The sequence below is a fragment of the Sarcophilus harrisii genome, chromosome 3 (assembly GCF_902635505.1).
Source record: "Sarcophilus harrisii chromosome 3, mSarHar1.11, whole genome shotgun sequence".
NCBI lineage: Eukaryota > Metazoa > Chordata > Mammalia > Dasyuromorphia > Dasyuridae > Sarcophilus > Sarcophilus harrisii.
The window spans coordinates 282,630,127-282,702,215 of NC_045428.1; positions in this window are offsets into that span (position 1 = coordinate 282,630,127).

The following is a 72,089-nucleotide window of genomic DNA, read 5'->3' on the forward strand; positions in this document are numbered from 1 at the left end:
GGATCTCTTCATGTGAGAGAATGATAATACAAGGAGAATGATGATGATACAAGGAGAATGAGAGGCAGTTGATGCTCTCTGACCTTTCCACTGAGAGGCAGTTGTGTTCACTGAGCTCCCTCCTCTTCCTTCTGCCTCCAATTTATTTCATTCCCAATTCACAAGGAACATCTGCATTAGTAAAGACTGCTTTGCAACTCCTTCAAGTGTTATAATTCACAGCTGTGGAGGCTCTCAGAGACTTGGCCTGCCCCTTCACTTAGGCATGGTCCTTGACAGTAAGTGAATTGCTCAAGGTCACATATCTAGTAACTGTGCATGAGATGAGATTTGAACACTGATTATCCTTACTCCAATTCTGATATTCTATCCATTGTGCCACCTGGCTGCCTTTAAACATAATTACAAAATTATGTTTGGCCCATTTAAAAAACACTACTTTTAAATGCTGAAATCATCAGTTTTGAATATGAAAAAATGTCAAAATAATCATTATTTTTATTGATTCATTAAAAGTGGTCCAAAAGAATTTCTATTCAGAAAAAAAGTGTTATTGATTTTACTAAATATGGCACCTTATATTTTTGAATGTAATAAAATACTAAGAATTTATGCATTTTAATTATTACAGAAAATATTACAAACCTGTGAGGAAAGCAATAAAAAAAATCATTTATTTCACTGATGAGGGAATCTAACTAACAAAGTAAGCACTTTCTGCTTTTTACATGGCTGATTGACTAATTGATTGAGTCACAAAGAGTAACTTGACCTAGGTCATATAGCAAATAACCATCAGGGTCTAGCAAATAACCATCAGGGTCAAGACTTGATCTTGAGTCTTATCATTCCAAAACCAATATTCTGTGTACTAATCCTAGGACTCTCACCCTGGGGTACCCTAAACCCTAAAGGTTCCATGATTTAGACAGGGAAAATTATGTATTTATTTTTACTAACCTCTAACTAAATGATCATTTCCTTAAATTATGAAAGGATATTTTTAATGGATAAATATTATTCTGAGCAGAAATCCATATTGTTTACCAGACTACCCTAGGTTCATTCACAGGAGGCAAAAAAAAAAAAAAAAAAAAAAAAGAGGATGGTGGTGGTTGCTCAAAACTCCTGAACTAAAGCATAAAGCCTCCTATGTATTTTAGTATATTTTCAAAGAAATAATTCATGTTTTTCAGAAATTCATACAAACCTTCTATTATTTCAAATTAGTCAATTTTTATTAAAAATTTGTTTTTGAAAAATTGGGTGGAAAAAAAGATGATCATTCTATCCTATTTTGTATCACTTTAGCATAATTGAAAAAAAAATTTCTACATAAAAACTATATCTCCCAATGGAATAAGCTAAAAACTTATTTCCGTGACATTCTGAGAACTGTAGTATTTTAAATAGAGTAAAAGAAAGAAGTGCTTGAAATATAAACTAACTTTCCACACCTATGAGGATACCTTAGCTATGATTCAGACTTACATAAGCTTAGTCAAATCAAATCTATGTGTCTGTTGATTTTCAGAAATCTCTCATAGAATAGAGATAATATACAAATGTACATATATAAGTTTTTTATATTTGAATGCTTGTAGATATATTTATCTATAATTTTGTGTATATATATATTTATATATATATATATATATATTTGTGTATGTATAAATACCCACATATGTTTGTGTTTACATATACACACAAACAGGTATGTGCATGTGTGTATATTATGAACTATAGATAAACACATATATATTAGCACATAACTATAACAATGTTTATGTATGATTACACAGATATTTTGTGTTTGTGTGTATATATGTGTATATGAATATATTCATATATACATATTTATAAGTTCATTGTGGTTTGAGCAGCATATTATGATGGGAAGAACACAAAGAATTAGATCTCAAATCAAAAGACTTTGAAATCTCTTCCTGGTACTTGCTATTGCTGAGGACTTGAGCATGTAATTTTCAAGTTCTGGGTTTCAATTTTCAGGTCTGTAAAACTTTTAAAAAAGGAGGCCATTGAATTAAATGACTGCTAACACTCCTTCCAGTTCTAAAGTCTATGAGAATATGGTTGCTAAGTATAGTGGGCTACATAATCTATAATGCATTGACTTGTTATGTTCATGCCCTATACATATTTCTGCAGACATCAATTCTATAGATATCAGCATATGGCTTTATACACACACACACACACACACACACATACATACATACATACATACATATATATTCAAAAAAGACAACTTCAAAATATTATATAATCCTTTGCATTGTTTCTTTTTGGGGTATGTAAAACATGGGACCACAGTTTTAAAAGTTGGCTTTTATTTTTTTTTCAATTTCTTGCCTTTCATCAGCCAGAAAGGCTTTCTTTTTGAGTTACTGAATCCTTTGGAATATAGGAAATAGAAAATATGCTAAATGGGACACATATACAAGCTCAAACAACTTGATAGATGTCTTTACCTCAGAGAGTCAAAGAGGCATTGTTTGCAAGCCACTAGAAACAGGACATGGTAACTCTACTGTGAATATGAGTATTGTCTACTGTTAGGTGAACCATGTCCAGAGGTACTGAGGGGGAGGAAACTGACCTCCTTGACTAAACACTCTGTTGATATGTACTTTGTCCTACTGAGAAATGCATTCTGCAAGAATGATAGATTATATCTTTCTCTTGGATCACAGGGTAATTTTAGGGTTTAGGAAATAAAATTTGTGTTTCAAGATGACTTTTACCCCATCCTAAATGATTTAGAAGATTAAAAAGTAGTAAGCATAATTTCTTTTTCTCATTTTCCATACCCACTTTATTAGTTTTCCATCTACATAAATGTTGGGAAAAGGTCTCTGTCCTTCATAGTGATGAGGTCTCTACTTCAATTCTTCAGATGTTGAAGTTTCAAGATTTGGAACCAAACAAGGTGGTTAAAAAAGATGAATCTTTCATTTTGGGAAAAACACTGTTAAATGAATTTAGCAATTTTCAAAAACATAGTTAACTCTCTTCTTCCTATTGAAATATGTATTATTGTGTTATCTATTTCCAATATTTATCTATTTAATTACATGAATATAATGCATTCACATGCATATATGTGCATTTTTGTCTATGTATAGCTATGTGTCCATCAAACTGCACAGCATAGTGGTTTTAGTAGGCATTCATCCTCAAGTTAAAATTGATGATTCTTCAGAGGATAATGACAGATTCATTGGTGGATATGTACAGGTTGCAATATATTAAGAACAAGGGATTACATAAAAGAAATTATGCAAAACATCTTATTAATGAAATAAATGTATGATTAAAAAATAAGATGATCTGGGTTTGTATGGAGAACAAATGAATGAATAATGAAAAAATGACATAAGTAATAAAAATATTTACAGTATGACAATATACTTTGGACTGAGGATACAAATTTAAAAAAGGATGGACCATACCCACAAGGGGGCTAAATATTAATAGGGAGACTATATATATATTTATAGACAGAATATGAGAGAGTGAGAGAGAGAGAGAGAGAGAGAGAGAGAGAGAGAGAGAGAGAGAGAGAAGAGTAGTTAGTGAAAGATGTCTTGATCTGGGAAGTTAGAAAGATGGTTGATGGGGGTGGAGTCCTAGCATAATTGCAATGATAACTTCGACTTGATAATAACTCTTAGAGCAAATAGGGAAAAACTAAGATTGTTAGGTATCATTGGAAGAAGGCTTGGGTGAATCATGGGTGGATGTTTGGGACTGGTTGAATGTAGTAGACTCTCCAGTCAGGACAGCTCAGATCAAGGGGTAAGAGTTGTAGCAGAATCAGCCCCAAGATATTCAAATTGCAGGAAAGAAATATGATTAAACCATATATGGCAGCCTTCAAAAAGGAAAGTTGGGTAATTTTGAGCCTTCTCTAGCATTTTATGATTTTTAAGCTTGTCTAAAATAAAGGGGTGGGGGAGAGACTAAAACCTCTCTCTACACACACACACACTACCAGTGGGCATACACTCCTAATTCTACTCACGTAAAATTATTTGAAAATAGTGATGACACACCATATTTATATTGGTTTTAGGGTATCAAAAATTTTGTGACCCACTTTTTGGGATAAGATGATCATATTCAATAGTGCCACAGATGGAGGAAAGACTGATATGCTCAAGAAGATTATTAGGAATATTCAATTAAAAAAACAGCTTTCTTTGTTCATAAAATTAAGATTTAAAAACATTTTGCATGATTTTGTAAGTACCAGACTTCAAGTTGGAATATACCAACAGAAAATCTCTAAACAAGTCCCAGTCTCTTCCTCACATAAAGTAATCATCATCAAGGGAAAATATGGACTTTATTTTAGTTTAATGAAAAAAAAAGAATAAAAAGACACACCTTTCCCTTCAAATATGTAAAATATTACAGCTGTCTTCAAAGATGAGTATAGAATTCAGATATGCAAGATATTAAATCATATTACCTAGCATTCCAAACAAGGAAGAATATATTTAGACAAACATTGTTAAAAATGAAATGTAGCCTATGATGTAATGAAATAGAGCAAATACTATTCTACTGCATTCTATGTTGTCATATTATCAGCACATTAAAAATTAGCTAAGAGGGCCAGCTAGATGGTGCAGTGGATAGAGCACTAGCCCTGAAGTCAGGACCTGAGTTCAAATCTGGGCTCAGACACTAACACCTCTTAGCTGTGTGACCCTGGGCACAAGGGTGTTAAATTGCTTAGCATGGAGCCTCACACATAGTAAGCATTTTATGAATAAAGTCTTGTTGACTATGAAATTCCTAATTTGGTGTTTTTACCCACTTCAGTTGTTTCTCATCAGAAGCAAATCAAATGCTTTGCTTTTGTTGGGAAACTCCTGTTGGGATCTAACAAAGGTTAAATGAGTGTCTGCTGTTTTAATGTGTAACAAGCCACACTTGTATTTTCTTTTGGCCCCAGACTTCAGTCATTACTGTCCATTATGTTATCTCCCTTCTCCACTCTAGATCCTGAGCTGCTAAATGACACTGGAGAACATTATAAAATCCTGATGGTTTTATTGATTCTCTATCTTATTCCACAAATAATATTCTAAAACATTTGGTTTTCTCCTTAATCACCTCAAACACCCCACCCCACTTTACAATTCATGATTTACCTTCCAAGTCCACCAAGATGAATATGAGCTCCTTTTATTCCTACTCCAATTCAGCATCATTATTCATCTTTCTTTTCTATCTTTTGAATGGGGGTAAGGAAAGACATCTATATTCCTAAGGAATATTCAATCTTTCTCCTTTCTACCCCTTCAAACAATTACCCCCTTTCTCTATCTCTCTCAATAAAATAATACCTGCTGACATTTAAATTTATGTTGTCTTTTCTTGCGAAGAGGGGTGATGGGAAATGCAGTTTTTCAGATGAAAAGGGGGACTGATAAAGAATCACAGGAGACAAACCTGATGGGGAAGCTAGAGAAGTTTTATTCTCACAAAAAAAAAAAAGAGTCAGAGTGAACTGATTTTAAGGAAGGATACCGCTACTCCAAATTGGATATAATCATGAGCAGTTATACGTTTGTCTGGTTCATGGACCCTGCTTAAGAATAAAAATTTCTTGTAAACCTACTTGTCATACTGTGAGAAATGATTACATTAATGCCTATTCATTCTCTTCCCTGTCTCAGGCTTGAACAGCCATCTGGAATCCCTACCCCAGGAGTTTCCTCATTCTATTTCATTTATCATCATTTATTCACCTATTTAAAAACAAACAAACAAATAAAAGTTTATCTTCATATAGATGTAAACTGATTTTGTTATATTCTAAGGAAATGGTTGTTATGAAAAAGTGAATTATACTAGGGAGAAAAAGTCAAAAGAATATCTGAGAATAATCACATTAGAGTTAATTATGAGTCTTTATTTAGCTCCCCAGGTGACTACATAAAAGACGGACTTATGTCTTTTTAAAGTTTGTTTTTTAAAAATGGTTAATATTATCTCACTTAATCATCACAAATAATTCTGTTGCGTTGATATTATTTGTATTTTAGAAATGATAGAACTAAGCTTCAGAGAAGCTTAGTAACTAGCTGGTTCACTTAAATGCCAATGGCAAGATTCAACAGTTCTCTGCTCACTGCCAACCAAGAACATTTTCTGCCACGCTATTTTAGTTATCATTAGCTACAAACATTCTTAACTGTTCCCAGAAAGTCCAAGATCTTCTCAATTCTGAAAGATATTTTTTCTCTAATTCTTATATCATACACCAGTCATCACATGTTCTGCTTACTCTTGCAGCCAAATTAAAAAAATAAAAATTGTCACCTAGCCCTATTATCTTAACCTCCCATTCATTCTATCCTAAAACTCTTAGAATTGTTTTCTATACCTATCAATGCATACAAACTGTTCTTTCAAAGCATGATTTCCTAATTATGAAATTTAGACTTTCTTCTTTTCTTATGTCCCTTAGGTAGTTTACAATATTGACACTGCTGAATTTCCCCATTTGACTTCAGAGACATCATACAGTTTCTCTTCCTGCCTCTTACTTTTCACAGTCCCTGTTCTCTTACTGATCTCATAAAGTTAATCAAAGTTCTTTGTCAATTTCTTCTCCCTTAGGCTGTATCCCTGTTAAATCTTATTCATTCCCATGGCTGCAATCATGTAGATGAATCCAAATAATCACTTCCAATTTTTACTTCTGTTCCAACTCCTAAATATGAATCTTCAAATATCATCCTCCACCTGCATGTTCCTACAACTCCAAACTCAACATGCCCCAAATCAAGCTTATTTTTTTCGATTTGACAACAGAATTATGACTGAGCACAAATTTCCCTTCCCAACCCCCAATTACATTTACAGAAGATACTACATTGTGGTTACCTGGTAGATGAGTCATTGAATTAGCCTCAGGGAAGAGAATAAAATGTGCTTTTCAAGGTGAGGGAAGGAGGAAGAGTAGATAAGAAGTCTATCTCAAAGACTATGTGTCTAACATAGAAACTTCAATCTACACATAGAAAAGCCAGTGATTATAAGCAGAAAAGAGCAAGGGGAGTACTTTGGGGGGGCATCAATTTTTCTAAAACTCATATGTAAAAGGGAACAGTATTGTCTATACTACCTACCTCATAGGGTTGTTAGGGATAAAGAGAAATATTGGGCTTATGAAATCATTGATATTGGAATTGTCAGATGAGGAAATATCTTTTACCAATACAAGTCTAGAACATAGAAATTTAATGATTAATGAAGTATCATGTCATCCCCTCCCCTATTTAATAATCTCAAGTGGTTCCCTATTTGCCTACAAAATCAAATCTAATATTGCCTTTTAAAGACTTACATAGGGGCAGCTAGATGGTGCAGTAGTTAGAGCATGCTCTAACCATCAGCCCTGAAGTCAGGAGGACCTGAGTTCAAATCTGACTCCAGAGACTTAACACTTCCTAGCTGTGTGACCCTGGGTAAGTCACAACCCTTTGCCTTAGCAAAAAATAAATAAATAAATAAATAAATAAAAGACATATAACCTCACTCTTAACCAACTTCCAACTTTCCAGTTTTCTTACACTTTTTAAGTACTTTGTGATACAGTGACACTATTATTGCTGTTCTTGTTATAGGACTATCTGTTTCCCAACTCCAAGGATTTTCATTGAATATTCCCATCTCTAAAATCCTGTCTCTCATCATCTCTACTTCCTGCTTTCTCAGCTTATGCCACTTTCTTCAAGAAGTCTTTCCAAATTTTTCTTTATTCTAGTATCTTCCCTCTTTTAATTATCTCTATTTTTCTTGTATATATCTTGCTTGAGCAAAGTTGTTTTCATGCTATCTCCTCCATTAGACTGTGAATTCTTTGAAAGCAGGGATTCTCTTTTAATTTTCTTTATATACTCAGGTTTTAGCCCAATACCTGATAGGACCTCCCAAAAAATATAATCAATTTACAACTAGAATGTATCAGAAGAAGGATTTAAATATTGATTCAGATCTCAAAACAGAATTATTATGAGGATCAATGGAGAGAATGATTAAGACATATTGTATAAGTTTACATGTGCTATATAAGAGACATTTATTATTATAATAAACATATGAATGAGATGATGAACTAATAATTTCATGATAATTAAGTTGTGGGAGTTTTCAGTTGGCTAAATAACTGTAGCTAACAAGACCTAATTAAGAGTTCTGACAACCTGGAATAAGATTTTTGATAGAGAGCTATTAGGATATCATTGACTCTGATCGAAATCATGGAAAAGGGCAAGCTAGGTGGCACAGTGCATAGAGCACAAGCACTGAAGTCAGGAAGACTTGAATTCAAATTTGGCCTCAAATACTTAATGCTTCCTAGTTGTATGACTCTGAGCAAGTTACTTTACCTTAATTGCCTCAGGCCAAAAAAAAAAAAATCAGGGAAGAGATGTCTATCAAATTGGCAAATTATACAAAATTTAAACTTTCAATGAAATATATTTTGTAGTATAATTTAAATTTGGCTATCGTATTTAATAGGAAGGCAGAGATAAAACTTGGCAACAATTTCTCTGAAATTGGAAATTAATAAGAGCAAATGATAAGATTAAAAAAAAGTGAAAAAATGGCATCTGTTTCTTTGATAATGGCCACAACTTAGGAAGCAAAATTCCCATTGCACTTTATGATGGTAATGTGCTGGATGCCACAATTTAAGGATAATGCCCAATTCAAAGTAGGGAAATATATATATATATATATATATATATATATATATATATATATATGTATAAATAATAAAGCATCTATGAACTATGGTTTATGATAAAAGTTAATCAATTAGGATTTAAAGACTGGATGTATTTAGTTAGGAGCAGGAAAAGGAACCTAAGGTAATACATTATAGCTATCTCAAATCTATGAAGTGATATAATATGGAAGAGAAAGCTGACCTGTTTTGTGGTTTTTTTTTTTTTTTAAAGCAACTAGCAAACAGATTTCATTTCAACACAAAGAATAATTTTTAAACAATTAGATCTATTGAACAAAGGAACATGGTATAATAAATATCTAATCCCTAGGGATATAGTCATAGCTAACAGTTATTTTCAACACTTTTTACATATATTATTTCATTTGATCCTCACAAAAACCCAGTGAGATAGGTGCTAGTATTATCCCATTTTACAAATGAGAAAGCTGCAACATAAAGATTAAGTGACTTGATTACATGATACAGTATGCAAGTCTTTGAGGTGAGATTTAAAAGAGAAAGAGAAACAGAGATTTCACTTTCTTTCTGACTGTGGCCATCTTTCAAGAGGCTCCACCACGCAAATTTTTTGCAAAGAGATTCAATAAGAACCTGATAACCATCTCTTAGTGCTACTGTTGTGGGAATTTCTGCATTCAAGTAGATAAGTCCTAAGAACTCTGCTAAATCTTAATTCCCTTATGCCATGAAACCTGTATATCTCAATAAATAACTTTCTAAAGTATTTGCGAATTTTTATAGTATTCAGATGTCTTTGTTAGTCACTTGGATATATCAGATCTTTTTTTTTTTAAAAAGACTAAGGTCTTTTCTATAAAGGATATTATAATCTCATGGAAAAGATGAAATCTTTACTAGTAACATTTTTTTAAAAATCATATCAAATTGGGTATATCCTTTGATCTAACAGTATCTTTACTGAACCTATATCCCAAAGAGATCATAAAAAAAGGAAAAGGACCCACATGTGCAAAAATGTAGTGGCAAGGAGCTGGAAAATGAATAGATGTCCATCATTTGGGGATGGCTGATTAAATTGTAGTATATGAATGCTATGAAATATCATTGTTCCAGAAGAAATGATCAGCAAGATGATTTCAGAAAGACCTGCAGAGACTTAAATGAAATGATGCTAAATGAAGTGAGGAGAACCAAGAGAACACTGTACACAGTAATGGTGATCAATTCTGATGGATGTGGCTCTTCTCAAAAATAAAGTGATTCAGGCCAGTTCCAATGGACTTGTGATGGAGAGATCCATCTGTGTCCAGAGAGAGGGCTGTGGGGACTGCATGTAGATCACAGCATAGTATTTTCACCTTTTTGTTGCTGTTTCCTTGCTTTTTATTTTCTTTCTCATTTTTTCCCTTTTTGATCTGATTTTTTTTGTTTAGCATGATAGTTGTAGAAACATGTATAGAAAAATTGCACATATTTAACATATAGTGGAAAACATGGTGACTAAAGGAGGGAATGGGGAGAAGGGAGGAAGAAAAAATTGGAAGACAGGGTTTTACAAGGGTGAATGTTAAAAACTATTTATTCATATATTTTGAAAATAAAAAGCTTTACTAAATTTCAAAAAAAGAAAAAGAGAATCACCACATGAAAACTCTTGAGGGAAAAAAAGTAGTGATTACCCTCTACATTGAAAAAAATAGGCTATTTGGATGTGGTGCATTCTTAAGTGATCAAAGAAATCAAACCAATTACTCTAAATTTCTGTGCTTTTCGTCAAAGTCATAAAAAGTCAAGCATGACTGGAAATGCCTGAACAACAACAAAATGGGCAGGCTATCTTTAAAATGTAAGTAAAATCGGGTCCTAAGAGAAAGTAGGAAAAATAATTTTCCACATTGTTTTCATTAATATGTTCCTATGTAATGGGTTTTTTATCTTAGTATTTTAAGTACTCTCTCTTCTTTCTCTCTCCACTCAGTTCCACATGACATGCATATCTTCTGACTCTGTGCAATTCTTTTCCATAGCATTTTAAAAAATTCCTTCATAAAGAACTTTTCTACTGTACTGGAGACCTCCCTTTTTTTTTTTTTTTTCTTTGCCATGTTTTAACAGTTCATGAATATGAATGCAACATCTTGACTAATTCATCCATTATACTTTGCTTTCACTGAACATCCCAACTCTTCTCCCGTCATAACATATATTCTAAGGCTCTCCCTTAGGTGACTCCTTATGAAAGTCATATACTGCAGCACACTAATATTCAAGAGAAAAAAAACTATATCTTTCATTGACCTTTGGGTGAACTTAAGTTTAGAATTTTTATACATTGCAGGTTTTCTTCCCTCACATTTATAGTAATAACAACAACAATAACAATAACAATAGCTCACATTTATGTTACACTAAAAGTTTGCAAAGCTATATAGCATCACCTTGAACATACTGTTTTAAAAAATGGGCTTCCATAGCTAAGTTAGAAATTGTTTAAAGTATTATTAAGTTTTCCAGATTCAAACATTGCCTCTACCTCTGTTAAATTCTAGGCCTAAGTCATTGTCCAAGTGCCTATTTAAGACACAGGCATCAATAACCTATATAAAAGTATAGGCCATCTATTTGACATGTTGTAATCTGAAAAAATAATAATAATAAAAATCATCATCATTATCACCATTGTTTACTTCACTTTTCCATTACACATTGCTAGAATTTTTTTTATTTTTTTTCCTCAATAATATTTTGTTTTTTCCAAATACATGTAAGAATAGTTTGAAAGACTTTTATGTTTCAAATTTTTCTTGCTCCCTCCTGTACCTCTCCTTCCCTAAGACAACAAACAATCTAATGTAGATTGAATATGTGCAATCTAGGATAATTTTTATTGAGTGTTTACAAATCTCATTAAATAGCCTAAAAATATGCAGTTTATTACAGTGTTCTGAAATTTGCTATAATCTGTGAACTGATGTAATTAAAAACAGATATATCTAGAGAGTCTCATTACCTATCAGGAATTCCTCTTGCATTTCATCTTAAAGCAGGACGTCCTCTATGAAAATATCAATTCTTTTGATAAATATATGTTCTTAATATACCTTAATGCTGACTTCACAGTGTCTTTCATAGCTTAGATTCAGCAATGTGTTAATTATTAAGTTATAAACATTTCATCTATAGCAATCCATAAAGCTCATCTACTAATTTATATATGGTTGGCTACATGCATCCTAGAGAAAGATGATTAAAGAGAGAACATGACTGTATTAAAAACACACACATACATATCCAACATTAGATTGTGAGTCAGATAAATACAACATTAGACTGTGAGTCAGAGGATCTTGATTCTAATTTGAATCTGAGACTTATAATCTGTATTACTTTGGGTAAATCATTCTACCATTCTGTGCCTAGTTTCTTCATTTGTAATTTGAAGGATGGGTTGAATCAGGCATTCTCTAAAGAAGAAGTTCTTAACTTGGATACATAGACAGATTTCTGGGAATTCATGACCTTAAGTAGAAATAAAATTCTATCTTTATTTTCATTAAAGTCTTAAGAAATTTGTCTTTTTAAATTACTTAAATCATTCTGAGGAGGATTCACAGGGAATCATGGTTCAAAAAAATTTAAGAACTGTTCTGAGAACTTTTTTCATCTTTCCAGCTGTGAAACTAAATATGAAAGTATTACTATTGTCAGAGGAACATTCCATAACATTATCTCTACCATGGCATTTATTAGCTTATTTTAAATTCCTTTTACACATCCATGGGACACACCTTGTTGAAGGAAACAGATTAAAGCTACATTTTGCTCTATTGAGTCGTTTATTTTGGTTTTTTGTTTTGCTTTTAATCTACAGAGACAGAATACGATTTTTTTTCACTATCTCTCTGTCATCTGTGTGACAGTGAAGAGCAATGGTGTCATAGATTTAGAGCTAGTATGGAAGATTGAAAAAGAATATGCCTGACATATATAACCTATATCAAATTGCTTGCTATCTGAGGGAGGGAAGAAGGAACAGAGAAGGAAGGGGAAAAATTGGAAGTCAAAATCCTATCAAAATTAATGCTGAAAGTTTCCTTTATATATAATTGCGGAAAAATAAAATACTCTAAATGTTTAAAAATGAGTGGGGGAAATATGCTTAAGGGACTCTTCTTTATTTTTGTTTTTGTATTTCCAGTGGCTAGTAGTGCCTTGCCATCTCTTCCACCATCCCACCACTTTCAGGAAAGATTAGAATGCTAAATTTGATGAAAAGCTTTCCAATGTATTTCTCTGATATCTACTTGTAAAATCGAATTGGCAATGGATTTTTGAAGCCTCTATCAATTATACAGCCTCAGGTGGATTTTACCAAAGTGAAAGGGCTTGAAGTATGTTTCTGTGTTTTAGGTGCTGAAATATGGATAATCTCAAAATGTATGACTATATTGGATAGTTATAATCAAAAAACATTTTAGTAGCTATTACATGTGAGACATTGTAAGAAACAGAAAAAGAATAACTTAAAATATAGCAATAGTTTCATTCAAAGAGCAAATAATCAACTAAGAGGAATATAATATCTTCATAAATTAAAAGTAGTATTAATATGGACTAGCAAAGGCAAAGTCTAAAGTTCTGTTTTTGTTGTTGTTGTTGTTGTTGTTGTTGTTGGTTTGTTTATTTGTTTGTTTGCTGAGGCAACTGGGGATAAGTGACTTGCCCAGAATCACACAGCTTGGAAGTGATAAGTGTCTAAGACCAGATTTAAACTCAGATTTTCCTGACTTTAGGGCTGATGCTCTATCTACTGCAACACCTAGCTGCTGCCAAAGTCTAAAGTTGTCTAGACAAAATTAAAGAGAAAAAGACTGCTTTCACTGAGGGTATCAGGGAATTGTACATGGTAGCCAGATATCAAGGTAGATAAAATACCTAAATGATATATCATCTATTATCCAAAGAGTAGTCTAGGTAATTATGGACTCCTTACTTAACTTGTTGGTCAATTGATGATTAAAAATTCTTGTCATTTTATCAACCAACAATACAGTCAATAGCTGAATGCTACCCAGTGCAACAGAGATCATCTTGACAAAATCTCTCATATCTCTCCCTTCCTGTCCACCTACTTGGTTATTATCCAAATTCAAACCTCCATCAACTCTTACATTATCTAGTATAATGAGTATTATAATAACTAGTTGTCTCCTTGCTTCCATTATCCTCCTTTCCAGTCCATCTCTCACACAACTGCCAAAACAATTGCCTAGAGCATAGATTTTTTCATGACATTTTTCTCCTCAAAAACTTTCAGTTGTTATCTATTGCTCACATAATGAAATACAAACTCTAGCTCAGGATTTAAAGTTCTCTACTTTTTTTTTCTTTCCAATCAATCTTTTACAAATTATTAATCTTTTTTTCCCTCTGTGTTCTAATCATATAATACTGCAATTCTTATATCCATATATTCATACATGCCAACCCAGCATTCCATCCCTGAAATACACATTCAGCCTTTCATCCTTAAATCTTCCTAGAGAACTTTAGATCTTGCCTTTATCCCTGATTTGTACTACTTTGCATTTTGCTTATTTAGGAAAATGCTATATTCCTCTTAGTTAATTGTAAGTTCTTCAAGTGAAAGTATTACCAGGTTTTTAATTATTGTTTTTCTAGAAACTTTCATAGCACCTCACATGTAGTAAGAGCTATTTTTTTTAATTGAAACCATCCTCTATCTTTTGAAATTATCCATATTTTCCTAAACATTTTATAAATTCATACATTGTGTTTAAGTAGCAAAAAATTACCTGTATTTTATAAATCTGTTCGATTACCTAAATGAGGACTACTATAATTTCATATAGAAGTCTATGAAATGCCAATCACTTGTCAAAATGTCATCATAAGTGTCCCAGTTAACAAATACTTTACTTATATGCAGAAAGATATGATAGCTTAGGCTACCACCAGTTTAGAATGTAACCTGTTTTTAAAACCTCTTGGAGAACAATAGGATATCACAAGCAGTATTTCTTCACAAAACAGGGAATTAGCAGAGGGCAAAGTCAACTTAAAAAAAAAAAAAGTTTTGTACTTGTTAAAGGTGTTTGCCAATGGAAATTGAAGGAGAATATTAGAATAAAATTGGAAAATATCAACAAACATTTTTATAAAAAAAAAAGTTTTTCATCATTTAGGATATTAAAATCACCATGCTCAGTCTCTAACATTACAGTTCCAGATATAATTTATAGAGGAAATAGGAATAACTCTAAAAGGAACAAAGCTAAGAAAAGTAGTTGAATTATACCAAGAATGCATGCCAGAAATGGTAATATTGCAGGGATATTGAGGAGTTGGGTCATGTGATTTCTGTGGGAAAGAAGAATTTTTCAAAACTGTTATATAAAGGAAAGAACAGAACATTAGCTCTGGTATCAAAAGACCTGTGTGCAAATTTTACCTTCAGCATTTATATATATACATATATATATACTTATACAAGTAATCTAATTTTTCTGACACTTAGAGCAACTGAAACAATGAAGGAATGGACTAGATAATTTTCCAGATCACTTCTAAATCTAGATTAACGATCTTTTGACCTTACTGATATTAAGAAAAAGTGACAGAGAACATTGACATATAAAATCTATATGCCTACTCTACCAGCTATATAAATCTTTTAAAATGAAAGTAACTTAGATACGCATCCCTAATAAGGCTACCAGTAAGAGAATATACAAGTTGCATCATTTTGGACCATTGGAATTGAAATTGAAAGATGGAGAAAAAACAAGATTTTGCTGTGTCTATTTAGATGTCATCCTTTGCTCCTTGCTCTATTTATCTTTCCACTGCCATATCCAATCTATTTCCAAGATCTGTTATTTCTAATTTTCTAGAATTTCTTACATATGCTTCCTTTTCACGCTACTACCTTCCTGATACAGGCACCAATCATCTGATACAAGACCGCTGCAATATCCAACTGGTCTTTATGCCTCATGTTGCTTTCCACTCCATTCCATGTTACACTCAACTGCCAAATTAATCTTCCTAAAGGGTAGATCACTCCATACATACCTTTGTTTTCCCAAAAATTAAACCAAGTCTAACACTATCTCTTATTTCCAGATCAAACATGATATCTTTTTTAAATTCTTCATATCCTTAACCTTTCTACTTTTGCAGAGTTCTTATTCCTTAGTGCTCCATATTTTCTGTCATCCAGTGATGCTAGTCTCCTTGCTATTCCTTGAACATTCCTTGAAAATGCTCTTATTCTGTGCATTTTCATTAGCTACCTATCATGTCTGAAACATTCATCCTCTACATCTCTTTTTTAGTTTCCCTGACTTTCCCTATATACCAGCTGGAATTCTACTTATTATAAGAAGCCTTTCATAATCCTTCTTATTGATAGTGTCTTCCTTCTGAGATTATCTACAATTTACCCTTTGCATATCTTCTTTGTTGTACTTTCCTATTAAACTGTGAGCTCCTTGAGATCAGGACTATTTTTGGGTGTTTTTCTTTTGCTTTTTATTCCCACAACTTCATACAATGTCTGCCAAATATTGATATTCATTGACTTGACTTGTTGACTTGACTGTATTGTTTATTAATTTTTGTTCAAGAACATTTGGTTAGGCATATAAAACACTATTTTAAATTCTGTCTTTCAACATATTGTCTCTCACACACACAATCAAACATTATCCAAGATTCTTTTTAAAAACAGATATGAGAAATGGCAATATTTGGCAGCTCTCTGATCATTAATAACAAGTAAGCTATAAAAAAGGAATACATATTCATTTAAAAATTGCTTCCCACTATCACAGAATCCAAGTAGAAAATAGATTCCTTAAATCTAGATAGTTGGGTCCTATAGATGATCAGATCCTCTATTTTTCTTCATGAATCAAATTGTGTACTAATGTAAAACCTCCCAGATGATAAACATAACCACTAAAAAGAATTTATCCTAAGCAACCACAAATAAAAAACTAAGCAGATAGGGAATTTTTATTGTCCATAATATATACAAGTTGATGGACAGACTACAGTGCTTATCCAACAGTATATATACCTTGGTCAGATACAAATGGCCAACAAATTAGTACAAGAATTGAACAGTCAGTGTTGAAAAAATGAAAGAGGTGGGCTAGATAATCTTCCAGGTCACTTCTAACTCTAGATTAATAATCTTTTGACCTTACTGCTACTAAGAAAATGTGACAAAGAATATTGACACATAAAATCTATATGCCTATTCTATCACCTATTCTACAGCCTTTTAAAATGAAAATAACAGCTTAAGGGAACCTTAAGTAGCTTAAAGGAATCTGTAGAACTCCTTAAATGATCCAAAATCTCTCCTGGTTATGATAGTAAATCTTTTTAAGGTTATGATTTTACCAAAATTGTTGTTTGGGTACAAACACATAAAATATTTCCATGTGTGAAGACTAGAAGTTTATGGACACAGGTGTGAAACATACAATAAATAAGGAACTATCAACAAGAGTAAAAGATCTTGTAAATGAAATATAATATCAATTATTCAGTCAATCAACAAGCATTTATTAAGTGTTTATTACATGCCAGGTGCTTTGCTAAATAATATAAAGTAAGAACGAACAGTTACTTGTCCACAAGGAACTTCTATTCTAATAAAAAAAACTACATATATAAATCTAAATATATAGAAAATGAATATAGAATAGAGGGGAAATAACCTTAGAGTGCATGAAATAGTCATGTAATGAAAACAATAGTAGCTAATTCTTAGAGGACTTTTTGACTCCACTCATATACTCCCAAGGGTCAAGAGAACATAAAGAAAGTCCACAGCATTTTTATTTAACTGCCTGTGGTGAAAATCTGGGAGTATTCTGGCAAGATTTGCATAGACAGATAGGATCCATAGATATTGATGGGTGGCTATCTCCATTATTGTAGAAAACATCGCATATCTATGAACTCCTCCATCTTCTCTCCCATATCTACTACTTCACAAAAAACATCTAAAGAAGTTGTATTAAACCCTAAACCTGGAAGTAGCTTAAGTGTGCATTCTTTATTTGTATTTTGCCCAAGTTTGTAATTTCATTGATACAAGCTGATCACAATGAGGAACTTCCCTTTACCAATACTGCATTAGTATGAATTTTATAATTTAGTCTTAGAGGGTTTCCTGGGTTATTGAGAAATTAAATAATTTCCTCAGGTTTGCAAAGTCAGTCCATGTCATGGATGAGACTTACTTCAAAATTTTACTAACTCTTAGGAGAGTATTTTATCCATTATACCAAGATACCTATTACATTGAAAGAGCATTGAGGGGGAAAAACAACTACTTGAAATCACCCATTTTGTTATGGGTGAAATTCAGATGAATTTCCTCTGAAAAATATGTTATTGTAGAGCTTCCTTGATAAGAAAAAAAAATTCTACATACTCAATACTTAAACTCCAGTGATAGTTTTGTTGTAATCTTTGTACTGAGAACTTTGTACTAGAAATCACGTTAATTAGCTTTGTTATATATAACATTTATTCCAGCTGCATATTCTCTTTGTACAATAGGGGCACATTGAACCTGAAAAACTGTCAAGTTGAACACAGGATATAATCTCTAAGCAATTGATGCACTATTGTTAAATGTTACAAAGGTCATTTTTTTTATTGGTACCCTGTGGAAATAGTTATTTTGGGTAATCGTGATGCATCACAGGTTCCCTATCCATCAATTATACTGTAACCCCATGTTCTCTTTCTTAAAATCTTTCATTTTCACCCCAAAATACTCAAATCTAAAGAAACTTTTCCTACATTTTCAAATATCAGGCTCCAATAAAAAAAATTAACAACTCATAATTTTAGAGAGAATATCTGCCCTCAAAAAATACTTTATATAAGACTCCTGCTGGAATTCTAATATCATTTTTTGGACTAAGAACAGAGGCAGAAAGCTACTTTTGACTTGCTCTTAGATATATAACATCTCTCAAGAAAAAACATATTAAGTGTGTGTTTTGGTTTACTTAACCATCAGTTAGTACAATTCAAAGAATCTTATATTTAAATCAGATTCTTTGTTTAAAGAATTTCAGAATTGGAAGGGATATCATAGTGCATTAAATCAATAGTGCAATCTCTTCATTACAAGTTCTCAATCAGCTTTTTTTTTTTTTAAAGATTTCTAAACAATGAAAACTTTCTCCCTTCTAAGGCACCCTTCTAATTTGGGATAGCTTTTATTAATAAGAAGTATTTCCTTATGTGAAGCCTAATGTTTTCTCTTTGACACTTCCACATACCATAGTTGTGCCTCAAGAAACCAGATAGAATAAACTCATCCCTTTTCCCCCAACATGACATTCTTTCAAATATTTGGAGACAACTTTCAGTGTCCTTCTACATTTTCTTTTCTCCATACAAAACATCTCCAATTACTTCAGCAATTAATGAGTATTTTCTAATCATTTGCATTTTTCCCATTACTTCCCTTGATATTCTTACCCTTTTGTTCTTCCAGATGAAATTTGCTATTACTTTTTCTAGCTCTATAAAAGAAAAATTTTTGGCAGTTTTATTTGTATGGCCCTGAACAAGTAAACCAATTTGGGTAGATTTGTCATTTACATTATATTAGTTTGGCCTACCCAGGAGAAATTGAGATTTTTCTAATTGTTTCCCTTTGACTTTATGATTGAGAACTGTGGTAGGCCCTGAAGAGAGTCAAAGAATATATAAGGTAAGTAAGGATGTTCATCCTCAAAAATTTATAGTATATGAGAATGTAAACCATTTGCATGATATAATACAAAATATATAATGATTAACCAAGCTTTGAGCAAAAACCTGTGTGGTGATCAAGGGAGTAAAATTTTATTACCCATTAGGGAAGTAGACATTTTTTAGTCATTTTCATTTGTTTGTTTGTTTATTTTTGGAGGGAAGGGCAAGGTGGGGAAGGAATTGAGCAGAGTTTAAAAGTTTGGCACACTCTCCTTTAAGAATCTGAATGAGATTCCTAAACTTTTGCTTTTCTTAGAATCATAGTTAGAAAATAGTTATTAAGAATGTACTATGGGTTTCAGGGGTGTAGCCAAGATGGAGGGGTAAAGTCAAAAAGCTGCTCAAGTTCCCCCTGTTTCCCTGGAAAACCACATGAAATCAAGCCTCTAAACATAATCTGATGGAATTAAACCACTCTAAAGTTCAAGATAGGCTGAAAATTTTTCAAGAAAGGTCAGTCTCACTAGAATGAAAAGGGTGTTCAGCCCAGGTCAGATAGACTGAGAAAATGTGTGAGAGGATCTTAATCACAGCAAATCTGCAACTAAGACCCTAAATCCTGGCTCAGTAGAGGAGTCAATCGGGGGGCAACTTCCAGACCCAGTTCAGAAGGCAAACTCTGGGATATCAGGCTGGTACAGAGGAGGCAAAGCTACCTCCAACAAATAAAAGAGGCACCTGTGCTCAAAGCCAAGGCTCAGAGTTGCATACAAACTTTGGGACAGCACTACCAGGAGCAAAGCTCCACCTTAAAATTTAAAAAAGAGGAAATATCAAAACAAAAGAAAAGAAGAAAATTTAAAAATTATTGGAATACCTGAAGGCCATGACCCAAAAAAGAGCCTGGATAGCATTCTACAAAAGGTCATTAAGGAAAACTGTCCCAATATTCTAGAAACAGAGAGAAGATACTCATTGAAAGGATCTAGCAATCACCTCTGGAAAGAGATCCCACAAGGAAAACCCCAAAGAGTATTATTTAAATTGTGTCTTCTGGATCTATTTTCCAGATCAACTGTTTTTCTAATGGGGTATTTCACATTTCTTCCCATTTTTTTTTCATTCTTTTGTATTTGTTTGATTGATTCTTGCTGTCTCACAAAGTCATTAGCTTCTGTTTGACTGTTGTAGTTTTTAATGTGTGATTTTCTTTGGTTATCTTTTGTATTTTTTTTTTCATTTGGTTTAAGTAATTGTTTTCTTCAGACATTTTTATCCTTCCTGTTTCAAACTATTAAATCTCTTATGCATACCTCTCATTTCTTTTTCTCATTTTTTCTTCTACTTCTCTTATTTGCCTTTTGAAGTTGTTTTATGAGCTTGAATCAATTTATCTCACTCTTGGAGAATTCTTCTGTGGACATTCTGTCCTCATATGAATTTGTGTTTTCGCCTACTCTGTCGTCATAGTAGCTTTCAATTTTTTTTTTTTTTATTATAGTAACTTTTTATTGACATAATCCATGCCAGGGTAATTTTTTTTTACAACATTATCCCTTGCATTCACTTCCTTTCCGATTTTTCCTCCCACCCTCCACCCCCTCCCCTAAATGGCAAGAAGTCCTATATATGTTGAATATGTTCTAGTATATCCTAGATACAATGTATGTGTGCAGATCCAAACAGTTTTCTTGTTGCACAGGGAGAATTGGATTCAGAAGGTAGAAATAACCCGGGAAGAAAAACAAAAATGCAAACAGTTTACATTCATTTCCCAGTGTTTTTTCTTTGGGTGTAGCTGCTTCTGTCCAGCATTGATCAATTGAAACTGAATTAGGTCTCTTTGTCAAAGAAATCCACTTCCATCAGATTACATCTTCATACAGTATCGTTGTTGACATATATAATGATCTCTTGTTTCTGCTCATTTCACTGAGCATCAGTTCATGTAATTCTCTCCAAGCTTCTCTGCATTCATCCTGCTGGTCATTTCTTACAGAACAATAATATTCCATAACATTCATATACCACAATTTACCCAACCATTCTCCAATTGATGGGCAGCCACTCAGTTTCCAGCTTCTAGCCACTACAAACAGGGCTGCCACAAACATTTTGGCACATACTGGTCCCTTTCCCTTCTTAAGTATCTCCTTGGGGTATAAGCCCAGTAGAAACAATGCTGGATCAAAGGGTATGCACAGCTTGATAACTTTTGGGGCATAATTCCAGATTGCTCTCCAGAATGGTTGGATTCGTTCACAGCTCCACCAATAATGTATCAGTGTCCCAGTTTTCCTGCTTCCCCTCCAACACTCATCATTATTTTTTCCTGATCTTAGCCAATCTGACGGTGTGTGTGGTATTCAGGTTGTCTAATTTGCATTTTCGATTAATAATGATTTGGAAACTTTTCATATAGTGGTAATGATTTCAATTTATCATCTGAAAATTGTCTGTTCAATCCTTTGACCATTTATCAATTGGGGAATGGCTTGGTTTCTTATAAATTAAGTCAGTTTTTTATTTTTTGGAAACAGGCCTTTATCAGAACCTTTAACTGTGAAATTTTTGTTTTTGCTTCCCCTTTAATCTTGTTTACATTAGTTTTTTTGTCAGGCTTTTTAATTTGATTAATCAAAATTTTCTATTTGTGATAATAATGGTCTCTGTTTCTTTATACAAATTTCTTCCTCTTCCACAATTAGAGATAAACATCCTATGTTCCTCAATTTGTTTATAATCTCATTCTTTATGTCCAAAATCTGCCCATTTTGTTTATCTTGGTATACGATGTTAAGTGTGGGTCCATGCCCAATTTCTATACTCATTTCCAGTTATCAGCGTTTTTTGTCAAATAATGAATTCTTATCCCAAAAGTGAGGATCTTTGGATTTGTCAAACACTAAATTATAGTTGACTATTCTGTCTTGTGAATAACCTGTTCCACTGATCAATAATCTATTTCTTAAATACCAAATGGTTTGGTGACTGCTGCTTCTAATATGTTTTTAGATCAGTTTTATAGGCCACCTTCATTTGTTTTTTTTTTTTGTTTGTTTTTTCATTAATTCTTTTTGAGATTCTTGACATTTTATTATTCCATATGAATTTTTTGTTATTTTTTCTAGATCATTAAAATATTTTTCTTGAAGTCTGATTGGTATAGCACTAAATAAATGATTAGTTTAGGGGGTATTTTAATCTTTATTATTTCCTCAACCTATCCAGGACACTTGATATTTTTCAATTGTTTTTAAGTTGACTTTATTTTTGTGGAAAGTTTTTTTGTAATTTAGCTCATAAATTTCTGACTTTCCTTTGGTAAAGTTCCCAAATATTTTTATGCTTTCGACAGTTATTTTGAATGGAATTTCTCTTTGTATCTCTTTGTTGGGTTTTTTGGTGATTATAAAAATGCTGAGGATTTATGGGTTTATTTTATAATAACTTTCTAAAGGTATGGATTATTTCTAATAAGCTTTTTGTAGAGTCTCTAGGGTTCTCTAATATACCATCATATCATCTGCAAAGGTAGTTTGGTTTCCTCACTGCTATTCTGATTCCTTTAATCTCTTTCTCAACTCTTATTGGAGGTAGTGTTTCTAATACAATATTGAATAATAATGGTGACAATGAAACAACCTTGCTTCCTCCAGATCTTACTGGGAAAGATTCCATTTTCCCATTATGATCCTACTGATGGTTTTAAATATATGCTCCTACTATTTTAAAAAAATCATTTATTCCTATACTCTCAGGTGTTTTTTTGGAATGAATGTTGGATTTTATCAAATGCTTTTTTCTGTATCTTTGAAAATGATCATGGGTTTTCTTAGTTTGCTTATTATTAGTCAATTATGCTTAGTTTTTCTAATATTAATCAGCCCTGCATTTCCTGGTATAAATCCACTTGATCTAGTATATTATCCGGGGATGATTTTCTTTTTTGTAATTTTTATTTAAGATTTTAGCATTGATATTCATTAGAGATTGGTCTATTTTTCTTTCTCTGTTTCACCTATCTGGTTTGGTATCATACCATTCTGTTTGTAAAAAGGGTTTGGTAGGACTCCTTCGTCCCTATTTTTCAAATAGTTTATTTAGTTGGGGTTAATTTTCTTTTGTTTGGTAGAATTCACATTAAATCCTTCTGGTCCTGGGATTTTTTCTTAGGGGAGTTGGTTAATAGCTTGTTCTATTTCTTTTCTAAGATGGTTGTTTAGGATATTTTTTCCCTCATTAATCTGGGCAAGCTATATTTTGAAGGTATTCTTCCCATTTCTTTAGTTGTCAATTTTTGCCATAAAAGTTGGGCAAAGTAATTCTAATTATTGCTCAATTTCCTCTTCATTAGTGGCAGGTTCTCCCTTTTTCATTTTAAGATAACAATTTGATTTTACTTTTCCTTTTTTTTAATCGATTTACGAAGGGTTTGTCTATTTTGTTGCTTTTTCATAGAAAACTCTTGCTTTGTTAATTTTCAATAGTTTTCATTGATCTCTCCTTTTATTTTTAAAATTTTCAAGTTTAATGTTTGATGGGGGTTTTAATTTGTTCCTTTTCTAGCATTTTTTATTTCAAGCCCAATTCTTACCTTCTCTTTCTTACTTTAGCAAAGGAAGCCTCTAGAGATATGAAATTTTCCCTTATTACCATTTTGGCTGCATCCCACAATTTTGATATGATTCCATTTTGTATTTTTCTTGGGTGAAGTTATTAATTGTTCTATGATTTGCTGTTTCACCCATTCATTCTTTAATGGGAATTTATTTAATTATTTTTTTTTCCTTTCCCTGGCTTTTGTTGGTGAATTTTTATTATCGTGGTCTGAAAAGGATGCATTCCTATTCTGCCTTTGCATTTAGTTTAGGTTTTATGTCCTAATATGGTCTATTTTTATGGTTCCATGAACTGCTGAAAAGAAAAGTGTACTCCTTTTGTCTCCATTTGTTTTCTCGAGGTCTATCATATCTAACTTTTCTGTATTCCTTTTCCTCTTTGGCTTCTTTCTTATTTTTTTGGGTTTTCTAATTCAAGGTGAAAGGTTGAGATCTCCCTATTATGTTTTCTATCTATTTCTTTTTCGCTCTCTTAATTTCTCTTTTAAATTTAGATGCTACACCACTTGGTGCATATATTTTAATATTGATAATGCTTTATTATTTATGCACCCTTTTGAAATATAGTCCCTTCCTTATCTCTTTTTAATTAGATAATTTTTGTTTTGGATCGGGTCAGGGGTGGCTACCCCTGCTTTTGACTTCACCTAAGCATAGTAGATTTTGCTCCATCCCTTTTACCTTTATTCTGCATGTTCTCCCTGCTTAGGTGTGTTTCCTGTAAACAACATATTGTAGGATTCTGGCTTTTTCCATTTAAAAATTACCAATTCTTTTCCATCTTTTCCCCTGTTTATGCTTTTCTTTTCTTTCCCCCTTCCCCCTCCCCAGTATTAACTTTAGGCACCACTTTTCTCACAGCCCTCCCTTTTTTTCCCTCCCCCCCCTTGGTTCCTCCCCTATCCTTTCCTTTCCCTTTCAGTTTCTGTATTCCCTGCGGCTTATTTCCTTCCCTTTTCACTTTTCCTTCTTTTCAATGAGATAGGAAGTTTACCATATATTGAATATGTCTAACATTTTTTTCTTAAAGTCAATTCTTATGGCATAAAATACCCACTATATTCATCCCCTCCATTCTTTCTCTCAAATAATGGTTTCCTTTGCCTCTTTGTGAGATATAATCCCCCACTTTTACCTTTTTCTGATAAATGTCCTTTCCACCTCTGTTTTGAACAAGGTATACATTATTTTTATCATCTTTATAGCAGAAATATAGTTCCCAAGATTTCTTTTTCCTTTTTGGTTTTCTTGAGTTCTATATTTCAGATCAAACTTTTGAAGTTCTGGTTTTCACCAAAAATATGAAATTCCTTATTTCATTGAATACCTCTTCTTCCCTGGAAAAGATTATTATGGCTGGTAAAATTATTTTTGGTTGCACACCGGTTCCTTACCTTTCGGAATATCATATTCCGGCCTTCGATCTTTTAATGTGGATGCTGCTAGATCTTGGGTGTCCTTTTGGGCTCCTCTATATTTAATTGGTTTTTTTAGCCATTGGATATTTTTTCCTTTTTGGGGTTCGGCATTTGCCACTATATTTCTTGTGTTTTGATTTTAGAATCCCTTTCATGGGTGATTGAATCCTTTTTCTATTTTATCCTTTGTTTCTTGACTTCTGGGCAGTTCTCTTTTGATAATTTCCTGGAAAATAGTGTCAGGCTCTTTTTCATTTTTTTTCTGGGGTCCAAGATTCTCAGATTGTCTCTCCTGACCTGTTTTCCAGGTCTTTTTTTCCCAGAAGGTATTTCCATTTTTCTCCATTGTTTGGTTTTTTGGTCTTGCTTGATGATTCTTCTTGTCTCCTCAATTCAATTCCATTTGTTCTATTCTTATTTTCAATGAAGTTTTTCTTCACTCACTTTTTTATATCTTTTTCTAATTGCCAATTTGTTCTTAAGGAATTTTTCCATTTCCGTTTTATTCTTTAGAAGCTATTTTCTGTTTCCAGTTCATAATCCTATTTTTCAAGTTTGTTTTCTTTATCCCTCTGTCTTTAAATGGTGGAATCTTCCAGTTCTCTTAAGTCTCCCTCTCCTTTTTCCCATTTTCTTCAGCTCTCTTGTGAGGCCTTTTTAATTCTTCTGGATTCATCTGTCAGGAACAGATGATCTCCTCCTTAATTCCCTGAAGATAATCTGTTTTTAGTCTCCTCAGGGTTTTAGAGTCTTTCTCTGTCTGTAAAAGCTGTCAATCGTTAAAGTCCTTTTTAACTTTTTTCTCATTTGTCAGAGAAGAATCAGAGACAAATACAAAAAAAAAAAGGAAAAAAAAAACAAATGGAATCTGCTTTTTTTGGGGGGGCTGGGTGGGTCCAAGCTTCCTCTACAGACTGAGGGGGCACAGCGGGCACCTCAACTGTGTTTGCTTTCTCTGGCTTGAATTGCTGGCCGGGGGAGGGGTCCTTCTAAGGAACTCCCCTGGGGGTTGTTTCCCCACCCCTGGTTTTTAGCCTTGCTGGGCTCTACTTGCTGCCGGGCCTTTCAACCTGTGAAGCTCTCCCTGCCCGGGGCAAAACAACCCCTCTGGTGCTGGTGGCTCCTGAACTTTGTGCGCGCCCTTCAGCCTGTGTGATCTAAAAAATTGCCCCGAGCAAAAACGCCTTTCCTGGTGAATCCAAAGCTTTCTTTTAAGTTTTGGTTTTTTTTTTTCAAAGTCAGGCTTAATTCCTTTTAATTTCTGGGAGAAAAGGGAAAAAGGGTTCCTCCTTCCCATTTGGGGAAAGTTAGCTTTCAATTTCCCAATTCTTTTTGGCTTTTCCCCAAAGTACTAATTTGGTTTATTTTTTCTTTTAATTTTAAAAAAGTGAAAGAAAAAGGGGGAAAAAGAAAAGGGGTAGAGCTGAAGGCCCACTGGGCAAAAAGGAAGAACAAGGGTTGGGAAAAATTAATAAATGTAAAAAGTAAAGGAAAAGAAAAGGAGAAAAAAAAATGGGTAGAAAAAAGGAAAACATAAGAAACAAAGAGAAGGGGCCCAAAGGGGTTTGAAGAGAAGATATGGGTTTAAAGGGTTTTAAAAACAATCAAGGACAGGGTAAATGAGAACAAAATTTATATAAATAAAAGAAAAAAGAGGAGGGAAAACGATATTAATCTTAACGTGTTTTAAAAGGAGAATTTATAAAATTGAAACTACAGAAAAAAAAAAAATCACAAAATATTTGTTTGGGACCCACCCCAAAGAACCTAAAACAAATAAAAATAAAAAATTTTTAGCCAACCTAAAACAAAAAAAGTGGGAACGGAAAAAGAAAGAAAAATATTTTTTTAAAAGATTACTGTACTCTTTGAGTTTTAAAATTAAATAAATGAAAAAAAAAAATATTAAATGTTTCCCTAAGAAAAATAATAACCAAAACAGAAATAGAAAAAACATTTGGGGGAAATAACCCCTCTAAATCAAAAATATAACCACAAAATAAACAATAAAAAAATCTAGGGAGATTAATAGAATCCTTGAAAATCTAGATATGATAGCTCTCTGGAGAAAACTGAATAAAGAGAGAAAGGAGTATATATTTTTTTTTTCCCTCGGCAGTTACATGGCACCTACATCTATTAGGATATTAAAACTTCACAATCAAATGCAAAAAGACAGAAATACTCAATGTTTCCTTTTCAGATTGCAATGCAATAAAAATTATATTCAATAAAGGAACAAGGAAAGATAGAATAAAAACAATTGGAAATTAAATTCTCTAATTCTAAAGAATGAGTGGGTCAAACAACAAATCACAGAAATAATCCACACTTTCATCTAAGAAAATGGCAATAATTACATAACCTAACAAAACCTATGGAATGCAGCCAAAGCAATTTATTGGAGAAATTTTATATCTCTAAATAGCTACATAAATAAAATAGAGGAAGAAGAGATCAATGAATTAGGCAAGCAACTAAAAAGCTAGAAAAAGAACAAATTAAAAATCCCCAATTAAATAACAAATTAGAAATTTTGAAATTCAAAGGAGACATTAATAAAATAGAGACTAAAAAAAATTGTTGAAGTAGTAAACAAAATTAAGAGGTGATTCTATGAAAAGACTAATAAAATAGATAAATCTTTAGTTAATTTGATCAGAAAAAGAAAAAGAACAAATCTCCAGCATCAAAAATGAGAGGATAAAACTTACCAACAATGAAAAAGAAACTAAAGCAATAATTAGGAGCTATTTTGCATAATTCCATTGCAGAACCAAAATGGATGAATATGTACAAAAATATAAATTGCTCAGATTAACAGAAGAGAAAATAAAATATTAAATAGTCCCATTTTAGCATAAGAAATTGAGCAAGTCATTAATTATCTCCCTAAGAAAAATCTCCAAGGCCAGATGGATTCACAAGTGAATTCTATGAAACCCTTAAAGAACAATTATTTCCAATACTATGTAAACTATTTGCAAAAATAGGTAAAGGAGTATTGCCAAATTTCTTCTAGGACACAAATATGGCACTGATACCTAAACCACAAAAGTTCAAAACAGAGGGTGATACAGACAAATCTCCCTTATGAATATTGATGTTAAAATATTAAATAAAATATTAGTAAAGAAATTACAACAATTTATCAGTAAGATAATATACTATGACTAAGTAGGATTTTTACCAGGAATGGAGGACTTGTTTAATATCAAAAAAACTTTTACTATAACCCATCATATCAATAATAAAACAAAGAGAAATCATATGATAATCATAAGAGATGTAGAAAAAGTTTTTGACAAAATACCCATTCCTATTAAAAACTTTAGAGAGCACAGGAATAAAGAGAGCTTTCCTTAAAGCAATAAGCAGTATCTATCTAAAACCTATTGCAAGCATTATTTGTAATGGTGAGAAGCTGGACGCATTCCCAATAAGATCAGGTGTGGAACAAAAAAGTTCATTATAAACACTATTATTCAACATTTTATTAGAAATGTTGGTTTGAGCAATAAGAAAAGAACAATAAATTAATGGAATTAGAATAGGCAATGAGAAAATAAAACTATCAGTCTTTGTAGATGATGTGATGAAATATTTAAGAATCCTAGAAAATCATCCAAAAACCTACTGGAAACAATTCTCAGCTTTAGCAAAGTTACAGTATATAAAATGAACCCATACAAATCTTCAGCATTTCTATATATTACTGACAAAGCCCATTTGCAAGAGATAAAAAGAAAATTCCATTTAACATTACTATAGACAAAATAAAATACTTGGGGTATACCTGCCAAGACAAAACCAAGAACTATATGAGCATAATTACAAAACACTTCTCACACTAATAAAATCAGATATAAACTATTGGAAATATATCAATAGTTCATGGCTAGGGATAACTAATATAATAAAAATGGCAATTCTGCCTAAATTGTTCTACTTGTTCAGTGCCATACCAATCAAACTGCCCAAAACTTATTTTATAAAACTAGAAAAATAATAACAAAGTTGATTTGGAAGAAAAAAAGGTTAAGAATATCAAAAGAATTAATGAAAAAATGCAAAGGATAGTGGCTTAGCAGTACCAAACCTAAAAGTATATTATAAAGCAGTAGTAATCAAAAGTATTTGGTATTGGCTAAGAAATAAGGTGGTGAATCAGTGAAATAGATTAAATTCACATGACACAATAATTAAAGTGTATAGCAATCTGGTATTTGATATAGCCCTAAACTCCTGCTTCTGGAATAATAATTCACTATTTGAAAAAAAAAATTCAGGGAAAACTGAAAAATAATGTCAGAATCTCAGCGTAGACCAACATCTCAAACCTCATACCAAAATAAGGTTAAAATGAAAACTTGATTTGGTCATAAAGAGTGATGTCAAAAAGAAATTAGGATAACAAGGGATAATTTATACCTATCAGATCTTTGGAGAAGAGAACATTATGAAGGCTAAAATGGGCAACTTTTATTACATTAAATTAAATTTTTTTTTGCACAAACAAAACCAACAGAAACAAGATTAAAAGGAACATACAAAGCTAGGAAAAAATCTTTACAGCCAGTAATTCTGGTAAAGGTCTCAGTTCTAAAATATATAAAGAACAGTGTCAAATTTACAAGAATACAAGTCATTACCCAAGTGAGAAATTGTAAAAAGATATGAACAGACAATTTTCTATTGATGAAATTAAAACCATTTATAATTATATGAAAAAATGCTCTAAATCACTATTGATTGGAGAAATATAAATTAAAACAATTCTGAGGTGCCACTTCCTACCTCACAGATTGGCTAAAATGACAAGAAAAGATAATGATAAATATTGGAGGGGTTGTGGGAAAACTAGTGTACTAACATTGATGTTGGAGTTGTAAAATGATCCAACCATTCTGATGAGCAATCTGGAACAACACCCAAAGAGTTATAAAACTGTGCATACCCATTGATCTAGCAGTGCCAGTACTGGGTTTATATCCCAAGGATATCATAAAGGAGGGGAAATGACCCATATATGCAAAGATGTTTGTAGCAGCTCTTTTTATGGTAGCAAAGAATTGGAAAACAAGTGGATTCCCATCAATTAGGGAATGGCTGAACTAGTTGTGGTACATAAACCTAATAAAATATTATTATTCTATTAAAAAATATGAACAAACTGATTATACATAGATCTGAGAGATTTATATGAACTGATGCTAAGGGAAACAAGCAGAGCCAGGAATATATTGTACACAATAACAGCAAAAATGTGTTCATCAACTATGAAAAACTTGACTCTTCTCTGTGGTTCAGTGATCCAAAGCACACAACATATCTAATAACAAAGATTTATTAGATCCAAAGCAATTGCAACAGATTTTGGACAGAAAATGCCATCTGCTTTCAGAAAAAAAAAAATCTAAGGAGACTGAATGTAAATCAAATACATAGTATGTTCATTTCTTTTTTTCTGTTTTTTTTCCCTTTCCCATGCTTTTTTCTCTTTTGCTCTGCTTTTTCTCTCTCAAAATGACTCATAAAGCAATATGTATTAAAAATAAATAAACTTACCATGATAAAAAAAAGTTTTTCACAAATTCAATGGGTTTCAGAAGTTGGGGGATGCCATTCTAAGTATAACAGTATGAATAAAGGAACAAGAGTCCTTATCAGGTTCATAAAATATATGGAAGTATATAATATGAAATATGGCTGGAAAAATAAAGTGAAGTATGATTTAGGGGTATCAGGGAAAAGATATAAACTTTAGTAGGTAAAGGGAACTTTTGAGAGATTTTGAGAAGGGCACACAAATGACTTAACTTATGCATAAAGAAATTAAGTTTGCAACATTATGAAGAATTGAAAGGGAGAGAAAATAGAGGCAAGAAGACCTATTAGAATACTATTAGAATACTATTTTTCTTACAATTTACCTTTTTATGCAAATTTTCTGTTCAGCTCTGCTTTTTTTCATCAGAAATGATCAAAAATTCCCCATTTCATTGAATATCCATCTTTTCTCCTGAAAGATAATGCTTAATAATTTTGCTGGGTAGCTCATTATTGGTTATAGTCCAAGCTCTTTTAGCTTCCAATAAGGTATTTTACATTTTCTTCTGTGTTTTCATTTTTTTTTAATTTTGTTTGAGTGATTCTTGAATTCTCATCGAATCATTCATTTCTGTTTGTCCAATTCTAATTTTCTTCAGTTAGTTTTTTTACCCTCCTTTTGTATTTGGCCAATTTTAGTTTTAAAAGAATTGTTTTGTTCAGTGGATTTTTTTTTTCCATTTTACCAATTCTATTTTTTAAGTTGATTTTTTTTCAGCATATATTTTTTTCCATTTCATCAAATATATTTTAAGAAGTTTTCTTCAGTTAGTTTTTATGCTTCATTTTCTTTTTTGCCAGCAAATTTATTTATTTGTTTACTTTAAAAAATAATACTGGATTTTTATTTAAAAAGATACATGCAAAAATAATTTTTAACATTCATCCTTGCAAAAATTTGCATTTAAAAGTTTTCTCTCTTTCCTCCCTCCCCTTTCCTTAGACTGTAAGTAATACAATAAAGGTTGAACATGTGCAATTCCTCTAAATTTATATCCACATTTATCAATACTGTCCAAGAAAAATCACATCAAAAATGAAAAAAAAAGAGAGAAAAAAGAATAATCAAGTAAACAATAACAACAAAAAAGTGAAAATAACATGTTGCGATCCACATTCAGTCCCCATAATACTTTCTCTGGATGCTCCTTCACAATCTATTGGAATTGGTCTAAGTCACTTTATTGTTGAAAGATGTGCTTTCTTTTCTAAGGTGTTGGCTTCCCTGCACTCCTAAACTTTCACAACTTTCTTGCAATGTTCTCATTTCTTTTTCCTATTTTTCTTTGATATCTTTTAAGATCCTTCTTGAACTCTTCCTAAAGAGCATTTTGAATTGGAAACCAGTTTATATTCCCCTTTGAGGCTTCATCTGAAGACATTTTGCCTTTACTGGACTCTTCTGAATTTGTGTTCTATTTTTTGTTTTGTTTTGTTTTTTTGTCTCCAAAGTAGCTCTCTATGGTCAGAGCTCTTTTTCCTTTTTTTTTTTTTTCTCAGTTTTAAAGGTTGAGGTCTGCTCTTAGGGTATTGGGGAGACTATCCCGAGCTTCCTCTGCAAGAGTTCAGGAGCTTTTCACTGAGGACACTGGGATCTGGGCTTCAGGCTTCCCCACTGTGCTAAGTTGCCTATTCAAGTCTGGGGTTCAATGGCTCACAATTTGCCTTCTGTGCTTGTGTTGGAGATCTCACAGCTGGTCTGCTAATCTGCACTTCTGAAACAGTACAGAGTAACCAACATGGCTACATTTTGGCTAAGAGCCTCCTGCTAGATTCCTTCTATTGGAATTCCCCAAGTCAGATCTTCCTGGACTATTCCTGTACAGTACTGTATTCTTTCCTGCCCAATTGAGATATATCTTTCCTGAAGTCCTTCTAATATATCGTAAGCTAAAAAATTATTACACTCTGAATGTTTGGGGGTTCTGTAACTTCAAAATTAATTCAGAAGCTTGATCTAGTGTTGATTCTGAGGGAAGCTGTGGAAAGCTCAGGCAATGTCCTTTCTCCTCTCTGCCATCTTGACTCTTCCTTCAAATCCAATCTTTTTCAAAAGGAATTTATAAGTTATTCATTCGTTCTCTCTCATCCTCACATATGCCTTCCTCTGGCAATTACTTCCTACTTTCATTGCACCTTTTCTGTTTCTATCTTCATATTCTCTCCCTTTAGAATGTGGACTCTTTGAAGGCAAAATGCCTTCCTTTGCATCCCTAACTCTTAGAACAGTGTCTAGAATATAGTAGCAAATACTTGTTGACTTATTGGCTAGTGCCCAAATAGTTTATGAATCAGTTAGCAAATAGTTCATCTGTTTGTGGGGTGAATGTATTTTGCCTTGAGTTATTTTAACTAATCCAAATGACTGGTTATACTCTGACAATGAGATCCACTGACTGAGATAATGGAATTCTAGAAATAAATTACGATAAAGTTTAATTCATTATATAAGAAGCAGTAGTATGTAATAAAAGCAATATGTTAGCAGCCTGGATCTGACAATTCCTAACTACATCTATGATCTAACAGCATTAGCTCTCAGAATCTTAGTTTTTCACTGGCTAAAAATTGGACATAATTTTTGTTAGGTTGTTTTTCTTTTGATCTTTATCTTGGTTTTTGTTTTCCTTTGGTTTGGGTATTTTGGAAAGAAAATTTACGTTGTTATTCAGTTACATCTGAATCTTTGTGATCCCCTTAAGATTTTCTTGGCAAGAATATGAAACGGTTTACCATTTCTTTCTCATTTTACAGAGGAGGAACTAAAGCAAGCAGGATTAAGTGACTTTTCTAGGTTCATACAGCTCATCTCTAAAACCAGATTTGAACTCAGGAACATAAATTTTATGTTCTTAGCTGCTCCTTAGTAAAAGTTAAGGTAATATTTAAATGTATTTTAAAAATTCATATTCTGTTTTCCATTTAAAGTAAATATTTCAGAACATCCTCATGATGAACTTTTAGAAGAAAAATAAAGTACTTCAAGAACTAGCCTCTTCTCAGTCATTAAACTGTCGTGCATTTTCTTGCCTTAGGTAAGGATAAGAAATAAATATTCTGGTTTTGTTGCACACAAATGACATCCTCTCTCTGAAAATGAGAATAAGCAGAAATCAAAAAACTTACTTCAAATTTCATTTACGATGAAAGTTACTTGCTGAAACTATCATGGGTAGCATAACGTAAATTAACAAGTCTGAAAAAGCTTGAAGGAAGCCAAAGGCAGCTTTATTCAATCCACTATGCCAGAAAGATGGCCCTAGGCTCCTACTAGAGAAATTTAAGGAAGCATTGTGCCAAGCTTCATGTTTTACATTGCATTTCTTAACGCCAGGTGCTTTTAGCTTTCTCTCTTTTCCTTACTTCCTCCCTGGCTTCCTTCTTTCCTCCCTTCTTTCCTTTCTTCCTCCCTTCTTTCCTTTTTTCTTTCTTTTCCTTCTTTTCTTCTCCCTTTCCTTCCTATATCCCTTCCTTTCCTTTCCTTCTCTCTCTCTCTCTCTCTCTCTCTCTCTCTCTCTCTCTCTCTCTCTTTGGAAAATAAATGTAACTTTTCCTTCAAATTCAAATATAAAAAGATAGCAACTATAGTACATTTTAAAGAGCCTTTATCATCTGGAATTTAAACATATTCTTTTTCTGTCTCTTTTTTTGTTTTCTGTAAGAATTTACTATGAAAACATTTGCTTCTCTATAGTAGAGCTCAATAAATGGAAATTTACTAATTTTTATTATTTAAGTGGTCTACTATGAAGTGTATTTTTCTTACCAAATCAGTAACTAGAGAAAATTTTAACCAACACAAACATATTAACCTTAATTTGGTAATAACTTAATGACATTATCATTAGTCCTTTTACTTCTTGGCAAAGTTAAGTTCAAATGTGACTCCCTAATAAAATTTTCTTCAGTTTTATCCTTATTGAAATATTTTAATAACAATCATATTATTTGACATTTAAAACAGACTTAAATTAGATATTAGGAGTGAAGAGAGAAAATGAAAATGCTAATAATCTTGTTTTATTTTACAACTTTTAAAACAAATGAATAATTTTATGAAATCTAAAAATGTTACCTCTTACATACTTAAAAAAATACAAGTTAAAATTTCTCCAATGGAAGTGGTGATACTGAACACAAGATTATTATTTAGATCTCCAGGTACTCTAACTATCACTATCACTGCCCTTCTCATGTAGCTTCCAAAAAAAGAAACCAGGCAGGGAAGATTAAAAGGAAAGAAAAAATAATTGATAACTATAAAGTGTAATTCCGAAGAAATTGAGTAAGACAGAGATTAGCGAACAATTCAATAATTTATTAAATGGAGAGAAATACTGAGACCAATGGATCCATGTTGATCCCAGGGCTAGACAAGACTACCATCTCAAAGAGTCTAGCCCCGAGTATCCAGGCAGCAAGCTTTTTATGGAATAACAAGAACAATGACATTACTGATATTCTAATGACATCTGAAATGGATAAACCTTTATCTTGTCAAACATTAAAGAATGTTTATAAAACCTTTATCTCAAACATTAAGAGGGGACGATTATAACCTAAGGCAGAATTACAAAATAGGACAATTGGAGGAACTGGTCACCCCATTAAAAGGGAACTTTGGCATAACAAAAGCACTTTTAGGGGCTTGCTCTTTTGTTTCATTGGACTCATTTGATAATTATGTAGGTAGGATGATGCTACAGATATTTTTATCTTGAATTTTACAGATGCAAATATCAAGGAAGGCTCAGAGATGCTGAGAGTGGGAGTCACATAGCATTAAGAGTCAGAGGTAGGGACTCTTTGAGTGCTCTGGAGTTGCCTCATACTATGTAACTTCAAAAAATTGAACAGTTGTCATCTTAAGTGGAGATTTACCTATCTCTTAGCTCCATAGGACAAAAATAAGTACAGTGGTAAAAAGGGAGGAAATAATTTTAGAGTTGATTTAGAAACAACACAAAATGTCCTTTAGAAGTTGTGAAGTGTCTCATGAGTATGAAAAATTCTTAGGGAAAAAGTCCCATTAACCTTTCAAAATTTCTAGGCATAAAAAACTGCTAAGGGCAATTAAATGCCTATGCATGGTCAAACTATCAATTGTAGGATTTTTGTATCCCAAGTACTTATAACTGTGCCTAGAACATAGTAGGCACTTAATAAATATTTATTAAATTGAATTGAATTGAAACCTGTATCTCCAAGTCTCTTTATAACTAGTCACATGGATTTTGCAAATGATTAGAGCTATTGGAATATGCAATAGAATATTCAGGAAAGGAAATGGATTTTATCTACATTCAAATTCAATTACTTAGTAGCAATGTTAAAATGGAAACTCTTATTCAGTTATGAATTGGATTAGATGGTCTCTGAAGTCCTTTTGAATTTTAAGATCTTGTGATTCAGACAGTGTATAGCAATAAATCTATCAATAAACATTTATTAAATGCCTACTGTGTGACATATAAAGAAAACTAAAGACTGTCTTGATCTCAAGTATTTCCCAGTCTAATTGGGAAAGATATGAACAACTACATACAAATAAAATACATAAAGGTTAAATTTGAGATAATCAAAGATGGATGAAGAGAAGTGGTAAAATAAATCTGGACTGTAAGTAGACTGGCTTTAGAGGATCAGGAATTATCTTTAATTGCATGACTTTGAACAAAGTATTTTACCCCTTATAGACCTCAATAGTGCCATTTATCAAAAGAGGATGGAGTAGGTAGGTATATGATTTAGTGCATCTGGAGTCAGCAAAAGCTGATTCAACTGTTCAAATCTAGCCAGTTGTGTGACAGAGCACAAATCATTTAAACAATACTGAATCAATTTTCACATTTTAAAAATGGGAAATATAATATCCCTGACCTCCAGTTATTATAATGATTAAATGAGTTAATGTTTATAAAGTATTTTGCAAAGCTTAAAGTACTATATGATTGTTAGCTATATTATTATTTTTGTATTTTCTATAATTCTTTTTTTTTGACATTTTCTGATACCCATGATCTTTTGTATTATTATTTCATTGTCACTTGTTGAAATCAATTTTTCTGTCAAAGAAACTTTAAGAAGAACTAGAGCAATACAATATTATTAGTGTCCTGATAAAAATCTAAGGCAAAAGTAGAGAAATGTCTTACTTTTTAAATTTATTAAATTGAAAAGCTGGTGATAGATGGTAGTAGAAACTCTATGTTGTTCTTCCCATATCAACAATTTGAGGAACTGCCAAATATGGAAGCACTACATACAAACTTGCAGTGGATAGAAAATAAATTCTATATTATTTAATTCAATAAACTTCAGTTTAACAAGAGTTTATTTATCACCTACTTTGTATTGGTCTGGGAATATAAAGATTTTTTTTCAGTTTTTCCCCTATCCCTAAATCCTTGTCCTCAAGAAACTTACATTTTACTTGGGAGTAATGAGCATGAGCAGATATAAGAAAGAATATTTATAAATAAATGTCATTTAATAGAAGAGGAGAATGTGATAGAGGAATTAAGAATGGCTTTATGAAGGAAGTGGCATATGAGATTAGTGTTGTAAAGAGTTAAAGATTTCGAGAAGAGAATGTGAGAATGGTGAGATGAATGTCTTATAACTGTTCTACAGCTTGGTAAATAGTATCCTTCTATTGTCTGAAGAAAACCTGAAGATAATAGGTAAGACATACTGTGTTCCTTCCAGAAGTACTTTATCAATAAAAGGAAGGAAAGCTTTTCATTGGAATGATATTTTACCAAAAAGCTTATGCTTTCATGACATGCTAGCTAAATCTTATAATATATGGATTTTTTTCCAAATTGATTTTAGTCATTTATAGAAATATATGAAGCATGGTCAGCATTATTGATACATTTATCCAAGTACTTTTCTAGCCTATCAGGTGATTCATTTCATTTGAAAATAACTGGAACAGTTTCTAAGCCACTTTCCCTATATACTGTCTTTGAAGAATCAAGTAACAGGAGAATTCTCTGGGTTTTTTGGTTGTTCATTAGTTTGTTTCTTTTATGAGAGGCATAACTTTGAATTCACACTTTTAGTGAGATTATATTTTCTATTTTAAAAACTACTAGGCTCAGATGAATGTGTCTCTCCCACCTCGTCATTAATAGGAAAACCCTTGAAAATGCTGTTTATTGAGAAAAAAATTAAAGTCACAGTTTGAATCTAAGCATGTTGCTTTGAACTAATGAACTCAATAGCCAAGGCTGACGGATGTTGTTTAAAGACATTCATCCTTTATCTTCAGTCACAGAAAAATTCTGTCTTATATATATATTTTAACCTAAATAAATTCTCTGGAATGCAGAATCACAAACTCATTCTATTATATAAAATTGTAGTCACATATCACTATTATAAATGTGTACAAAACATATGTTATCCCTTTTAGCTTGCAGATTAAAATATTCTTTCATTAGCTAGAACACTAAGAGCATCTGTAATTCCCCTTTCTCCCATACCTCATTTGTTAGTTTCAAAATTAAAGCTGAATCTATTTTTAGTTAACAATTCATATTTCTCTTAACAATTACTCATCTGATTTTTGTTTACAACTTAATATTTTTAGTTATAAAATCTAGGTAATTTCTTGCTACAATTATTTATGAATTAGAATATTATGACTACAAGGTCCTTTAAGAAAATTACTATTTTTTAAAAATGAAAAATGCACCCAAACAAACTCATCTACAAATAAGAAGTATAAAGACTGTCCTATTGAAATCAGGATTCTTTTGAAATTGAGTTGAATTATTAACCAAAATGAAAATAATTTCCTAATTATAGTGACTTCTATTCACTAACTTAGGTACATTTTTCAAGACTCTCAATCTTTCTACAAATAGTTTATTTTCACTGATATTTATACACTTATTTTCTAAAGAAGCTCAATATAACTTAGAAACATAAGTTAAACTCATCATCTCTGAGGTTCAGATCACTAGTGTATTTTCCCCCAATTTACAAAAAGAAAACCCTATCTTACAATCATGTAGGGTGGTTTCTTAGAAAGAGGGAGCCTCTGATGTTCAAATTTTGAGAAAGTCTTGTTTTATACATGCCGGATTTTAATATTAACTATGAAGTAAGGAAAAATAGCATAAATTTCTTTTTCAGATATTCAGATTTATTTTGTTTGTTTTTCATTCAGAAGAATGAATTCCTGAAATCATACTAATTGTCTACATCACCACTGGGACATCAGAGAAAGGTTGCAAACACAGCCAAGTTCTGTCCTTTGGTATGTTTATTTCCCTTTGACTAAGGCTGCCTATATTTATATGTCATCATTAGAATTAGAATTATAAGATTATACTGCACTAGGTAGTGTTCCATTAAGTGTATACAATATGCTCTGTTCAGTTAAAAATATTATTTCTACCCTCTAATTGGATACTGCACTGAGAATTTCTTTTGTGGTGAAGGCCAAGGAAATGACAGAAAAACAATGGGCATTTTATCAGAAACCAGATGCAACACAGAGCTTGGAATGCTCACTAAGTCCTGACAAGTAGCCAAATAAGGCTTTTTCTCTTAGCACCTTATTCATCCCTCAACCACAGAACATACAGGCACTCTCTGGAGGATCTCCCATTTTGTTTCAACAAAGCATCACTTCAAAATATACAGTCAAAGCAAGTTGAGTAGAGACTGAAGAGTTAGGGAAAGAGAAAAACAAGAGAACTATGAAATTTGATAGGTGAAATGTTTACAAATTACAGTCAATGGGAAGTCAACTAAGTTCTTTCAGAAGGAGAGTGATATCATCAAAGATAAAAAACAAAAATAAAAGAAAATCTAGTCTAGAGACTCCTGACCTGTGAAGAAGTACCATATTCTATGAGGTATCTAGATGTGCCTAAATGCTTGCTTGGGCTTGGAGTCAGGAGAATCTGAGTTCAAATCCAGCCTCTGTCATTTATTAACATTATTAACAATTACCCCTTTTTGCCTCACTTTCCTCACCACTAAAATGAGTTGAAGAAGAATCTTGCTAAGAAAACCCCAAATCATATCACAAAGAGTCAGACACAACTTAAAATAACTTGAATGACTTAAAAATCCCCCATACCAATAACCAAACCAAACCAAAACAAAGAAAGCTTATATATCTATTCTGAGAAAAAACTATTCTATATCTCACCTTGAGTTCTCATATCCATGCCATTAATCATATGTATGAGTTTTTACTATATTTTCTATCATTCATTGAGGAGGCCAGGTTTATCCCATAGTTTATCCTATAATCCAAATTGCTATAAAATACTACAAAGAAGAATTCCCAAGACCATGCAAGAAGGCACAAAGCAAAGAGTATTGTGTTCTATTCTGTTCTATTATTGATCTTCTTATGGACTGCTAAAGCCATTATTCCCTCAAATTCATCTACTCTCTTTCTGACAATAATGAAGACTTCCAAGGTACAAATGGGACACTGAGGTGGGGTTGTCTAGTGCCAATGAGAGGGAATAGACATCTAATAATGGAAACATTAGAAACTCAGAAAAAGACTTTTGAAATGATGGTAAAGAAACATCAGAAAAATGGAAAGAAGGATCAGTACATTGACAAAAAAAAAAAAAAAATACACAGGAACATTGATCCTGAAGGCATCTCTAAGTTCATCTCTTCTAATGTCCTTAGTTTACAAATGAGGAAATTTTCCCAAGGAGATAAAGGTAGTGAATAATCAAAAGTGAGATGTGAAACCAGATCATCTGAAGACAGAGTCATTTTTCTTTCCACTGTACTGTACTAGTTTTTCAAATAATGGCATGATTTTTCTTGGCTTCATTTTGTTTGTTGTTTAACTTTGAGTTCTTATCATGGAGCCTCCCACTATCAGTACCACTCTATGTCCCATGCTTGCTTAAAAAGCAGAATTAATGCAAATGAGAAAGAAAAAGTCTTGTAGTTTTTAACTTTGAGATGTCAATCCTTCTTCATACCTCTGAAAGGAGAAAGATTCTGAGAAGCTGACATTTAGAATTTCAGTCATGCCCCTCCCTGTTCCTAGCTTGCTACACTAGAGATTTTAGGGAATTATCCCTTTAATGAGATCTGGGACTCTTGATTTAACTTAGCTCTCTTGCTCCCGATGAGCTGCTATCTCACTTTTTTATTTTGTATTGTTTGATACATATTTTTCTAAGTACAGTAGCTAGGGATAATAATGGATAAGAATACTGGGGCATTAGTCAGAAAGACCTACCCTTCTGAGTTCAGATCTGTCCTCATATACTAGCTGTGTGATCCAGGGTAAATCACTTAATCCTGTTTGCCTCAACTTCCCCATCTATAAAAAAGCTAAAGAAGGAAATGGCAAGCTACATTCTTCAGGAAAAAAAAAAAGAAAAGAAAACACAATAAAATATTCATCCTAGTTAAATAGAACTAACAACCAACTTATTCATTTGGTGGCTGTTTTGTATTAATTAATAGATCTTCCTGTTATTCTGTTATTACCCAACTTCACTATGAAAATTTGCACACTAAAACTAACTATTTTTTTTTCCTAATTCCCCAGCTATCTACCTTACAGAAAATCTCATAAGAGTAGGGAAATAATTAGTTTAATCTGCTGGGAATTCATTGTTTATTTTTTTAAATAAAATTTTAAAAGGTCTGATCCACATGTGACGTATCCCTTGTTTTAGCCCAAGATTAAGTGCATGTGGCTATTAAGATGTGTGATTATGATCACAGAGGAGAGTACAATATGAATAATAAGAGTTTTATTACTTGCTTCTGTACCAATCAAAATATTTTATTGCTTCCAAAGCAAAGAACACTTTTCTTGTTGGGAATATCTGATCTTTATTAGATTAGAACTGCCCAAATAATAGAATCTCAGACTTGGAAGGAATCTCAAAGAATGTCTAGTTCAATATGTACCTGAAGGAGAATCTTCAGTAAAAGGCCAGTTTTTAAACACTCAGAGAACCTTCATTTCTTTAACCAACCACTTTAAAAAATATATTGAAAACAATTCAAGGGATTTTGAAAGTTAGTCTTTATTAAGAATCAAATTAAAGTGTATTTGTTCTTTTTGTAATAAAAACAATTGTGACAATCCAATTTTTGCAATCTCTCCAAAACTTGTTCAAGACTCACATTATCTATGAAGCCTTTTCATAAACTCCTTTTATGTGAAGAAAGGTAGATTATAGTTTATGTAGATTATAATCTTGGTTGTGTTCCTATAGATATCTAGATTTACTTCACTGAATTACTAAATTTCTAGATTTATGTCAATGGATTATAAAAATCTTGAAGAAGGAGCTTGTTGACAATTTCTTTTTAATGAGTATTTTCAGGATTTTTTTGGGTAATGTTTCATTGTTCATAATGTAGTGCTTGGCACTTAATGGATGCTCAAAATATGTTGATTAGTGAACATCTTAATGTTATATTAAGAAATTCCTTTTGCTTTTCAACTCCATTTCCTTGCAATGAAAACTATTCCTAATGAAAACTGTTCTTCCATCCATCATGAGATGTACTTGCTAAAAGTGACAGGAAAATACTTTTTACATAACTATTCTTTGATTAATACAAGTGCTCAAGCAAAGTGAATTTCTATTGTTAATTCTATTTTTCTAGTCATTACCCTTACAAAATCATTTGGGGGTAGAAATGATTACTCTGCCAGTAACAAAAATCACAATAAAATATATCAGACTTTCATAAGACCTAAAAATTCTGAAAAGATAATTTTGACTTGGGACTGATAAAATTATTAAATATTAACCATGATAGCATTTTATTTGAAACAATTTTTATTTTTAATATTATTTAATATTTTATTTTTCCTAGTTGTATGCAAAATAATTTAACTTTTTTTTTTAATTTTGAGTTCTAACTTCTTTTTCTCCCAACTCCCCGATTAAGAAAACAAGCAATCTGACATAGATTTTCCATGTGTAGTCATGCAGAAAACATTTCCATGTAAGTCATTCTGTGAAAGAAAAATAAAGTAAAGAAAAAGCATTTTTTAATCTGCATTCAGGCTCTATAAGTTTTTCTCTGAAGATAGAAGCACCTTTCACCAGAAGTCTTATAGTATTGTCTTGGATCAATGTATTATTGAGAATAGTTAAATTATTCATTATACAATATTGTACAATCATTATACAATATTATACAAGCATCATACTATACTATTGTTTCTGTGCACAGTGTTCTCCTGGTTCTGTTGATTTCACTTTGCATCAGTTCATGTAAGTCTTTCCATGTATTTCTGACAGTTTTCTGGTCATAATGAAAAAATGAAAACAAAATCAGTCAGTATATATCAAAATTTCAGACACTCTAGTAATGTTATGTTTTTGTCTCAGTTTCTTTTTTTAGATATTTGTGTTTATTTCTTGTGTTCTCTGGTAAAATGCTTATTTTTTTATCAAAGCTTTTTATTTTTTTTTTTTATTGTACAATTAGCTTGTGAAGGAAATCAAAAATGCATGTGTGCATAAATATAGGGATTGGGAATTCAATGTAATGGTTTTTAGTCATCTCCCAGAGTTCTTTTTCTGGGCATAGCTGGTTCAGTTCATTACTGCTCCATTGGAAATGATTTGGTTGATCTCGTTGCTGAGGATGGCCTGATCCATCAGAACTGGTCATCATCTAGTATTGTTGTTGAAGTATATAATGATCTCCTGGTCCTGCTCATTTCACTCAGCATCAGTTCATGTAAGTCTCTCCAGGCCTTTCTGAAATCATCCTGTTGGTCATTTCTTACAGAATAGTAATATTCCATAATATTCATATACCACAATTTAATGCCATTCTCCAACTGATGGACATCCATTCAGTTTCCAGTTTCTAGCCACTACAAAAAGGGCTGCCACAAACATTCGTGCACATACAGGTCCCTTTCCCTTCTTTATAATCTCTTTGGGATATAATCCCAGTAGTAACACTGCTGGATCAAAGGGTATGCACAGTTTGATAACTTTTTGAGCATAGTTCCAAACTACTCTCCAAAATGGTTGGATTCGTTCACAACTCCACCAACAATGAATCAATGTCCCAGTTTTCCCACATCCCCTCCAACAATCATCATTATTTTTTCCTGTCATCTTAGCCAATCTGACAGGTGTGTAGTGGTATCTTAGAGTTGTCTTAATTTGCATTTCTCTGATTAATAATGACTTGGAGCATCTTTTCATATGACTAGAAATAGTTTCAATTTCTTCATCTGAGAATTGTCTGTTCATATCCTTTGACCATTTTTCAATTGGAGAATGGCTTGATTTTTTATAAATTAGAGTTAATTCTCTATATATTTTGGAAATGAGGCCTTTATCAGAACCTTTGACTGTAAAAATATTTTCCCAATTTATTGCTTCCCTTCTAATCTTGTCTGCATTAGTTTTGTTTGTACAAAAACTTTTCAGTTTGGTATAATCGAAATTTTGTATTTTGTGATCAGTAATGATCTCTAGTTCTGCTTTGCTCATAAACACTTTCTCCTTCCACAGGTCTGAGAGGTAAACTATCCTGTGTTCCTCTAATTTATTAATAATTTTATTCTTTATGCCTAGGTCATGAACCAAAGCTTTTTATTTTCAAAACATATGCATAGATAATTTTTCCACATTGACCCTTGCAAAACTCTGTGTTCCAAATTTCCCCCATAACTCTCACTCCCTCACCTAGATGGTAATTAATCCAATATATATTAAACATGATAAAAATATATGTCAAATCCAACATATGCATACATATTTATATAATTAGAAAAATCAAATCAAAAAGAAAAAAATGAGAAAGAAAATAAAATGTGAGCAAACAACAATAAAAAGCATGAAAAAGTCTATTTTGTGATCCACACTCAGTTACCATAGTCCTTTCTCTCAATATAGAAGGCTTTCTTCATTACAAGGTCGTTGGAACTGGCACTGGCCTGAATAAGCTTATAGTTGAAAAGAGCCAGTCCATCAGAGTTGATCATTGTATAATCTTGTTGCTGTATGATCTCCTGGCTCTACTCATTTCACTTAGCATCAGTTCATCTAAATCTCTCTAGGACTCTCTGAAATCATCCTGCTGATCATTTCTTATAGAACATTAATATTCCATAACATTTATATACCATAACTTATTCAACCATTCTCCAACTGATGGGCATCCACTCAGTTTCCAGTTTCTTGACACTAAAAAAAAAGGCCTGCCAGAAACATTTTTGCACTTATGGATATAAGCTCACTTTAGGAAATAATCCCAGTAGAAACACTACTGGATCAAAGGGAATGCACATTTTGATAGCCCATTGGGTATACTTCCAAATTGCTCTCCAGAATGGTTGGATGAGTCTTAGTTTCTTTTATTTCATAGTTATCACATTATTTTTGTACCAGAAAAAGAACAACAAACAAAGAACCAAATGTTCAATCTTTGCTTAGCAATGGGAATTGGCTTCCCTAGTCCTGGAGATTTAGTCTGCTAACCCCTAGCTACTGCTTAATGATGATAAATAGTAGCAATTCCTGGGTTGAATTTTTTGTCTAAAAAAAAAAAAAAAAAAAAAAAAAAAAAAAAAAAAAAAAAAAAAAAACACATGCTGATTCATCTAAGTAGTAGCTTTTGTCTTGTTTTGGAGTGATTAATATTAGATAATGAGGTAAAGAAAAAGATTTCATCAGATTTAAAGTAGAGAGGATTCTGTTCTAATCTTGCTTGTATTGTTGTTGTTGATGATGATGATGATGGCGATAATGATGATTCCTTATTATTGGAGGACCAATGCAATGACATCAGGATAAATTGGATACAAGTGAGTCAGAGCTGTGCAAAGCCACCAGTCTCACAATCTTCTCAAGAATCATTGTGGTCCAGTGGCAAGAGGAGAAGGAGAAGGAGTAGGAGGAAGAAAAAGATGAGGAGGAGGAAGAGAAAGAGGAGGAGGGGGAGGGAGAGGGGGAGGAGAAAGAGGAAAAGAAGAAACATTTCCCAATTTTTACTTGAATTGGTAGGTTAAGTGTCCTGAGAGAAACTCAGATACATAATAAAGTCAGTTAATACAAAACATTCTCCAGGACCTAGTTTACTCCTTACCACAAATATACACAGCATTCACTAGAGTTTTAAGTTTAAACTTAGACCATAATATTAGTGAAACACACCTATTAAGAAATTTGTGTGGCAAGGTTTAACTTGTAATACCTTGAATGGAAGTCTTTTATGTGGAAACTTCATCACAATCTCTATTGCTGTTAGTCCTTTCTTAAAAAGGACCAATGATATCAAGAGAATACTGTCTTGACTTGACCACAAACTAGATACATGAAGCAGAGTTGCTCAAAGGTATTAGTGTCATGCTCCCCTCCAGAGTCATCCCCTGTCAGTGATAAAAAATTTTGTAATCATGTATAAGCTTCATAGCTTTATAGATGATACAACCTCTGCAAAATGTTCTCGTTCTCTTTCTCTCTCTCTCTCTCTCTTTCTCTCTCTCTCTCTCTCTCTCTCTCCCTCTCTCTCTCTTTTGCTGAGGCAATTGGTGTTAAATGACTTGCCCAGGCAGTGTTAAATTGCCTGAGATAAGATTTGAAATCAGATCTTCCTGACTTCAGGGCAGGTGCTCTATCCACTGCACCACCTAGCTGCCCCATGTTCTCTTCTTCTAATACTACATTATTCAGACTGTGAAGTATCTTCTTTAGTTTATTATTTATCAACAACAGAAAGAAGAAAAACAAAAATTTAAAAAGAGTGTGATGAGTTTTTTAATGTATTTATTCTGTTTATTATATCTTGTGATAAGTTTACATAAGCCAGTAATAGAATCATGGAATTTTCTATATCTATTTTAATCCCTTAGACTTTTTTTTTAATAGTTTTTTTTTTAATATTTAGAAGTTATATGCATGGGTAATTTTATAGCATTGACAATTGCCAAACCTTTTCTTCCAATTTTCCCCTCCTTCCCCCCACCCCCTCCCCCAGATGGCAGGTTGACCAATACATGTTAAATATGTTAAAGTATAAATTAAATACAATATAAGTATACATGTCCAAACAGTTATTTTGCTGTGCAAAAAGAATCAGACTCTGAAATAGTACATAATTAGCCTGTGAAGGAAATAGAAAATGTAGGCGGACACAAATATTAGGATTGGGTATTCTTTATTTTATGGGACTAATACTTTATCAGCCCCATCCTTCTAAGCTTATGCTTATAAGTATAAACAGATGGAATCAAAGAACTTTAAATGCTGATAAAGAAATCATTTTGTAAAATGATCATTTCCCAAGTTTAAAGCATTTAATATTCAATGTTCAAGGTAACAATACAATTATTTTAAAAAAGGAGATCATGCATGAATTTTCCTAAGAGGAAGAGAACAATCAATTAGCATAACAGAAAGAAAGTGAGATATTATAGTAAATACTGTTTCAGAGAATTGGGTAAAAAGGAAATGGCACTGGTCAAATCAATGAATAGAGGAGAAAACTTTTGAAGAAGCATTACTTTTAGAATGAACTAAAAAAGATTGAAACAATTAAAATACTATTTATACACACACACACACACACACACACACACACACACATATATATATATATATATATATATCTAGAATTGAATTGAATCAAATAAAAATAAATGCGTACTAATAGACATTTTGCATATTTTTAAAATACTGATCAGTAGACTACTCCAATAATATTGAGAAGCTTAGAGAGATATAAATAAATTTTATCACAAGATATGAACATCAATATTCTAAGACTCTCCAGTTTTTCCAATGAACAATCTTCCCTTCGCCAAAAGGAAAATGAGAAAATGTGAATATATATTTTCAAATGCCTTGTGAAATATGTAGATATGGCTCGCTGGTGACAAATAATATGCTTTTTCTGTCTCTATTGAAAGAATTGGATAGAGTCAAGGTTTGCTACTCAAGACACCATCTGCGGAAGTAGGGCGGGGTTTTGAATCAGGGAGGTCAGAGTAGAGAGGAAGTCTTAGGAGCCTTTTCTTCAATATCTGAGAGGGGCTATTAGATAAACATTGTAACTATTTGTCTCTTTCAAATATTGACAGCCTAGAGGATGATAGGTCCTGAACAAAAGTTCCTAATTCTTTAATTCCAAATAGGGAAAGAGAGTTCCTGGTACTGAGAACAATTCACTAAATACATCAAATTCCCATTTTGCAGCTAAGAAGATGGAGGTATGGAATATATAGCTCATTAGACTATAATGAGTGCCAAGATTTAAAGTCTTATTTGATTGTTTCTGACATATTGTGCTTCACCTTTCTTTAGAAAAAACAGCTGTTTTACAATTAACACTATTTATCTATTTCAAATATGGTCAGCTTCATAAAAACTGACAAAAGAAAAGTTAATATCAGTTTATCATTATTCAAATGAGAAATTTCTTGTATGAAAAGCAGTTTAGGGAGGTGTCTGAATAAAGGTAGGGATTCATGCAATCATTTTCCCAAATGAATCCACTTAGGTAAAAAGGAAACATCTTGACAAGATAGCATCAAGACCCACCTTAGGAAACCAGTGGGAGGACTTCATCCCAGTTCAGTGAAGCAGGAAAACACCAACACCAAACCCGCCATGTGCCTCAGGATAGGCAGAGTACCTGGTAGATTACACTTCTGTAAAGTTCCACCTGCTTCAGTGTAGCCCCAGGTAAACAGGTGCAGGCCAATTAGCTCTAGCATCCCTCCACCCTCCACATGTTTCAGTCTAATCCCAAGGAAACAGTTAGAACATCCAAATACCTCAGCACATGCCAGATATCAGCACTAGAATTCTGACTGAGCACCAAGTAAACTGTCAGAACCCTACCACATTCAGTCATCCTACATTGTACTCCTTCAGTGCAGCACTAGACAAGAGGTTCCCCCATAGATTTTATGACAGCATCACTGCAGCATCAGATAAACAGCCAGGGTTTGAAGCCCCTGACACAAGAAGCCTGGGCAATGATTATTCCATCAAAGAGCAGAGTTCATTTTTTTTTAAAGTAAAAAATCCAAAAAAGATGAGAAAAAAACAACAACAAAGAATTATGGTGACAGGAAACATCAACATAAAAACTAGAAGAGGACAACAATTTGAAAAACCCATGAGCAAAGATCACCCCCCCCTCCAAAAAAGAGAATTTGTCTCAAGCCCAGAAATACTCATAGAAGAGCTCAAGAAGGAGCTTAAAATCATATGTGAAAATGAAGAAAAATTGGAAAGAGAAATGAAATTGATGTGAGAGAATTATGAAAAAAGAATCAATACCTTGGGAAAAGAAAACAACTGCTTAAAAATTAGAATTGTTGTAGAGGGTCTCAAATTTCTGCTCTTAGAATCAGATGAATACAAAATAAACAAGAAAGAAAGTAGGGAGGTTGACAGAATACTAGAAAACCTAAATATGATAGATATCCAGAGAAAATTGAATAGAGACTGAAATACACCTTTTTCTCATCATGGCACCCACGTAAAAATTGACCATGTATCAGGGTATAAAAATGTCACAGTCAAATGCAGAAAAGGATACATACTAAATGCTTCCTTTTCAAAACATGATGCAATAAAAATTATATTCCATAAAGGAACAGGGGAAAATAGATTAAAATTAATTCAAAATTAAATAATCTAATTTTAAAGAATGAATAGATCAAACAAAAAAATCACAGAAACAATCCATAATTTCATCCAAGAGAATGACAATAATGAAACAAAACACCAAAGCCTATGGGATTCAGGCAAAGCAGTGCTTAGGGGAATTTTTTTTTTATTATTTCTAAATAGTTAACTGAATAAAATATGGAAAGAGAAGACAAATGAATTGGTCATACAACTAAAAAGCTAGAATAAGAATAAAATTTTAAAACCCCAGTTAAATTCCAAATTAGAAATTCTGAAACTTAAAGGAGAGATAAATAAAATTGAAAATAATAACACTATTGAACTAATTGTAACATTAAGAGTTGGTCTTATGAAAAAGTAACAAAATAGTTAAAACTTTAGGTAATTTGAAGAGGAAATAAATTACTTAAATAGTGCCATTCCAGAAAAATATATTGAACAAGCCATGCATGAAATCCCTAAAAAGAAATCTCCAGGACCAGATAGATTCACAAGTGAATTATACCAAACATTTAATACTATATAAACTATTTGGAAAAATAGGCAAAGAAGGAGTCGTGCCAAATTCTTTCTATGACACAAATATCATATTGATACCTAAATCATGAAGAGCAAAAACAGAGAAAGAAAATTACAGGACAAACTCCTTAATAGGTAAAGCAAAATAAATAAACAAATAAATTATTAGCAAAATGATTATAGCAACTTATCAACAGGATAATGCACTATGACCAAATGGGATTATACTAGGAATGCAGGACTGGTTCAATATTACTTTTGCCATTATCCATGCTATCCATAACAAAACCAACAGAAATCATACAATAATTCAATAGGTTCAGTAAAAGTTTTTGACAAAATAGAACATGCATTCCTGTTAAAAAACACTTGCGATCATAGGGATAAGGGGAGTTTTCCTTAAAATAATAAACAGTATCTATCTAAAACCTACAGCAAGCATTATTTGAAATGGAGAGTAGCTGAATTCATTCCCATTAAGATCAGGGGTGAAACAAGGATGCCCATTATCAGCACTATTACTCAATATTGTACTAGACATGTTGGCTTCAGCCATAATAAAATAAATATAAGTTGAAGGAATTAGAATAGGCAATGAGGTAATAAAACTATCATTCTTTGCAGATGATATGCTAACATACTTAGAGAATTCTAGAATACTAATTAACAACTTTACCATCATTTCAGAATATAAAATAAATCCACACAAATCATCAGCATTTCTATATATTACTGACAAAGCCCAGCAGCAAAAGATAGAAAGAGAAATTCCATTTAAAATAACTTTAGACAAAATAAAACAATTGTATGTCTACCTGCCAAGACAAATCCAAAATCTGTATGAACACAATTACAAAACACTGCTCACACAAATAAAGTTTGATATAAATGAGTGGAAAAATAATCAATTGCTCATGGGTAAGCTGAGCTAATATAATCAAAATGACAATTCTACCTAAATTGGTCTACTTCATTAATGCTCTACCAATCAAACTGCTGAAAAAATTATTTTATAGAACTAGTAAAATAGTAACAAAATTCATCTGGAAGAAAATAAAGTCAAGAATATCAAGAGACTTAATTAATGGGGGAAAAAAGGATAGCCTAGATGTGCCATATCCAAAATTACATTGTAAAGCAGCAGTCATCAAAAGCATTTGCTACTAGCTAAGAAATAGAATGGTGGACCCAGTGGAATAGATCAGAGTCACAATAATAAAGGCCTATAGTAATCTAGTATTTGATAAACCCCCAAACTTCAGCTTCTGAAAGAAGAACTCACTATTTGGGAAAAATGAACAATAATGTATCAGAAACTCAGCCCACACCAAACCCAAAATAAGGTCAAATTGGGTACATAATTTGGGCATAAAGGATGATACCACAAGTAAATCAGGAGAGCAAGGGATAATTTACCTATCAGAATTTTGGAGAAGGGAGGAATTTATGACCAAAGAAAAACTAGAGAGCAATGTAAAATACAAAATGGGCAACGTTCATTACATTAAATTTAAAAGGTTTTGTTCCAATAAAATCAACATTAACAGGATTAAAAGAGAAGTACAAACTTGGGTGAAAATCTTTACATCCTGTAAAGGTATCATTTCTAAAATATATTTAACAATTGTGTCAAATTTATAGAAATACAAGGCATTCCCCAATTGATAAATGATCAGAAGATATGAACAGACAATTTTCAGATAATGAAATTAAAGTCAATTATAGTAATATGAAAAAAATGTTGTAAATCACTTTTGATTAAAGAAATGAAAATTAAAGTAACTCTGAAGTGCTACTTCACACCTCTCAGGTTGGCTAAGATGACAAGAAAAGACAGTGATAAATGTTGGAGGGGATGTGGAAAAACTGGGACACTAATGCATTGTTGGTAGAGTTGTGAAATGATCCAATCATTCTGCAGGCAATTCGGAATTATGCTGCAAAACTGTGTACACTTTGATGCAGAATTGTCACTACTGGGTCTATGTCCCAAGGAAATTATAAAAGAGTAAAAGGATCCACATGTACAAAAATGTAATAGCTCTTTTTGTCCTTGCATAGCATTGGAAAATAAGTAGATGCCCATCAGATGGGGAATGGCTGAATAAGTTGAGGTATATGTATTGTTCTATGAAGAATGATGAACAAGCTGATTTTAGAAAGGCCTGGAATGATTTACATGAATTGATACTGAGTGAAACAAGCAGAACTAGAAACACATTGTACACAATACCAAGAAGATTATACAATGATCAACTACAAAAGATTTGTTTCTTCTTAGTGGTTCAGTGATCTAAAGCAATCCCAGTAAATTTTGGATACAAAATGCCATCTGCTTCCAGAAAGATAAGTATGGAGATTGAATGTAAATCAACTCATGCTATATTCACTTCCTTTCCTGCTTTTTTCCCTCTCTGATTTGTTTTCTTTTGTTCTGATTTTTCTCTCTTAACATGATTCATAAAGAATTGTGTATTGAAAATATATATATATATATATATATATATATGCATAACAAGGAGATAAATAAGCCAATAAAAGTGGGAAAATAGAACTGGTCAAATGAAAAGTAAGTACAAAAGCCAACCAAGGAAACAGCTTCTTAGAGTTTAAAATTGAGCAAGTGGAAGGTAATGACTATTTTAGACATCAAAAATCAATCAAGCAAATTCAAAAGAAGGAAAAAAATAAAAGAAAATATAAAATACCTCATAGAAAAAAACAACTGACCTTGAAGAGAGATTCAGGAGAAACAGTGTCAAAATCCTCAGACTATCTGAAAGACATAATCAAACAGTTGACTTTCAAGAAATTTGAATTTTTCAAGACTTTCAAACAGCATCTTTCAAGAAATTTAAAAAGAAAACTACCTTGATATCTTAGAACCAGAAGGCAAATCTCAGCCAAAATATCTAAGAAACTCCAAGGACAATATACTCAGATTTCAGATCTGGTCATGGAAAAATACTGTAGGTGACCAGAAAGAAACAATTCAAATATTTAGGAATCACAGTCAGAATTACATGGATCTTAGCAGTTCCAACATTAAAACATCAGCAGTCATGGATTATGATATACTGAAATGTAAAGAAGCTCAGATTAAAACCACAAATCATTTACCCAGTGAAATTAAGTATAACACTTCAAAGGACAAAATGTTCATCCTATGAAACAAAAGAATTTCAAGCTTCAATGAGATGATAACTGTACAAAAAACTTAATCTTCAGTAATAAGATCCATGAGAAGTCTAAAAAGATAAAAGAAAACATATGGCATTCAATGGAGCTGAACTGATTACATCCCTACATGGAAAAATGATAGTTGTATTTTTTTTTAATTGTAACACTAATAGTACAGATAGAAGGAACATATGTAGAGGATAAAGCTATAAGGTAAATTTGAGAGAATGATATGAAAATAATTAAGGAATGCAAAATAGTTCACTGGATTCAGAAGGAAGGGTGTTGAAAAGGGTAAATTACATGAAGACACGTGACCTACATATTATCATGGAGAGAAAGGTAGGAAGATTGGAGATGGACATTGTTTGAATCTTATGCTCATCGGTATTTGCACAAAGAGGTAATGATATACATAATCCACTGAACAGAGAAATCTATCTTATCAGACAGAGAAGTGGGAGGAAAAGAAATTAAGTAAAGGGACCTGGGAAAAGACAATAAAAGAAAAGTGGTCAGATCAGGGAGATGGTAGACAAAAGGATATTATTGTTAAGGAGGGAAAATATGAAAGGAGAGAGAACACAAACAAGAGAAAAAGACAGAATGGTGGGAAATACACAGTGAATAATCATAACTGTGAATTTGAATATGTTGAAGTCTCCCACTAAATGGAAATGGAGAGCAAAGTGGATCAAAAACCAGAATTCTATAATAAGCTTTTTACAAGAAATATACTTGAAGCAGAGAAACACATAGAGTAAAGGTGAAAGTCTCAAGCAGAATATATCATGCTTAGTTGATGTATTAAAAAAAACAAAAACAACAGGGGTGGAAATCTGATCTCAGACAAAACAAAAGCAAACAAGCCTAATTAACAGAGATAAGGAAGAAAACTGAATCTTGCTAAAAATTAAGTAATAAAACAATATCAATACTAAACATATTTATACTGAGGGGTATAGCATCCAAATTTTTAAAGAAGTCAAATGAGTTATAGGAAGAAACAAACAATAAAACTATACCAGTGGGAGATCTCAACTTTTTCCTCTCAGAACTTGATAAATCCAACCAAAAATAAGAAAGGTAAGGATGTGAATAGAATATTAGAAAATTTAGATATGAGAGACCTTTACAGAAAATTAAAAAAGAAAGGAATACACCTTTTTCTCAGTAGCACATAGCACTTACACAAAAATTGACCATGTCATTATTTGACAAAAATTGCTATGAAAACTGGAAAATAATGGGGCATAAAATCTGTAGAGAACAATATCTCACACCATATATCAAGTTCAAGGTGGGTACTTGATTTAGACATAAAGGATGACATCATAAACAAATTAGAAGAATAAGGAATAATCTCCCTGTCAGACTTATGGAGAAGGGAAGAATTCATGGGCAAACAAGCAATAGAGAGCATTATGGAAAGTAAAATAAATATTTTTATTATAATACATTAGAAAGCTTTTATACAAACAAAACCACTGCAAACAAAATTGTAATGAGAGCAAAAAGCTGGGAAACCATGTTTACACCAACTTATAAAGTCCTTATATCTCAACATGTAGAAAACTGAATTAAATTTATAAGAATGAAAATCATTAACTAAATGAGAGGTGATCAAAAGATTTGAACAAGTAGTTTTCATATGAAAAAATCAAAACTCTATAGGCATATGATGAAGTCCTCTAAATCACTTTTAATTAAATAATTGAAAATTAAAATAACTCTATCACTTCACACTTATCAAATTGGATAACATGACAAAAAAGAAAAAAAATGATAAAAGTTGGAGAGGATGCAGGAAAATTGGAATACTGATATATTGCTAATAAAGCTTTGAACTGATCTAATCATTCCAGAGAGCAATTTGGAACTATGCCCATAAGACAATAAACTGTGCATACACTTTGATCTAGCAATTCTACTACTAGATCTGTGTCTCAAAAGTATAACTTTTTTTAAAAAGGGAAAAAATATGTAAAAAATATCTATACCAGCCCTTTTTGTGGTGGCAAAATATTGGATTAGAAGAGGCCCATCAATTGGAAAATGGCTAAACAAGTTATGACATATAAATGAAATGGAATTCTATTGTGCAATAAGAAATGATGTACAGAAAGAGTTCAAAAAAAATTCAAAAGATTTGTACCAACTGATACAAAGTTCAATGAGAATGGCCAGCAAAACATTGTATAAAGTGTCAGCAACATTGTGTGATGATTAACTATAAGTTACTTAGCTTTTCTCAGAAACACAGTAATGCAAGTACAAAGTACTTAAGAAGTAAAATGCTATAGATATTCAGAATAAACAAAACAAAACAAGCAAACAAAAAAAAAACCCTCGGTGTACTCTAAATGCAAATAAAAGTACACTTTTTCTACTTTATATTCTTTTTGCATTTTTAATCTCTTTCTTCTTCCATAACGGTGCTTAATATGGAAATGTGTTTTACATGATAGTACATATATAATCTATATCAAATTGTCTACCATTTTAGGAAGACAGGAAGGGAACAAAAGCGAAAGAAAAAAAAATGAAATTCAATATGTTCTAAAAATGGGTGCTAAAATTATTTTGACATAGAATTGAGAAAATAAAACATTATTAAAATTTTAAATAGATATATAGATATACACTATATATATAATATATATGTATACACACACATATATATGTATATATGTATATGTATACACACACACACACACACACACACACACACCTGAGATTTCACTGGCATGGTTTAACAAATATAATAACATTTTTTAAAGTGAGTTTTATAACATATTTAATTTTCCCATTCTGAGGTGTTTGTAAGTTTGTGCTATTGCACCATAACTCTACAGTTGGAAAACACCTTTGAGATGATCTAATTCATTATCCCACTATACCCCCATTTCATATGTGTGAAAATTTAGTCCCAAAAAAGTTCAATTGCAAGGTTATACACATTGTAAGGGACAGTTCAGGATTACAATTCAGGTTTCCAATCTAATCTATTATTTTTTTTCTTTAAAATAAAATTATTGACATCCTTTGTGTTTCTCCTTTTCATTTATTTCCAAATATTTTCTTTACCTCTTTTTTCCTTAATGAATTTCCCATTTAAGAAAACTTTTTTTTTAAAGAAAAAGTAAAAATTTGGTTCAGCTAAATTACTCAATAAATCAATGGAGTCTGATAGTATATTCAGTCAATTCAGATGAGGCTGTGAAGACCTAGAAATGAACCAATTTATAATGAGCAACAACTTACATTTCTAGAATACTTTAATGTTTGCAAACCACTTTACACCTATTATTTTTATTTTCAAACTAAGAATGGAAATTATATTGTATTAATATCCCCATTTAACAGAAGAGAAAAATAAGGCAGCCAGCAATTAAATGATTTACTTAGATCAGATAGTAAAAGTCTGAAATGAGATTTGAATTCATGACTCTCTGTCTTCAGTTCCAGTATTCTACCTACCATGCCTCTTCTTAATTAGTACCTGCTTCTTAATTAAAGCTTCAAATACTAAGTTTTTTGTGGAATTTCAGCCTTAAAAAGTAAGATTTTCTACACTATTTTAAAATATGAAATAAAGTTTCTCTGCCTAAAAGTGAAGGCAAATGTGGAACAACAATCAACTCTTGTTATCATTTTTTTAAAATATTCATTCAGAGCAGAAAATAAAAATTGTGGCTCTGTCATAGTTAAATACCTGGAAAAATCTGGAGCACAAAAGAGAAGGACCCTAAATGTTCTTTTGGCAGAATATTGACACTCTATTCATTCCTAAGCCTGTAAACCTTTATGATCATCTTTCCATTCTCTATTGTCAGAATCACTGTATTCCTTTGCACATCGACCAAATATGCCCTCAGTGTATTTTCATTATTGTAAACATATATCATCTGAAAGCACTTATCACAAATATAATTCAAAGGAATAAATATAAGACATAAGATTACTGACAAATGTATCAAAATAAATCAGAGCAATTCTTCTCATCCCCCTCCCTAATTCCAGCATTGGTCTTTTACACTAACTTCACATTAAAAAAGAAATTGAAGTAATTCTGTAAATGAGCAGACTTGTCAGGCAAGTCAATTCACTGAACACACACAACCCAATTATCTAACTTTGATTTTTGAGAGCCAATGATCAGCTAATTAAATTGCCTTTGAAAGATCAAGAAAATTGCTTCCACTTCCTATTTCATCCAAAGCAATGTCTCATTGTCAACAACATTGACCCAGTGAAAAGTTCAGAAAACACCCTTGACAGCATCCCATCAGAAAACCTATCACTCCTGTACTTTTCTGGATAAGAATGATGATCATGTCTAAAATGGTGAACTTAGGTCCAAGGCAAGAGGGACTTTTAAAAGGAAAGAAAGATCTACTTTAAAATCTCCATTTGAACAGTTCTTCCACAAGTGTCCCTAAAAACATGCTTATAAAAACTCAAAACTGGGAAAGTAAGAAACTGGAATGGTGTACCATATTCTCAACCACGACTATTATTTTTATCAAGATTCCCTCTATTTAGATTTTGAAGGAATAAGAGAGGAAAAGAATAGAGAAATAGAAGGAGGAATAAAAAGAATACAAAGAAGTCAATGTTTTGAATGGTGCTTCCAGCACACAGATGTACAAGGACAATTCAAGCCATTAGAGAAAAATTTTAGTACAAATATCCCATTCATCCTGCCTTAGCACAAACAAAGAAGAACTTTGTTTATAACCATTAACTAGTACTAGTCACTAATCCTGTCACTAGTGTGGATTACAGAAATTGCCTGGTTGCCTGCTTACATCTTACAATGTCATCTCCTCACTAGAAAAGCAAGCAAGCATAGCCATTCAATCTCATTTCTTCACAAATGTGAAAAAAAAAATTAGAGCAGCATAGAGTCAAGGAAAGGTTGTCTTTTCCTCACAATTAAATTAATACTTTTATGAGTGCCTGGATACCATCATGATAGGGGGAAATGAAGGACAGCCAGATAGCTAGAATGAAATTTCTTTGCTCTTAGGAGAAGAAAAGAAGCAGGTAGCAAGAAACTATTCAGAGGAGGGAGAAAAAGGAAAGAAGCATTCAGATGCATTGCAGGCATACAGTGGTTTTATGCATATGCATTCTAAGTTTATTTAATGAGATAGTACATCTGTCAATTTAAAGATATTTCTAATGAGAAATATAAATGAACTGCAACACTAAGAAGTCACTCATCACAAGGTGAGGAGTCTTCTGATAGTTAAATACAGAAAACAGAACACAGTGATACTATTTACAATATTTTAATGGGCATCCCTATGTCATTCTAAAGATCCTTAAAGGATAAAAACTGATATGTTGGAGAAAGGTATATTAAGATTGCCAAGCAGGAGACACGTGCCTTGACTCTCTAAAGGAGTATTTCTTTAGATGTGTTTCTACTTTTTAACTAAGTATGAAATACTCTCTTTATATTCCTTCCAAAGAAGGAGATTTAAGGCAGTAATTAAGACCTACTGTAGATCATACAGTGTGCTCTATAGCTCCCAGGTGATGGCTAGCAAATACAAAATTTACTTCTACAGCCCAAGAACATTCACTAAGAATATACTGAGGTCTGTGAGTCTATTCAGGGGATAGAATGATAGCTGCTTCCTTAAAGGCCAGACAGGCTAGACAGGAAGGGCAAGTTGAAATGGGGGCAGGGTTTATCCTATTCAGGGGAAGGTTTTGTGTTAGTTGAGTCAAAGCTAATTCTCTTTATTGACGGGAGGACTTAGTGCAAATTACCAAATTTTACAGATTAGTGATATGAGAACAAATATAATTAAAGTAGTGAGTCCACTGCATCTCAAACCATACAAGCTTTTTTTGTTCATTTGCTTTGACAAGCATACTTTAATTGTAATTATTTATGATGCTGGTTCATAATGAAATATTGAAGGTCCTGCAGGGTATTATATAAATGTAATAAACTTTTAGCAAAAGGAAGAGAAACCCAATAATAATAGCATTTGGTACTGAGAGAGCATCTGGCATCTACAGAACTACCTCATAAACATTAGTCTTCAAAATTTTAGCCATTTTAAAATCTGTATTAAGGTATCAGATTCAATGGGGAAGCTTTTACTGATCATATCTATTGTTAACATCCTCTCCTCCTTAGAATTATATTATTCTCATTTTCTAAAAAAATGTTGTATCCTCCCAGTAGGATATACCCCCCTAAAAAGTACAAGGGTTTTTTAGTTTAATTTTTTTTTTTTTTGGTGGTTGTTGTTGTTGTTTATTTGTTTGTTTTGGGGTTTTTTTGGTTATTTGTTTTTGTTTGTTTATTTTTTTGCTCCGTTTTATCTTCTTATCCCCTGGGCTTAGAAGTGTCTTGCACATAGTAAGTATGTATTACATGTTTATTGAATGAATTAATATATACCTATGTCATAGAAAGTAAAGGTTTTAAAAATGGTATACATTATTCACCTTATCTTCCTTCCTAGGGATGTGGAATTATGATTTCATTGACATAGGTACAGTTAGATGAGGAACATCCTCTACCAGTAGAGATTAATACTTTCTCGGAAACATACTTTTAGAAAGTTGGTTTGGTCACTGAGAGAATAAAAGGCTTGCTTAAGATCATGAGCAATGGCCATCTTGATTCTGGATTGTAATGCTGTCCCCTATGTTTCTGAAATGAGAATTCAATTTAAATTTTCCTGATTCTAAGCCCAGTTTTTAACCACTATCAGCTTTTCAAACTTGTTTCACTTGCAATCCATTTTCACCAGAGAAATGTTTACATGATTCCCCATTATATAGTATATAAAATTAGAATACAGATCAAATTCTGATAATAAATCATAATTTCATGATCCCCACATTCAGTTCTGAGACTCCATATGCAGTTTCAACCCACAGTTTAAGAAGCTGTGTATTATAGCATATTGCTTCACATATTATATCATACTGGAAAAATTCTAACTTACCAGTTCCCTAATATATAATCTTGTGCAAGTAACAATCCTTTGAATGCCAGTTTCTTATCTATAAAAAAGAATTTGTAATACCTATGCTAACTACCACATAAGGCAGTTGTGAATATAAACTCAGAGAGTATACAAGAAAACAATTTTTAAAATGCTATGCAAATGAAAAACACTCTAAAGAGACTGATTAAACCAGTGCACACCAAAAGACAGGACAAATGTCAACAATTTTGCTGTTGGTAGTTTTGCAGTAAATTCTTATCCTTGGATTTGTTTTATGCAAAACTAGGGAAGCAAGAAAAGTCTCATCACACTAGCCCACACTTAGCTATTATGAGATTTAGAAAAGCATTCAGTTCCATGATTTAGATTAACAGATAAGAGTTTTAAGGAGAATTAAAATGAAAGCTATGTGGAGCAGCCTAATAGAGTGCTGGGCTGAGAATCCTGAAGGCCTGAGTTCAAAACCAACCTTAGATTCTAGTTGTTTAACCCTGGGCAAGTCACTTAACCCTGTTTGTTTCAGTTTTTTCATTTTTAAAATAAGTTGATGAAAGGCAAAGAATTCTAGCATCTTATCCAAGAAAACCCTAAATCAGATTATAAAGAGTTAGATAATAGTGAACAAAAATTTAAAAATACATTTTCTTTTAATAATTATTGATATATATTTTGATTTTATATCAGTTTCATATCCAAATGTTTCTATACTGTATTCCCTCTTTCTCTTCCTCTAGTTCATACTAGAAAGCTAACCCATTAAACAAAATTAAAGAATAAAACTAAACAGTATAGGGATTATTCAGGACCAGATTTACACCTGAGACAATACTTTAGCAGGGGTTGGTCCTCAAACCACAGCCCACGGGCCAGATGTGGCAGCTGAAGACGTTTATCCCCCTCACCCAGGGCTATGAAGTTTCTTTATTTAAAGGCCCACAAAACAAAGTTTTTGTTTTTACTACAGTCCGGCCCTCCAACAGTCTGAGGGACAGTGAACTGGCCCCCTATTTAAAAAGTTTGAGGACCCCTGCCTGGTGGGTTGTTTTCCTCTCTTCAATCCTCCCCCTATCTTGCCTTAAATAAATAAATAAATAAATAAATATTCCAAGAAGATTTGGTAAAGAAATGGATATCTTTATTTTTGATGTATGAATGTTTTAATATGTTTCAAGATTTAAGAGTTTTAATTTTTCAGAAATCATACATATTAATAAAAGTGATTTAAAAGATAATTAACTTTGAAATGAGGAAAGTACAAGTATTGACAAAGATATTGACAAGAGTATTGACAAGTTTAATAAGTTAAACAGTAATGTAGTGTTAAACACATACACATACAGACACCACAAAATCATACCCATAAGATGAATTGGGTGGACTAGCACCTCTGGTATGATGGATTGCAGAGCTCTATTCAGTGCTCTTTTGTTCTCCACTTCTCACTCAACTTTCATTTGTGGATTCAAGAAGGTGTATCAATCACAACAGTTGCGCCCTACTAAATATCATCTCAGCAGATAAACTAAGCCAAATTGATGGTAACCAAAAATCTCAAAACTGAACCTGACTTGGGGGATATCTACCCCAACCACATTGGGAAAAATGGGCAGATGAGAATACTCGTTCCAACAGCCATTAGGGTAGATGAAGCAAGTGTTGTGGAAAGCTTAGAAGACTACAAGGTCATCCAAGGCATTCTGGGCTATAGTTGGTCATCTTCAATTTTGTCTTGGTCGCTGGAATCCAATGAGTCTGAAAGAGAAAGTAAGCTGATGACTGCAACTTTGTCTCACTTAAATCCAATTAATTTTCAAACCGAGACACTAAACTATAATGTCATTGTTCCTCTTTGAAAATGAAGAACCAACAACAACCACCCCTCCCCCCAAACCTACAGTTATTCTTCATGATATAGTAATAATGAATAATGGAATCAAATGGAAGGCATACTGAGATTACTCAACAAGAAGAGTGAGCTCCATTTGAATGCAATTTATTTTCTCAGAATTCCACAGACTACATACAGGTGTCTCATATTTAGCACAGACTTTTTCTGATGCTTCTAGACAAGAAATAGATCATTTTAAAATCAACTTGCACATAGCATGTGAGCCTGAAATCAAATTACACTCTGGGAATGCAGATCAATTAAACGAATTATTGTTGGCTTCTCTGAATTTTATTCCCTAAAGTTCATAGGTTAGAATTATTTTAATGCCATTGATCCTAAAAAAAAGTCAAATAGATTAAATGTTCTCTCTTACCTATCTCATTTCTACTCTCCTTTAGCTTAAAACAGGCTTTTCATCGATCTGTCTTTCACACCTTTCATATTTCCTATGATTAATGCCAAATTATATTTCATTTGAGAGATCATATTATTTTTGACTCCTTCTAATTAAACTAGGGTAATGGCAGAAGAAAAAAAAAAATAACTGCTACCCTCCCACTGTGAGGAAAGTTGACTTGAAGAGCCAATGATGTTTCTGTGAGACTTAGAAAATGTAGTACAGTTTTAAAGTAGGTTGACTTCAAAAATTCATACATCATTTAAAAAGACCCTGAGATGTAGCTGCATAGCAAATTTCTTCACTTTATTTTTTGCTAGAGGACACTCTACATGAAATTCAAGTTTCTCCCAAAATCACAAATAGGAATTATGGAAATATGTTATCAATAATTCTTCTTTTTACATAAAATGAAAGGGATATAGAGTGTATTCTAGTCTAAGAGAAAGAAAGAAGCAATATGATTTACAGTAGTAAATAAAGACCTGACTTCAAATCTTCCCTCTGAGATATATTAATTTTATGACCAGGAAAAATTTATTTAATCTTTTAGTATCTCCTAACATCTCCTAAGACTAGATTACAGATATATCTAAAGGATGGAAGGGATTTCCTCAGGGGATGTGGCTTGCACAATTCCTCATTAAAAAAGAAGAAGGAAACCCATCTATCAACAAACATTAAGTTGCTACTCTGTGGTATGTATTATGCTAAGTGCTGTAATAAAAATAAAAAGAAAGACTGCATTTTGCATTTGTCTTCAAAAAGCTTAAAACCTAATGTGGGAAGACAACACAAACAAGTTGAAAAGGTGAGAGCATGTTTGAAAAGTCCAAAAGAGTTTGACCAGAGTTAGCTGGCCTGGGGCATTCCTTAATTATAGTTTTTGGAATTCATAGTTCCACTCTCAAATCAAAAGGGAAAATCAAAAAGGAAGGAAGGAAAGAAGAAGAAAGAGAAAAAGGAAGGAAGGAAGGAAGGGAGGAAGGAAGGAAGGAAGGGAGGAAGGAAGGAAGGAAGGAAGGAAGGAAGGAAGGAAGGAAGAAAGGGAGAAAAGAAGGAAGGAAGGAAAGAAGGAAAGAAGGAAGGAAGGAAGGAAGGAAGGAAGGAAGGAAGGAAGGAAGGAAGGAAGGAAGGAAGGAAGGAAAGAAGGAAGGAAGGAAGGAAGGAAGGAAAAAAACATTATTCAAATTCTGTGTTTGTTAAGAGCACATAAGGTTCCAATGTTGGCTCTTTGTGCATAGTCCTGGTTTCTAACTGATTAATTATTTTCACTTGTCCTAGTTTACCACACACTTCTTTCCTATGCAATTATTTTGCTTCTAGGAACAGGTGATAATCTAGGTGCTCTTAAAATCTTAAAGAACAAGGCATGAGAATGGGAGGCAAGAAAAAGAGGCATAAGTTGAGACAAATTTAAGTTGTGAAACAATTTTCCATAAAATATAACTATATAAGCTCTAAGTAAGTAAAAAATGTGGATTGAGATCTATTGACTCTAATATGAATTTTGAGCTCTTAATGTACTATGAAGTTTACATGAGCTTAAAAGCACACTCATAACTCATAATCTCTCTTTCTCTCTCTCCAAAGATAAACAAAAACTCCAATTAAATGTGTGATGCTACTTTCTGGTTAAGACAAATATGAAAACAACACTGCCTGACAGAAGCTTATTTATCTGAGCACAGTTATGCCAAGATACTTTTAAGGAAATGTCATCTATAACCATTTAAGATCTGTTTTATTATCTAGTCATTTTTCTTTTTAAAATATTATAACAATTATGAAGAAAACAATTATAATTAAATAATCTCATAACATAATATTATTTTGACACATGTATAAACTTGTTATTGTTTTTAGAATTCGATTGATAAAACATACATTAAAATCAGTAACAAAAGAAGAAACAACAATCCAATTTTCTATTACTTGTTATTGCTTTTTAATTTTTTTCAGTTCAGTTTTTTTTTTTTTGCATCTGACTTTTCATGACTCCATACACCATAGCACACCAGACCTTTCTATTCTCCCCTATCTCCCAATGTTTGTCCAAGCACATGTTCATTGCTTCCATGACATCATTTTTCCCATCTCATCCCTCAACCATTCCCTTTTCCTTTTGTTTTCAATTTTCTCCCAAATTGTTTTTTCCTCAATAATTCATAGATTCTCATTAAATGACTAGAGTATTTTGAGTATTTATACTTTAGCTGAATAGTCAGAGTTAATTCTTTTAAATATTGACTAATTTTATCTCCTTGCTACACAAGGAACTCTCAACAGTTTCTTCAATGCTACAATTTAAAAACATAATTTCTGTGATGTTCAGCTTTTCTTATAGTGCTTTTTTAATACAGCTCTTGGAAGGAAAGGTATGGCCAACCTGGATAGCATACTAAAATAGCAGAGACATCACCTTGCTGATAATGTATAATCAAAGCTATATTTTTCCAGCAGTAATGTATGGCTCTAATAATTTACAATTCACATATTGTGTAAGCCTAGCTTGTTGAATCTTGCTTGCATATGCAATATTATCTTTACAACATTCAATTGTCACTTTATCAATGCACACATCTATAGCTGATTATCCTTTTAATTTTGACCCAGCTCCATCACTCTTACTGGACCTATTTGTAAGTGTTTGCTTCTCTTCCCTAATAACATATTTTAAACCTTCCATCAGAGGTGCTCACCTTCTTATATTATTTTATTTACCATTTTAATACTGTATGGGGTTTTTCTTAGCAAAACTATTAGAGTGCCATTTCCTTTTGCAGGGGATTATCTTTTGTCAGAACTCTCCACTATGATCTGTCCATCAATTAATCCTACATAGTTTATCTCATAATGTCAGTGAAATAAACAAGTTATTGCCATAACAAGGCAGTGATCCAGGAGTGTTTTCCTTTACTTACCAAGTAGCAAACTAAATGATTTATGTTTTGCCTTCAAAAGATGACAATTTGATATTCTTTCACAACTAATTTCAGAGTACTATTCAAATAAAAATTTACTTCCTTATTGTTAGGGAGTCAGCATTACCTTATCTTTTTTATGTCAAAACATATTATTTATTATATCATATAAAATAAATGTTTCATTCATTCAAGAATTTTAAAGTACTTAGCAAACACTTCAAAAGATTATTTCTTTTTATAGAATATGTAATGGAAAGTTTATAATTTTTAGAGAATAAGGCCTTTTTCTTTGAAATATTGAATACTAATTTCTTGAGATTAATCTAAGTGTATTGTGTACCCATCTGTCTATTTATCCATCCATCTCTTCTACTTTCTTCTACCATATTTCTTTGGCAGCTCAAACTCTGGATTAGCCCTCTGGACAAGAGCCTATTAGGAAAGTACCATTCACACAAAGGAAGTACATCTACTTCTTATACATGCTCTAATGGAGCAGTTCCCAAACTCCCTGAACAAATTGTTTTGTTTGTCAGGAGAGCAAAGAAATTCTCAATGTCTGTTTACTGAACACAGTAAGAGCAGCTTGAGTTCACAATCAGGAAGGCTACAACACTTCTGGAAATTGTGTCCAAGTCCTAGAGTCTTCCAATGAAAGCATCATTTGAAGCTGGTTTAGTTTTATTTTTCTGGAGACCTGTGATTGAATCCTAATGAAGGTCACAAATAAAGGCTAGGAAAAGCTAACATTGCCAGATCCTGCTGCAATAAAGTGTATGCAAGCTTATGGAAGATAGATAAAGCTCCTAAATCCAAAAGGAAAATTCAGACTCAGATCCATTGAACTCATTAGAAATGTTTATTCTCAAGCTTTCAATTAAAGAAAGGTTCTAAAGCTGCAGTAATAGATTTCACATCTAAAAATAAGAAACAAGCCCCAGATTAACCTGTTGCCTGAATGGTAAGTTATGCATTATCATACACTTTCTCATTATGCCTTGAAAGATTGAGAGCTTGTTTATATGGTGATTATGTTTGAGGACTGAACCAAGACATGCATTTTTCAAAAATCCTGCAACATAGCAAGTTTTAATGTTTGTATAAATCACAAATGACACTTTTTTGGGAGAATGTTTTTGAAATGTATCTGATGAAGGTGCAGAATATCTTACTTATGCAGTCTTCTAAACTATTTTATGTTCTTTTTTAAACAATGTGTTTTTTATTTCACTTTGCAATTGTAATTACGAACACACTCAAATAATATGGAACCAAGAAATTGGGCTATTTTTCTATAGACCTATCTCCATCAAAAAGAAATATAATCATTATTAGAAAATACCTGAATTTCCCCCCCCCCTTTTGTCATATTTTCTCTATCAAAAATCCCTTGTGGAAATGAAATCAAGACTAATTGAAAGCCACAGATGCGAAAGTAATGGGAGAATTGACATTTGAAATCAACACCAGTTTAAAAAAAAAGATCAGATTTCATGTCTTTCAATTATCTACCGCAGCATAGATGTTAAATTTTTTTAAGTTCAGTTTGAATAAAAGAAGCAATTATTAAGCATCAAAATGTTATTGTTTAACAATACAAAGTATGCCAAGGTTATAACAGTACGAGGAAACTGGAAAAATTAGCTGAAAAGAAATCACATTTGATGAATGGATTAGGATGTCCCTAATATATAGCAAGTACTTAATTCACTTGACTCAAAGGTATTTTAAAATGTTTTCATCTTATAGGTGATATTTATTAAATTAAATGACATCTAACAAAGTGAATACTCATGGCCAAGGCTGAAAGATCAGCACTAGATGATGATACAGTTATTTGGGTTCAGAAATGAATAGCTATTCCCAAAGATTAGAATTAGTGTTGGGCTGTTATTTTGTCAGATTTTTAGTGGAGTGTTTCAAGGTTCTATGTTTAGTTTATTGAGACTTTATATTTTTGTCAGTCTTGGATAGAGGGATCCATTTCATTCCTATATTTTTTCAGGTGATGAAGCTAAAGAGATAGCTAAATCTTTGAATGGTAAGAGTTAGAATTAAAAGAATATTTAATAGATTTTAATATTGTAGCGAATCTAATAAAATTAAATATATATTTATACTTGAATATATCCATGATCTCACCAATGTGAGCCTTGCTTCCAAACAATCAATCAATCAAAATTATTTATTAAATATCTACTCTGTACCAGTCACTTTTATATGCTATGGGTTTAATTTGTTTAAATCCTTTATACTAAAAAAAATTATATTGAATTGAAGGAAACAAAATATACATATACATGTACATATATGTGTATGTGTATATAAAATTATAAAGAAACTGACTATGAAATAAATTCAAGATGGCTAAATACAAAGGAATTAAAGAGGAGGAGAGAGGTACTTAGAAGTATTGGGAAAAGTTTCATGTAGAAGAGAATACTTGAAGTGTGCAATGAAGAAAATGAACAGCAAATTAGCAAGTAAATCATTCTAATAATTGGAGCTAGGCAGTGAAAAACATGGAGATGGGGACTGTAATTCCATTTGCAAAGAGTTTAAAAAAAATTCGAATGGACCATAGAATGGGAAAAACTGAGGAATTAATAATGAGACTGGAGTGATCATTTGGGACTAGGTTGTAAAGATTTTAAAGGTTAAAATATACTTTATATTTATCCTAGAGGAATTTGATTACATTATTAAATGGTTTAGATTTTGCTGGGTAGAATAACATGATCAGGTTAAGGGAAGTAACATTGATATCTATTTGGAGACTGAACTTTAGTTGGGGAGATACTTGATTCAAGGATGTTAATTAGATCATAATTAGGCTCTGAAAGGCCAGAATTAGGAGTGTAGAGTGAAAGTTATAACCTAGTATTAAGAGAAATTTTTTTCCTAATAATTAGAGTTATCCAAAAGTGTAATGGTCTACTCCTAGGGAGATTTTTCACTGTCAGTAGATATTTTCAGGTCTAGTATAGATGACAGACTTATTGAAATGTTATAAGACAATTCTTTTTCAGTTGTCCTTTGCATTATTAAATGGCATCGGAGATCTCTTAAAATCATCATAGTCCATAATTCTGTGGTCACTAGTTTAATGATAAAAAAACTCAATAGCTTTCCAATCAAATGGATGGAAAAAAAAGGTCTGTAGAAAATGATAACAATCTATGAATGTTATACTCTCCCAGAAAGAAGAGATAGGCAAATGTGCAAATGTGAGTAAAATCTACTTGTGTATATAATGGTGTTAAAGGATTCTCCATTAGATTTAACCTCTTCCTTTCTTATCTTACCTATGTATCTCATAAGGTTTGCTAAACATATGGTCCACAAAAAGAAACTATCTCCTCTCCTTGAACTTCATATAACTATTTTAATTTAATTTAATTAAAAATCATATTTTCTTAATAATGCTTGCACAATATTTATAGACTACAAGCTCATTGAGAATAGTGATTTTTTTTTCTCTTCATATTTCTAGTATGTAGCTTTGTACATAGTAAAACCTGAATAAGCTTTAATAAATGCTTTTTAATTTGAGTTTAAGGAATTCTTTCTCTCACTGTGAGAGTCCCAGTTCTTGCTTCTGTTTATAGTGAGAAGTATTTGAAAACAAAATCTTAGAAGTGACTAGTCTAAGACTAGGAATAAAAAACAAATGTCAAAATCCAAATCTAAAGAACTTTTGATTTTAGTCATGGTGTCTTTTTCTTTTTTTAAGCAAAGACATAATTTGACAAGTTTATGCATGACAATATAATGAAACTTGATAAAAGGAAAATTTTAAAAAAGTTCTTCCTGGGAAGATGACTTACTGTCTCTTTGCCAAACAGACATAATTTGACAAGAAATAAAAACTAATAAACTTAAATGACTATTGATACTTTATATATTCTAGTTGAGAAAATAGATAACATGAATAGAAACAGACAAATTTTAATTCTCAGAATAGTAGTAATCTCAAAATGCAGAAATGAGTTATCCCTAAACATTAAAACATACCTCTAAGGCTCATAAGAAGTCAGCATTCATTTTTATTATTCTCATCTTCACTCTCACCCCCACATTTGTTCTGTACTGACAAGAGACAGAAGCTTTTTGGGGGGATATCCATAATGTCTGGGGGTGTGTGAAGAAGAATGAACCAGAAAATCATCAGAAAGTCTGTTTTGTGAGACTTAGGGGCCCAGTTTTACACACTTGAGAGCTTTGTTGAAGATAAACTTGGGCTAAGTTGTCAAACATTTTGTTTGGCTGAACTGAACTCAACCCAGCCTAAGGTATGCTCAATGCTAGTTGAAGTTTGTTTTTTCTAGAAGGCATCTTTTTAAGAGGGGAATACATGCAGGAAAACATCAATTAAGTATATGTGTAGAGTCGTTTATCTCAAGGTAGAATGCATACCATATGGCTGCTTTGTTTTGAGCAAATGTAATGTGATTGAATCATTCCCCTGTCTGGTGATATGAGCAAACTGAATGCATATATATCATTTAGCAAACATTAGGCTTGTGGCTGGAGTATTGTACAGAGGAGTTAGGGAAGGAGAGGGAGGAAGGGCAAACACCACCTTGATAAATCACATTTGTTTGCCTCCTGGAACTATGGTCAAAAATCCAACTTGAAATTCCTAGACAAATCAATATTCTTTTATCATACTCCCATGTGAGTAGTTATCCACATTTGAAAATTAGCCATTCTAATGAAAGTCTTTAACTGCTTTCAGATAGTGGAGGGGTTGGGGTGGGCGTAGGGAAAGAAGGTCATTGCTAGGACACAGACTAAAAACATTTGCAAGGTTAAGGTCATTGGCCAGACATTATGGAATAGGTTGTAATACAGCTGGATACACCCTACTTAGTCACTGATAATGAATAATTGACTTTCCTCCCTACCCCCATCTAGAAGTCCCATAACCATAATGAGGATGTTAGCAAATTTCATGTCATAGGACATGGCTGATGTATTCTGGAGAATTTAGGAATTAGGCTACTTAATCTCTTCAGGCATATATTTATGCATTGATGAAATAGCCATCTCTATAGAATGAGAAATAGGCAAGTATATTCTTAAATGGAGATGTTGTCCTAATAATGATCTGTAACTGAAACCCGCTTCATTTTAATATGTAAAATTTAGTTTGAAGGTTTGGGTTCCTGTAAATTTAACCCACTGGGAAGATTAGTTTTCCATATCAGTCAGTCTCTTAAGCAACAGTCTAATAATGACAGGGTAACTGATGCCTTAATTACAAATGCATCTTTTTGGAAAAGTAAGGGCAGGATGTGTGTGAAGTGTACAAATAAGGGTGACTATTAATATAGGGATCAGAAAATAAACTGAGCTATATATGTATATGAAATCTATATATTATATATATATATAATATACACACACTCATATGTGTTTATGTATATGTGTGTGTATGCTCATAGTAGATGGAAAATCTTAAAAATCATAACATCATAGTTTGGAATCAGAAGGAGCCCAAGATCATAGACAGAACAGAAATGGACCTTACCAGTCATGTAGCACTACATCTTTATCTTACAAGTGAGAAAACTAAAATCTATAGATTTTAAATGACTTAAGTTACAAGCTTAAAAGTAGCAGAGGTGGACTTTCAACCCAGGTTACCCAACTTCAAATCTGGCTTTCATCCCACTGCACTTACCTGGCTCTGATTGTCTCATCCACATGTTTTATACAGCAGAAAAAGTAACTCAGAAAATACATGGGTATATGTGGGAGAATTGCTACATTCTCTCAATTGTTAATGCTCCTACCATCCTGAAATTACATTGTGTCCCTAGCTGTCAGAAGCAGCCAGATAGCACAATGGAGAGCGTTCTAGTCCTGCAATCAGGAAGCCAAGAATTCAAATTTGCCTTTATTGCACTTATTAGCTATGCAAATCTGGGTGAGCTGATTAACTTTTTTTTTTTTAACTTTAGTTTTCTCCATGAGAAGTCAGGGATAATAATAACACCTACTTTCCAGGGCTGCTGTAAAGAGCAAAGGAAATGATATTTGTAAAGCTATTGTCAGTGTCTGATACATATTATCTATTTAATAAATGTTTAGTCCTTCATTTCACATGTATTTTTCATTTGTTTCTCTGTGTCTCTATTTTCTCCAGTTTAGTAGAATATAAGATATTTGAAACCAGGAATACTTTTATTTTTGTCTTTTACTTCCAGTGAGTAGCACAATGGTTGACATATAGTTATTAATTATTAAATGCTTATTGAATGGTGGCAGGGTATGGATATGGATGACTAGTGAAAACAATAACAACAAAAAAAAAACAGGAAGATCTATCTCTAACTAGATAATCCCAATAAAAGATTACAGTTTCAAACAGAGGACA